This window comes from Pyrus communis, chromosome 10, assembly GCF_041283825.1.
Source record: "Pyrus communis isolate YQ-2024b chromosome 10, ASM4128382v1, whole genome shotgun sequence".
NCBI lineage: Eukaryota > Viridiplantae > Streptophyta > Magnoliopsida > Rosales > Rosaceae > Pyrus > Pyrus communis.
The window spans coordinates 7,604,165-7,676,253 of record NC_142574.1 but is presented as its reverse complement, the minus strand read 5'-3'; the positions used below and the strand labels follow the sequence as shown (position 1 = coordinate 7,676,253).

At 37.0% G+C, this 72,089-nt stretch overlaps 3 protein-coding genes and 1 pseudogene across 3 annotated transcripts; 2 read left to right on the top strand and 2 right to left on the bottom strand.

Annotated features, from left to right (window-relative positions):
• Positions 1-15,805: 15,805 nt before the first annotated feature.
• On the bottom strand, positions 15,806-16,929 carry LOC148693457 (uncharacterized). Its single transcript, XM_088677309.1, has 2 exons — positions 16,870-16,929; positions 15,806-16,769 (listed from the first exon to the last, which is right to left on the bottom strand). Exons 1-2 carry the CDS (start codon positions 16,912-16,914, stop codon positions 16,167-16,169), a joined length of 648 nt encoding a protein of 215 aa, XP_088533435.1. The 5' UTR covers positions 16,915-16,929; the 3' UTR covers positions 15,806-16,166.
• A 23,526-nt stretch (positions 16,930-40,455) lies between these two features.
• Positions 40,456-42,172, bottom strand: LOC148693456 (uncharacterized). Its single transcript, XM_088678021.1, has 3 exons — positions 41,591-42,172; positions 41,444-41,497; positions 40,456-40,917 (listed from the first exon to the last, which is right to left on the bottom strand). Exons 1-3 carry the CDS (start codon positions 42,170-42,172, stop codon positions 40,456-40,458), a joined length of 1,098 nt encoding a protein of 365 aa, XP_088534147.1.
• A 9,173-nt stretch (positions 42,173-51,345) lies between these two features.
• LOC137727609 (uncharacterized) lies at positions 51,346-54,689 on the top strand. The gene is made up of 2 exons (XM_068466440.2): positions 51,346-54,049; positions 54,143-54,689. Exons 1-2 carry the CDS (start codon positions 51,349-51,351, stop codon positions 54,490-54,492), a joined length of 3,051 nt encoding a protein of 1,016 aa, XP_068322541.2. The 5' UTR covers positions 51,346-51,348; the 3' UTR covers positions 54,493-54,689.
• Positions 54,690-60,753: 6,064 nt separating this feature from the next.
• LOC137733647 (uncharacterized) lies at positions 60,754-61,748 on the top strand (annotated as a pseudogene).
• Positions 61,749-72,089: the final 10,341 nt, after the last annotated feature.

Sequence of the window (72,089 nt, the reverse complement as noted above, 5' to 3'; positions counted from 1 at the left end):
GTTTCGACCCAAACGCCTACAAACTCATGTCAAAGGCCGGGTACGACTTCGCTTCTTCTGCGGCGGCTGGAAAGAAGGTTTCAAACACTGTCAATGATGAAGAACGTAACCTCACCAAAACTCAAAAGAAGTTGAAGGAGCATGGTTACGGAGTTGACAACAACAAAGCCGGACTTGGCTTCACACCAAATGCACCTGTGATGATTTCAAACAAGGCGAAAAACACTAGCACTCAATACGTCAGTGTGAGCATTGAACAAGACCAAGAAGAGCCTAAACCCGCCCCTCGGATGTCGGTCTTCGATAGGATGAGCCATTCAAGCTCCAGAATTTCAGTGCTTAATCGCATTGGTGGTCAAGACCGAACCTCTGTCTTCAAGAGGCTTAACGCGCCAACATCCCAAAGCTCTGTTTTTGAAAGGTTGTTAAAGCCTAAGAAACAAAGCAACACAGCTATCTCTCCTCTGCGACGATCAGCTTCGGAAAGATTTGAAGATAATGAGAAGCCTTTTGGAAAGAGGAAAACAACACCAAAGGAAGAAAAGCTCGATGGGTTAGCAGAAAAATGCGACGTTCGAAGCTTGATTCCTTCAAGGATGAAGCGACAAGCAATCCTAGAGGTCGACACAAAGGGACCACTGAAAGTAAGAAGGCGTACTATCATCCACACCAGACAATCCTTATGCCAACAAGCTCGAGAAGACGGCACTGAAGAGGAGATCCAAGATGTTTTCCACATCACGGTTCAAGAAGGTAAAGAAGACGAAATCCCCGAGGAAGATGTCACTGTTGCACCACCAAAGCTTGAAGATGGGGGGCAAGCCACGGTCGATGATCTCAAGGAACTCAACTTAGGTACAAGCAAGGAACCAAAGCCTATCTTCGTAAGTGCATTATTAAGTACAGATGAGATAGAGGAGTATTATCAGCTGTTGTTAGAGTACAAAGACGTCTTTGCTTGGACCTACAAAGAAATGCCCGGCCTGGACCCTATCATCGCTGTTCATCATCTTGCGGTCAGGCCTGGAACACGACCGATAAAGCAAACTCAAAGACGCTATCGATCTGAGCTTATCCCACAAATCGAGGTCGAGATCGACAAGCTAATCGAAGCAGGCTTTATTCGAGAAGTGCAATACCCCAAGTGGATCTCCAACATCGTCATTGTCCTTAAGAAATCAGGACAAATACGTGTTTGCGTAGACTTTCGGGACCTCAACGATGCTTGTCCAAAGGATGACTTCCCCTTGCCAATCATTGAAATCATGGTGGATGCCAACCACTGGCCATGAGGCATTATCATTTATGGATGGCTCTTCTGGGTACAATCAAATTCACATGGCCCTCGAAGACGAGGAATTAACAGCCTTTCGTACTCTAAAAGGTATCTACTGCTACAAGGTGATGCCTTTTGGTCTAAAAAACGCTGGCGCTACGTATCAACACACAATGTAGAAAATCTTCAATGACATGCTACACAAAAACGTAGAATGTTACGTAGATGATGTGGTGGTTAAGACGAAGAAAAGATCAGACCACTTGAAGGATCTGCGAATAGTGTTCGAAAGGCTGCGAAAATACAACCTCAAGATGAACCCGTTAAAGTGTGCGTTTGGCGTCACCTCTGGAAAATTCCTCGGCTTCATCGTCAAGCACCGTGGTATTGAAGTAGACCAATCAAAGATCAAGGCCATTCAAAGCATGCCCGAGCCAAGAAATCTGCACGAGCTGAAAAGTCTACAAGGACGGCTAGCCTTCATCAGACGCTTCATCTCCAACCTTGCAGGGCGTTGTCAACCGTTAGTCGCCTTATGAAGAAAGATGTTTCATTCGTATGGGACAAAGCATGCCATAATGCTTTTGAAAGCATAAAGAAATATTTGTCAAGTCCACCTGTCCTGGGGGCACCTGTGCCCGAGAAACCGCTCATATTGTATATTGCTGCTCAGGAAAGTTCAATCGGAGCACTCTTGGCACAAGAGAATGAATCCCAAAAAGAAGGAGCACTTTACTACCTCAGTCGAACTCTCACCGGCACTGAGTTGAACTATTCCTCAATAGAAAAGATGTGCCTCGCTTTGGTGTTTGCCATTCAGAAACTCAGACATTACATGCATGCTTACACCATCCACTTGGTTGCTAAAGCCGACCCTGTCAAATACGTTATGTCTAAGCCAGTCTTGAGAGGGCGACTCGCTAAATGGGCTTTGCTTTTTAATCAATATGAGATCATCTACGTCCCAGCTAAAGCCGTCAAGGGACAAGCGCTAGCAGACTTCCTTGCCGATCATCCAATCCTGGCTGATTGGAAAATCTCAGACGACTTGCCTGACGAGGAGGTGTTCTACATCGACATCTTCCCGACATGGACGATGTTCTTCGACGGATCTGCACGAGCAGACGGAGCGGGGGCAGGAGTAGTATTCATGTCGCCACAAAGGCAAATACTACCTTACTCATTCCAACTAAGTGAGCTATGCTCAAACAATGTTGTTGAGTACCAAGCATTGATCATCGGGCTCCAAATGGCGATCAACATGGAAATCACAGCTCTTGAGGTATATGGCGATTCCAAGCTCATAATCAATCAACTCTTAACTGAATATAAGGTGAGGAAAGATGATCTCATCCCATACTTCCGGCTAGCGACTCAACTGCTACAAAAGTTTGAAGCCGTGACACTAGAACATGTGCCAAGAAAGGAAAATCAAATGGCAGACGCTCTCGCCAATCTAGCCTCGAGTATGACGCTAGGAAAAGATGAAGCTGCAGACGTGCCAGTTTGCCAAAGATGGGTGATTCCGCTCATTAATGAAATGTCACTAGATGATACAAATGTTATCTCAGTACTTCCAATCGATGCTGAAGAGTGGAGACAGCCGCTGATTGACTACTTAGAGCACGGAAAGCTTCCAGATGATCTTAGACACCGTTCTGAAATACGTCGACGAGCACCTCGCTTCCTTTACTACAAAGGAACACTTTACCGACGCTCTTTTGAAGGAGTGCTCCTGAGATGCCTAGGTGAGGAAGAAGCTAATCAAGCCATGGAAGAAGCACATTCAGGTGTGTGTGGGGCACATCAATCTGGACCAAAGCTACATTTCCAGCTTAAAAGAATGGGTTACTACTGGCCGAGCATGGTGAATGACTGTCTGGAACACGCCAAAAGGTGCCAAGCCTGCCAATTCCACGCCAACTTCATACATCAACCACCTGAACCATTACACCCTACAGTTGCTTCATGGCCGTTTGACGCATGGGGATTGGACGTTGTAGGACCAATTACGCCAAAGTCATCTGCAGGGGAAGCTTACATCCTAGCTGCAACAGATTACTTCTCCAAGTGGGCTGAAGCCATACCTTTAAGGGAAGTAAAAAAGGAAACTGTTGTTCGTTTCATCAAGGAGCATATCATCCATCGATATGGGGTGCCTCGCTACATTATCACTGACAACGGAAAGCAGTTCTCCAACCGACTCGTGGACGAGCTTTGCGACAAATACAAGTTCAAGCAGCACAAGTCTTCCATGTATCATGCTTCGGCCAACGACCTCGCGGAAGCATTCAACAAGACGATGTGCAACCTCCTGAAAAAGGTAATCGGCCGAACAAAGAGAGACTGGCATGAAAGAATAAGTGAAGCACTTTGGGCATATAGGACTACACATAGGACTCCTACCCAAGCTACGCCTTATTCTCTCGTATATGGCGTGGAAGCTGTTCTACCGCTCGAAAGTCAAATCCCCTCACTAAGGATGGCTATACAAGAAGGCTTGACTGATGAAGAAAATGCAAAGTTGCACCTTCAAGAGTTGGAAGCGCTGGATGAAAGAAGGCTCGAAGCTCAACAACACTTGGAATGCTACCAAGCACGGTTATCCAAGGCATTCAACAAGAAAGTCCGCCCAAGGTCTTTCCAAGCCGGAGATCTCGTGCTGGCATTGCGTAGGCCTATCATTACAACTCACAAGACAAAAAGCAAGTTCACATCAAAGTGGGATGGACCCTACGTAATACAAGAGGTCTACAACAATGGCGCCTACTTACTTATGGCAGAAGACGGGTTGAAGATCGGCCCCATCAACGGCAGATTTTTGAAGCGCTACTACCCCTAAAGCAAACGCACCACGCTCCTGGCCCGTAAGAGCATAAACTGTGTACGGCAAAATCATCACCAAAATCACCATTAAAATCCAAAAAAAAAAAAAAAAAACCATCACTCATTTGAACTACGTCATGACTTGATCCCTTCTCAACCAAGGGTACGTAGGCAACTTGAAACTTCAAAACTTCAAGTACAGTCACATCATCAACAAAAACACAAACACTTTGGAGAATAAAGAGCAAATTTAAGAATGCAAACACTTTATTTCTTTGAAGGAAAAAGTCTGATTACAAAATAGAAGGCAGAAGACACTACTCGAAAACTATGTCCCTAAAACTGCGGAGGCGATCTTCAAGCAAGCCTTCCACAGTCTTCAAAGTCTCTACCTCAGTGAGAGACAAGATGGGCAACTCCATAGCCATGTCTTTCTCTTGTTCTAGGCGTGAAATCTCCTCCTGACATTGAGAAAGTGTAGCTCCCTAGAACACTTTCAGGTCGTGATGCTTTGATGCCCAACTGCTCTTGCTCTCGTATCAACGCATCTAGACGTACTTGGACGGAAGCTAAAGAAGTTTCTGTGGCTTGATAATCTCCCGAAGTAGCTTGCTGAGAAGACCGGACTTGGGTTAGTGACAAGTCTATTGCAGCAAGCTGTTGAACTCTAACATCTGGACTCAACTTCTTCAAGGAAATAGCACGCAAGGAAGAATACTCAGTTATCGGCAGCGCAGGATTGCAGGACAGGGCAGTCGGGATACGAGAAAGCAAGCAATACAGTGGCTGTGCAATGGTTGTACAGTGACGATTCAATCCGATATAAATATATACATATATATATGTGCACATGAACCCAGAGAAGCGAATGAAGTGCAACGACTGTGCAAATAAAGTTGCAGTGACTGTGCAAATAACAATCCGCATGCAGTGAAGAATATAATGAGATGACTGTGCAAACAGAAATCCGCATGCAGTGAAGAATGTAATAAGATGACTGCAAATAAATAAATAAAAAAAAATCTGCATGCGGTGCAGCAAGGAACCCAGCAATGTAGCACAAAAAAAAAAAAAAAAAGGTGCAAGCTACTATTAGCAAATCAAGAAGAAAAAGGAAAAGAGATGGTGGTGACAGAATCATTGAAAAGAAGAAAATAGGGGAAGGATGGTGCACAGCACTAGCTTGCAAAAGTATCCTTTACAAAAAAAAAAAAAAAAAAAAAAAAAAAAAAAAAAAAAAAAAAAAAAGGAAGGAAGTAGCACATCTTAATATGTTTTGCTTGTACTTAGCACAATATGCTGAATGAAATAAAGCATGTCCATTGATCCTCGAGAAATTACAAATGCGTACAAAAAAAAAAAAAATAACAAAAATGGAACGTTCACAAGGGTTGCTCACGTGAAACCCCACTACTTGGCAAAACTCCAAGAGCGGGAAGCATCGATGATAGATCATTCGAGGCCTCAATACTTGGTTGAACGTTAGCTGACGAAGGCAAAATGTGCCTCTGGAAGAAAGCCACAAGCCTTTGACGGTCACTTTGAATTCGACCTTCAGATTCTTCCAGCTGATCAAGCTTCCTCTTCATGCTCGTCGAATAATTATTTGCAAGCATGTGCAAATCTCTATTCTCGCACTTAAGCTGTTTGATCTCTTGTTTAAGATTTTCCACCTCTGCCGTCAATGATTCAACTTGACGGGTTCGAGCAAGTAGGCGTTGGCCCATGTTGGACACAGAGCCTACACATTGAACACTGAGAGCTAGGGACTCTTGAACGGCCAACTCATCGGATCGTCTTGAAAGTAGCCTATTATCTCTAGGAGTGAGGAGGTTCCTAGCTACTACCGTAGCCGTTGTTGCATCCATCATCACAGAGTCTTCACCTGTAAGAGGGCCATTAAAAGATAAGAAGGATGGGCACCATATATTACCTTGACGCGGCGCACCTGTATCACTGCTGAGACTCAAATCTAAGCAAATGTTAGATGGGTTAGCCATTTTCAAAGATGTTAAGGGAAAACGGTGGGATGAAGTAAAATCTAAAAAAAAAATATACGCCGGAGATGATTTTCACGAGCAGGCAATCTTCAAAGTGTGCATGTTGGATGTGATCGATACCTCTATAAAGGGAGAGGCAACACAACCACCAATTCAAAAAAAAAAAAAAAAAAAATCAAAGAGACACCACTCTTCAAATCTTAAAAGCCGGATTTTCTTGCGTAAAGTTCGTCAATGCTTTTCAGACACAACCTCAGCTTTTCAGATAACACGTGCAACTTTGTCAAAGATCTTTGACAAAGTTGAAAACGCGTGAAGGTCATTATCCCAACCACCACACTTTTGCCGACAAGCGTAGGTGACAAAGCTGCACCCGCACTACTGCTTGCCATTAAAATCCCTATATATGTCAACATTCATGGCAAGGCATACATCCAAAAACGCATGACTCTTCTTCTCGGCCGAGAATGTAGCTGAAACCAAACCTCTCAATATGCTCAGTTTTCTTCTTCCCTTGAGAACACCTATTCAACCAAGTCTTCGAGAGTAAACGTATCCCATATCATTAGGGTTGAAAGCAAGAGTATCTCATAGCATGCCTTTTTCCCGTCCTTTCCTTTGTTCTTGTTCTTCCCTGAAAGACAAAGAGAGAGAGATATCAGTCGGCACTTGGAATCAAGCTTCCCGTTTGGAGCCGACTGCCTGGAATCCCTTCCCTGATTGCTTATCCAGCCCTGTTCTCAAGTACTCATCTTTAACCATTGATGTACCCCCAAAGAAGATACCAGATGCCTGGAGTACAGATGAGGTAGGAGGAAACGGTAGATCGAAGCATGTGGAGACAAGCGCAACAAATATATGTGCTGATTCATTCGCTGCTTCTTCAAAAGCAAAAGTATCTCATATCATCAAGGGAGAAAGCAAAGGTATCTCATATCATGCTTTTTCCCTGTCTTTTCCTTTGCTCTTGCTCTTGCCTCCAAGACAAGGAGAAAGAAAGCAATCAGTCGGAACCCGAAATCAAACTTCCGATCTGGAACTGATTGCCCAGAACCTTTGCCTGGTTGCTTACCTAGCGTTGCTCTCGAGTACTTGATGCGAGAATTATACGCACACAAATTAAACCCTCTTTTTATCAATTGTAGTAAGTATGTAAGTAGGGATCGTTCTGGACCGGGGATTAGGAGGGATTGTTAATCACTTGGATTTGACTCAAAAACGTAAAAACACAATATAAAACAATATACTAGATTTAAAGAATGCAAAACTAAACAACGTAAAATACTAAAACAAATCAAATGACTAAGACTTAACGAAATAAGGGGGGGGAAGTTTGATTTGACGAAAATTGAAATAACAAAACAAGTTAATAAACTAAGCAAATTGTAAAACGAATAAACGTAAGTATGAATGTGATGAAAATATGGATGATGGAATAGCCAAGGGGTTCTACTCCACACGTGTTACACTTGCATACAAGATTGATTCTCAGTTGGTCTTTCGATAAATTATGAAACTCAACACCCCGGGTTAATTAGGTCCGCTTAAATTAACCGTCAAGTTTTCCTTAAGTTAATGAATTGGATGGGTTTGCGCAACGCAATTCACAACATTCTCCAAAAGTCCTTTACGTGAACAACACAATAAAGATACGATCAAAGATCATTAAGCATTATGAAAACTATAAGTGTTGACGAGGCATTCGTTACTATGATGAGCATGAAACTCGTGCCAAGAATTCATTTAACGCGATTGTTTATAAGCAACCTCCACTACTTGTGAATATAAGTTCATAACGATTAGGTGAAACTCACTTATATTCTAGCGTCATATTCATGCATGAAAATTAAGCGCGCATTCTTAATAAACATTCATAAATAAGTTATCAATCAAACGGTTAAACAAATTGAATCCACAACTTATGAAATTCCAACGAAAGTTAATCAATTCATATTGCAAATATAAACATAGTTTCGAATCACCCCCTAGCTAAAGGGGGTTTAGTTCGTCATAACTTTGAAATCAAAGAAACACCTAAACATTCCAACAACTCAAACTTGAATTGTATGAATGTTTAGGCACTCTTCTCTTCCATTCCTCATACGTACAAAACAAAGAGAATTGAATTTAAACATTGAAATCAAAGAAACACCTAAACATTCCAACAACTCAAACTTGAATTGTATGAACGTTTAGGCACTCTTTTCTTCCTCGTTGTTGTAGCACAAGGTCTAAGGTGAGCTTTGGGGATTATGTGAAGTGTTTTGGAGGGATGGGAAGTGGTTGGATAGTGGCTGCAATGGAGGAGAAAAACTGCACAGAAATGGAAGGATATGCACGGCAAAGGGGAAGTGTTTGTGTTGTGAATTGTGTTGTGAATGGAATGAATGAATTGTGGCTGCAATGCATGCTTATTTATAGGTAAATGAGAGGGAACATGACAGCTAGGAATAGGTGGGAATGTGGCTGCAAGTTTGGTGAATGATTATAAGTGAATGCATGTGAATGTGGCTAGGTTGGAAAGCTGAAATTGTGATGGAAAGTGCACGGCAAAGGGAGGTTGTTTGTGGCTGCATGTTTGGGTTTGTTTAAAGGGTGCATGTGGGTGAATGTTAGGTTGAAATAATGATGGAAAAACAGCTAGGAAAAGAGGGAATGCATGTGAAAGTGTGGCTGCAAAGAGAAGGGAAGCTGGAATGTGGAGGGGAGTGCACGGCAAGGCAGATTTTGGTGTTGGAAATGCATGTGTTTTAGGTTGTGAAAGCATGTGGATTAGGTGGAAAGAGGTGGGTGTGCATGTGAGTTGAAATGCATGTGTTTAAATGGTTGAAATGTGTAGATGATTATGAGTATGATAAGTGATAAGTGTATGGTTATGATAAGTGATAAGTGAATGATATGATAAGTGATAAATGAATGATATGTTAAGTGATAAATGAATGATATGTTAAGTGATAAATGAATGATATGTTAAGTGATAAATGAATGATATGTGGTGATGATAAGTTGGTCTTCAATTTCGTCCATTCCTTTTGCTCCAAACATAAGCTATCCATTCCAAGTCCGATTTTGCTCCAAAATGCTCCAAAATGCATCTTTTTGCTTCCTTAGCCATATGAACCTAAAAACACACGAAAGAAGCATAAAGGACTAAAATAACTAAAGAAACATAACGTAAATGTACGAGAACAAGCCATTTAAGTCGCATGAATATGCTCCTATCAGTACTCATCTTCAATTGTTGGTGAGTCTTGAATTCCCTCAGCGCATACTCCAGGATAGGTGACGGAGTGTTGGCTCTTTACACTGAAGCTGCCAAACATAGATGAATTAATGAGAAATGATGCCCTGAAAGACCATTTAAAGGCAAAGGGTTGCGCACCACCTCGGGCTATGTAAAAGAAACAAGCAGAGAAGAATGTGGTACAAGGAGCTGGAACAAATTGCTGGAGCGCGACGCCTTCCCCTGCAAAACCATCCAGACAGAAGAGTTTAAGTCAAATCCAAGCTCGACATCATTGTTCTAATCAAAGAGCTCGAGAAGCCTCAACAACCCTCCGCTGGCGCCGTCGCCAAAGAGCAAAGCTTCGCTGCGCGACGCTGTTAAATCGTCAACACTTCTTCAATAAGAAAAAGTATCTCATATCATGCTTTCTCCATGTCCTTTCCTTTGTCCTTGTTCTTACTCGCAGGGCAAAGAGAAAGAGAGCAATCAGCCGGCACTTGGAATCAGTCTTCCGATCTGGAACCGACTGCCTGAAATCTATTCCCTGGTTGCTTACCTAGCGTTGCTCTCGAGTAGTCATCTTCAACAGTTGATACACTTCCAGAGAAGGGACCACATCTGCCTGGAGAATAGCTAAAACGAGTGACAATGAAACATCAATCTTGTGGATCGTCAGCAAACGCAACAACTGCATATGCTGAGTCATCCTCTAACCCTCTTCAATATGAATTGGAAAGATTGAACAAAGAAACAGGACATCACCTCCACCTCGTGCTTGCCTGCCATGTGTCTGAATCCTGAAACCGCTCATGGTCCTATTTTCACTCAAGATCAAGCCTCGATGACCCTTGAAGAAATCACAAGTCCGATTCAAAATCAAGTGTTCACCACCCTTAAATCAAATTCAACTCCAGATAAAAGGAGTAAGTTCAGACCTTCGGAAGAGACCAAAAGAATCCTTCAGCCCAGTTCAAGATTAAGCCTGTGGAAAATCAACGATTGGAGGAAACCAGAAAATCTTCCAGTCGAATTCAAGTTCAAGCCCCGACAACCTTTGAAGAAATTTCCAGCCCAATTCAAGATCAAGCCTCGACGGCCCTTGGGTTGACATCTACATTAAGGGACTTCAAAATGCATCTTCTACACGTGACAATCACATGTATACGACGCGCCTTGAAGTGGGGGCATTTGTAGACATCGAAATTTCAGTGAAATAAATGTTAACCAATGTATTAAAATTACAACATTTATTTATTTCACCTACATCACACACTCATTTCACCTACAACTTCCACTTACTTCACCAACCTCACACACTTATTTCACCTGCATCACACACTCATTTCACCTACAACTTCCACTTATTTCACCTACATTACACACTCATTTCACCTACAACTTCCACTTACTTCACCAACCTCACACACTTATTTCACCTACATCACACACTCATTTCACCTACAACTTCCATTTACTTTACCAACCTCACACACTTACTTCACCTACCAACTCCATTTACTTCACCTACAACATCCACTCACTTCACCAAAAAAATGGATGGTAGTGATTCACTCTCAAAGCCTATAAATAAGTTTCTCCATCAAGAGAAATGGGGAACAGACCAAAACCTTGAAGCCTTGAAGCTCTAAAGCTCTCAAGAAAATCCCGAAGGATCAAGAAAGCAATCTTCGTTCTTCGTCAAATCCTCCTTCAAGATCAAGCCCCAACAGCCCTTGAAGAACTCCCACCAACTCAAGATCAAGCCCCGACGGCCCCTTGAAGAAAGTGTTCATCATTCATCATCCGTTCATCCTAAGATCAAGCCCCAACGGCCCTTTGGATTAACAACCTCAACAAACCCATACACCCATTCTTCAAGATCAAGCCCAACGCCCCTTGAAGATCCATTCATCAACTGTTCATCCCTAGATCAAGCCCCGACGGCCCTTTGGATCAACAGCTCATCCACAAACCTACACCCTACGAAGATAGAATCAGAGGATCAAATTACAAAGAGATTGTAACCCTAAAAATCATTAATACAAAAATATTATTTTTGTACACGTATTCTTGTTTCTTGTTTCAGGAATTTTTCGTGTTTACAGTCATATCTCAAAAGGAGCCGATTAGGCTTAGGTTAGTGTAATGCTTTGGAGATGCCACATTTTATAATTATTAATGGTGAAATTCATAGTGGACATGCCACATTTTATAATTATTAATGGTGGAATTCATGAAGAGTGAATGAAGGTTGACATTTAAGTAATTTTTGTACACATGAAATGGTTTTTCTTAAACATTCACTCTTCATGAATTCCACCAAATGTCAGTAATTTTGTAATTATTTATGTGTACAGAAATTACTGAAATGACAGCTTTCATTCCCTCTTCAAGAATTCCACCAAATTTTAGAAAAACTAGTTGATTCTCTCTTCATGAATTCCACCAAAATTTAGAAAAACTGGTTCACTCCCTCTTCATGAATTCCACCAAATTTTAGAAAAAACTAATTGTCTATGATAGAGATTTTCTTATGACCACTTGAAAATGTTTCCACAAATTCCACCAAATGTTTTAATATTTTCGATTGGGAATGTATAAGTTATGATTGTTCCAAATTTTCGAAAGACATTCTTCTTCGTTAATTTTTTTTTATTTTTTACTTATGACCACTTAAAAATGTTTCCACAAAACGTTCATTTCATTGGGCAGTTTATACTTTATAGTTTTCAAAGAAGGCAAATGCAGCGCATGCTCTTTTTCGAATTCCACATGATGATTAGTAAGAAAAAGAATTTCTTTTTCTAGTAACACAAGAACGAATATTCTTCCACGTTCTTTCCACAATAAATTTTCCTTTAAACTTTAATTTAATTATTTGAGAAAAACAATAAATGTCAATATAAGAATCCTAACTTATTTGGGAAACTTTTAGGAATTTTGAATTCTAATTCATTGATAACTATTTTGGTATTTGAGAAACCATTTCACTTTTAAATCAATTTAGACTCTAATTGTTTTAGATTGATTATTCTGTCATTATTTATACAATAAGTGGTAACCATTTCTAAAGCATGACACTATTTCTAAAACAGTGTAACTATTTTTAAAAACAGTTATCACTATTTCTAAAAAGTGACAATAATTATAGAAACAATGACATTATTTTGAAAAACAGTGACACCATTTCCAAAAACAATTGTTGTCATATATAGACAATGACATTATTTATAGAAACGGTGACATTATTTCTAGAAACAAATCATCATTTCTACATAGTGCCACTATTTCTAGACCTAGACTTAAAATTTGGGACTAATACGAATTTAAAGACTGACTATTAAAAACACGTATCATATACACAAATTACTGAAATGACAACCTTCATTCCTCTTCAAGAATTCCACCAAATTTTAGAAAAACTAGTTGATTCCGTCTTCATGAATTCCACCAAATTTTAGATAAACTGGCTCATTTCCTCTTTATGTATTCCATCAAATTTTAGAAAAACTGGTTGTCGATGATTACGTTTTTTTTATGACCACTTAAAAATGTTTCCACAAATTCCCCCAAATCTTTTAATATTTCAATTGGGAAAAGAAGTTATGATTGTTCCATATTTTCAAAAGACTTTCTTCTTCGTTTATCTTTTTTTTTTTTTTTTTCCTTATGACCACTTAAAAATGTTTCCACAAAACGTTCATTTCGTTTGACAGTTCATAGTTTTCAAAGAAAGCAAATGCAGTGCATGGTTTTTCTTCAAATTCCACATGACGATTAGTAAGAAAAAGAAAAGATGCAACGTATTTCTTTCTCTAGTCAGACAAGAACGAATATTCCTTCACGGTCTTTTCAAAATAAATTTTCCTTTAAACTTTAATCTAATTATTTGAGAAAAACAATAAATGTCAATATAAGAATCCTAACTTATTTGGGAAACTTTAAGGAATTTTGAATTCTAATTCATTGATGACTATTTTGGTATTTGAAAAATCATTTCACTTTTAAATCAATCTTGACTCTAATTGTTTTAGATTGATTATTCTGTCATTATTTATACAATAAGTGGTCACCATTTCTAAAGCATGACACTATTTCTAAAACAGTGTAAATATTTTTAAAAACAGTTGTCACTATTTCTAAAAAGTGACATTAATTATAGAAACGGTGACACTATTTTGAAAAACGGTGACACCATTTCAAAAAACAGTGGTTGTCATATATAGACAATGACATTATTTCTAGAAACAGATCAGCATTTCTAAACAATGCTACTATTTCTAGACCCAGACTTAAAATTTGGGAATAATACGAATTTAAAGACTAACTATTAAAGTCACATATCATATACAGAAATTATTGAAATGACAGCTTTCATTCCTCTTCAAGAATTCCACCAAATTTTAGAAAAACTAGTTGATTCCCTCTTCATGAATTCCACCAAATTTTAGAAAAACTGGTTGTCGATGATTACGTTTTTCTTATGACCACTTAAAAATGTTGCCACAAATTCCACCAAATCTTTTAATATTTGGATTGGGAAAATAAGTTATCATTGTTCCATATTTTCAAAAGACATTCTTCTTCGTTAATCTTTTTTTTTTCCTTATGACCACTTTAAAATGTTTCCACAAAACGTTCATTTCGTTTGATAGTTTATTGTTTTCAAAGAAAGCAAATAAAGTGCATGGTTTTTCTTCAAATTCCACATGACGATTAGTAAGAAAAAGAAAAGATGCAACGTATTTCTTTCTCTAGTCAGACAAGAACGAATATTCTTTCACGGTCTTTTCAAAATAAATTTTCCTTTAGACTTTAATCTAATTATTTGAGAAAAACAATAAATGTCAATATAAGAATCCTAACTTATTTGGGAAACTTTAAGGAATTTTGAATTCTAATTCGTTGATGACTATTTTGGTATTTGAAAAACCATTTCACTTTTAAATCAATCTTGACTCTAACACTGTGTTTGGATGGAGAATTTCTAAATTATCACAGAATTTTAAATGACGGGAATTGCAATTGATAGTAATTAAATTCCCGTTAATTGAAATTTCATCGTTTGGATGTTGGATACATAGAAATTACAAAATGAAGGGAATTCCAAATTTTATTGTTTGGATATTCTCTAGAATTTGTATTAAATAGAGGAATATATGTGACATCCCACATCGCCCAGGGGAGTTTAAATGTATATTCCCATCCCTACATAGCACGAGGCCTTTTGGGAGCTCACTGGCTTCGGGTTTCGTAGGAACTCTGAAGTTAAGCGAGAAGGGGGCTAGAGCAATCCCATGATGGGTGACCCACTAGGAAGTTGCTCGTGAGTTCCCAAAAACAAAACCGTGAGGGAATGGTAATCCCAAAGCGGACAATAGCGTGCTATGGTGATGGAGTGGGACCGGGAAGTGATCCACCCCGGGCCGGGATGTGACAAATTGGTATCAAAGCCTAACCCTGGCCGCGTGTGTGCCGACGAAGACGTCAGGCCCCTAAGGGGGTGGATTGGGATCGCCCAGGGGAGTGATCCTTATATGTATATTCACATCTCTACCTAGCACGAGGCCTTTTGGGAGCTCACTGGCTTCGGGTTCCGTAGGAACTCTGAAGTTAAGCGAGAAGAGGGCTAGAGCAATCCCATGATGGGTGACCCACTGGGAAGTTGCTCGTGAGTTCCCAAAAACAAAACCGTGAGGGAATGGTAAGCTCAAAGTGGACAATATCGTGCTACGGTAGTGGAGTCGGGCCCGGGAAGTAGTCCCGCCCGGGCCGGGATGTGACAAATTTGGTATCAAAGCCTAACCCTGGTCGCGTGTGTGCAGACGAGGACGTCGGGCCCCTAAGGGGGGTGGATTGTGACATCCCACATCGCCCAGGGGAGTTTAAATGTATATTCCCATCCCTACCTAGCACGAGGCCTTTTGGGAGCTCACTGGCTTCGGGTTCCGTAGGAACTCCGAAGTTAAGCGAGAAGGGGGCTAGAGCAATCCCATGATAGGTGACCCACTGGGAAGTTGCTCGTGAGTTCCCAAAAACAAAACCGTGAGGGAATGGTAAGCCCAAAGCGGAAAATATCGTGCTACGGTGGTGGAGCGGGCCTGGGAAGTGATCCGCCCCGGGCGGGGATGTGACAATACAAATTTGAATAAAAATGTTAAACTAGTTATAAATCATCAAGGTTAAAGTCATCAAACAAAAATCATTGAGCTATGAGAAAATACGTTTCTTTCCCTCACTCCCTGAAAAAAACCTTGAATGCATTATCCAAGCTTCCACACTTGGAGTACATATCTATCAATGTAGAACCCACAAGAACATTCCAAAACTGGATTTCTCAGCAATGTTTCAAACCCAATTAGCATACTTAGACGCACCTAATTGTGCAGAAGCCGAAATGAGACCAACCAACGTAATCTCATCAGTCCCTACACCAGCACATTGCATTCTCTAAAAGCAATCCAACGCGTATCTTGGATGGGCATTCTGAGCATAACCATTAACCATTGCAGTCCATGCCACCATATCTTTTGCAGGCAAACCCTCAAACAACTCCCGAGCTGATTCCATGTATCCCCAACCTTGGTATAAGCAAGTATCAACTCAGTCCAAGAAACAACATCCTTCTCAGGCATTTCATCAGTTTGCGTCAAAATGATACATCAGCAAGACAGTAGTTAAAATCAGAGTAAATTTTCCAACAATTAATAGCTGCAATAATGTGATGAGTCTGCAATAATGTGATAAAGTTGATTGAAGTAGAAAAATCCCAGTAAAACACACTTGCAAATGTCAATGAACTTTCATGACATGCAAGGCTTTTATTCTAACTAAAATCTTACTGGAAAACACTAAAATGGGAAATATAATGAAAATAATCATATGCGCCTCGTGAAGTAAACAATAATACCATATTCTTTTTCTTCTCAAGTGGGAGTGTCTTCAACATGAGAAATTGCTTGTCATTTTCGATCAACCAAGCACATGCTTTGATTTGTTCTTCTTCACTGAGATCTGGTATTGCATTTACTTCATCATATACCTCTGTTGGATCAAGCTTCTTTGTGTCTGCACAAATATATTCTTGAAAGGATGAAGCCATCTTAGCAAGTGAATCTGCAATCATATCTTTAGGGGTGGTTGGTTTTTTCTTTGTATGAGGCACATCAACAAAATTTGTTGGCTTTCTCTTACTTTGAGTCTTCTGAACATTGGATGAAGTAGGTGATATATCATTAATAATTTCAGTATCTTCTAAACCTTGCGTATCACCATCCAAATCAATATGATTAGTTTCATTATGCGGAGGAGTCATAATCTCAATAGCTTCCACACCTGTTTCAGCACCCTCACCCGTGGCTCTATCTTTGCCACACAAATCCACTATATCATCCCAATTTGGAATGACCTTCCAACGAAAACTTTTAGCGCCACTATGTGACTACCAATCAAAACATAAAAATAAAAAAAGCAAACCGTAAGTATAAGAAGAGTTAAAATAATATCACACACACAAAAGAAAAATAATGAATTTGTCATACCTTCACGTACTCTTGCCAGACATGATCTTCATCTACACTTATCATCTTTTTGGTTGCATCCCAACTAAATCCACTTTGACTTAGTATATCACTCACTATTGCATAGAACTTTTTCCAAGACTTCATACAATTTCAAATGTTATCATTAGTTACATGAATATCAAATTAAGTAGATAATATAGATGCAGCAGAATTATAAGCAGCTGTCTTCCAACCACCATCTCATTTGTTACCCAATCTTCGTTCTTCACGAAGTATGTCAGCCAAAGCACGTTCCATATCTACATTCCATCTAAAATAATTATTTTCATCTCCTTCATTTTCAATTTCTTGGTTCTCTCTCTTTCTCCTTGGTTTTTGTTTGCATATTGGTTTTCTATCGGATCCTTCCATTGCTCCTGACATTAAACAAATATTAATTGAAATTTTAAGTCATTCGTAAACCAATGCATATCAAGAATCAGAGTATCATTATTCACTAATACAACACAATCAATATAAAATTTGAAAACCAGGGCATTCCATAAAATATAAAAACTAATGCATTTCATAGCATGCATATCAAGAATCAGAGTATTAACATTCACTAAGACAATATAATCAAACTAAAATTTGAAAACTAGGGCATTCCATAAAATATAAAAACTAATGCATTTCATAGCATGCGTATCAAGAATCAGAGTATTAGCATTCACTAAGACAATATAATCAAACCAAAATCTAAAAACCCGGGCATTCCATAAAATTTAAAAACTAATGGATTTCGTAGCAATAATGTCATTGACAAAATTATTAACTGAGACGTTAAAGATAACATGCTAAGAAAAACAACTAATTTTCGATTAAGAAGTATTGGCAACTCTTTGAACTTGGTAATCATGGAACATATGCAATGCCAATGTATCACGAAACGCTGTCCATTTGGCAGTAGCTTGAACAGATGTAATCCCATCAGAGTTATTTTCATTTTCCTCTCTTGTTGAACGATTTAACAACTCTGAGTCCACAGATGCTAAAAATTGTAAATCTTGAGCTTCTAGAACTGGATCAGCTGCTTGCTCAGTTCTAATAAAATTATGCAAGATACAACATGCATTTATAATCCTAACTTGTGTTTTAATATCAAAAAAGGATGGTGTGCGTAATATGCTCCGTTGTTTTTTTAACAATCGAAATGCCCTCTCAATAACATTCCTTGCCCTTGAATGACGCAAATTATATAATTCTTTGTAGTTTTCAGGTCGACGGTTTCCAACCCACTCTTTCAAGTGATATCTAGTTCCACTGTAAGGTGTTAAAAACCCCGGTCCATTAGTATAGCCAGCGTCCACAAGAAAATACTTATCTACAATAAAAATTTAGAGAACAAATTTAGATACATTTTAAAGTTTTGTTTGTCTAACATAGAACTAATTGGTATCACACATTACCATTTGGAACATGAAACCGGTTACTCCTATGTAAAGCATCACGCAAAACGCGAGCATCAGATGCAGAGCCTTCCCATCCAGGTAACACATAAAAAAATCTTAAATCTAGACCACACACTCCTAACATATTAGTGGATATATCACCCTTTCTATCTCGATATCTTGGTCTTTCCTCACCCGTTATTGTTACCGGAATGAGAGTTCCATCAAGTGCTCCAAGACAATTCTAAATAAAAATGTCATACAATGAAAAAAAGATTAAAGTCTAAAAAGCCAGTGAAGATATCAAACAAACATATAATTTTTTTCAGAATTACCTCAAACCACCGCCACTTCTCTCTTTCAGAATTACCAATAATTCATGGTTGATATTTCACATATTCTTGACTTATTTTCATCATTGCATGCAACACATTGTGAAATTGCCGACTAATTGTTTCCTTGGAACGATAATAGTGTAAACCGACAACTCTAAACTTCAAGTTGTGGGCAAGTATATGCAAAAAAATTGCAACAGATTCTTCAATGGACACATGTCTAGTGCGAACTAATCCACCAATCCCTTGTAAAATTTCACATAACCGATTAAATGCACTCTTGCTAACTCATAATTGTTCAATGCAAGTTGAATCTTTTCCATTAAACAATCGGCCGAGGAAAATTGTCTTTCTTGATCCCAATCATTTGAAGGTTCTTTGAGAAGAACACTCTTACTATACCAATGCATGACAATGACAATAACATATATAATCGTACCGACAATAATTTTCCTCTTTTTCCTATTTTCCTCTTCATTTATAGCACACTTTCACTTTAACCTCGTTACCATGTCTACAACATCAGTATTTTCCATACCTATTTGAATATATGAACAAAGATATATTGTGACATGCAACAACAGTTATGGGATATGCAACTTTCTGTTTTAACCAAAAGAGTAGCCATACAAGTCACATTCAAATCAAGGAACTTTCTAAATTAACACCAAAGGCAATTAAAATCATCATTTTCAATCTTTTAATTACTGCTTCGGTGGCTTAACAGAATCATCATTTTCATATTGCTACTTCTGCTTGTCACATTCAAATCAAGGAACTTTCTAAATTAACACCAAAGGCCATCACCCGTCAAAATCATCATTTTCAATCTTCTAATTACTGCTTCGGCTTAATAGAATCATCATTTTCATATTGCTACTTCTGCTTGTCACATTCAAATCAAAGAACTTTCTAAATTAACACCAAAGGCCATCAAAATCATCATGTTCAATCTTTTAATTCTTGCTTCGGTGGCTTACAAATTATGTATTCAATTCCATTGTTCTTTTAATTCTTGATTCAGTGGCTTACACTATGTTTGACTGGATATGTGCTAGAAAGTCATATGTTTTTTTGGATTGAGGTGCTATCAAACGCTATTTCTATCTAAAGATTATCAAACCAGCTATTCTGAATTCTGCAGCAACTCCTGTTGGCTAATTAAGTGACAGTTGATTAAAATTATATCATTGATCATATGGGGTTTGCTAATCAGATTGAATTAGCGTTCACTAATTAACAAGACGATTATACTCTGATTCTTGCTTTGAGTTGTTTCCCAGATAAGGTTACAGACCCAAAATCCCAATTCAATCGAATAAAAAAAATTCATAAGCACACCAAGCATATGACTATCACCAAAATTCACAATTGCTATAAAGAGTATACCCAAAAAGCTTAAAATAATTCAAGAAAGAAGAGAGAAGAGGGAAGAGGCTGACCTAGAATGAAGGAAGAAGATGAAGCACGAGCGAGAATCCCTTCGAAGATTGGTGAGTTATAACAGAGTGAAGCCCTTTTTACTGTGAACTTTGGCGCTAATCATCCCAGTTTGGCACCCTAATCATGAAATTTGGTGCTGCAAGATTTCCACCCGATGGATTTGGGATTCTCTCTGTTGTTGGAATTGTGAAATTCCACCTATTTAGATGGAAATTAAACTCGGTAATCTTCATCCCCAATTTCCCCCTTTTTTCCCGTAGAAATTGCCGTTTCTCTCGCAGCAAGGTTCCCAAACGTGGGAAAACTGCTTTCCCATCCTAATTCCCTAGTTTAAGTGAAATTCTGTTTTATTTTACTGTATCCAAACGGAGCATTAAGGAATTTTGAATTCTAATTCGTTGGTGATTATTTTGGTATTTGGAAAAGCATTTCACTAATTCAATTTAGATGATAATTGATTATTTTGTCATTATTTATACAAAAAGTAGTCACAATTTTTAGATCGTGTGACTATTTCTAGGAACAGTGTAATTATTTTTAAAAGCAGTAGCCACTATCTCTAAACAGTGACACGATTTTCAGAAACAGTGACTATTTTAAAAAACGTTGACATTATTTCTAAAAGGGTTTTTATCACAAATGATCTTTGAAATTAACCCACTGTATCAAGATAATCCCTAAAATTGAAAATCAATTAATGTCATCCCTGAATATGAGCGTTGCAAATCAATTTCATCATTCTGCTAGAATTCCGTTAAAATTTCTGTTAGTGTGATAATGTGGCATATTGTGCACTCCTGTTCCAATTTTATGATAACATGTAGATTAGAGGGTTTTAACCTTTTTAAAAAGAAAAGTGTTTCAAAAAAAATAAATAAATAAAACAAAAAAAAAAAATTATTCTTCTTCTTCCTCGAACCCAGCCACCAAACAACGATCGTCATCTTTTTGGCTTAAATCCGACTCTAAATTTCATTACATTTTTGTCCTGATTTCAATTATATAATTTTTTTTATTTTTTTAATTATTTTTTTATTTTTTATTTTTTGTGGAAATATTAACTTCCATTAAAGGGCAAAAGTCCACCAACATAACCAGAGCAGCAAAGAGCTACAGAAGTTTGTGCCATGGCTTCCAGATTTCATCACCACCACTGGACATGGAACGCGCGGTGAATCCGCCATGACAGAGAACTAGACAAAAACACACCCCTTCAAATCCAATCCCCCACTCACCAATACACCCCCATCAGAATTACTCGCTGAAAATCTCCAGGGGAATTCGTTGTCGCCGTCTGATCTTCCCAACCTGCGCTCCTCAAAGTGGAGAAAGAAATTGTGGGTTTGGCCAGAAAATCCACGAACTTTCACGGTAAGATTTGAAATTCGAACCTATCAACTTCGAATTTATCCTCAAAGTGGGGAAAGAAATTGTGGGTTTGGCCAGAAAATCCACGAACTTTCACGGCTAAGATTTGAAATTCGAACCTATCAACATCGAATTTAACGAAGGTAGAGATTTGGAAGGGTACGAAGAGAGGCTTCTAAGAATATCAGTTTTCGAGTCGTTGGTGTCAGAGGACAGCGGCGCCGCTCCTCGGTGCTAGGCTGTTATTGCAGCGTTGAAGGGAGAGCATACGGGAGGGAAGGAGAGAGAGTAGAGGGAGCGAGAATTAGGGGTTGCCATGCGTCTTGGTTGTGGTCAAGTTTGTTGGTGGGACGTGATCTGTTGTTGGGCGGTGCGCATTGGCAGATTATGGGAGGCAGAGATGTTCGGGTTTGGGTTGATAAGCGGCTTCCTTATGTTCCTGCGAGTGTTATATATATGTCAACAATCATACAGGGGGGAAGGAGAGAGAGTAGAGGGAAAAATTTCTACAAAAATTTGTTGGCCAAAAATCATTCCAAGTTGTTATCGAATTCGATGGAAGTGAATGGAGCAAATTCTTCGCCATATCTTTAAGGGAAAATGGGAACATTCGTAATCTAATAGCCTCACTTGGCACATGATGAATCTTGAGAGTGTCACATATCTCGAGGAACTCATTGATATGCAAGTTAGGATCTTCAGTAGTCAAGCCATAATATGATGGCATCATTTGAATGAAAGACGGCTTCAATACAAAGTTGTTGGCAGCAACTTCCGGTCGAACGATGCATGATGGTGAGGTTGTCACAGTAGGAGCGGAATACTCCATCAACGTTTGGTTCTCGTTCAGATTATGGAGAGCCATTTCGTTAGTCAATTCTTGCTTAGTTTGCTCTCTTAGTAAGTGATAGAAAGTCCTTTCGATCTCTGGATCAAATGGTACAAGCTCTAAACTCTGAGAACGGCGACCGTGCATGAACTTCAAAATGTACCTAAAAGCAAAAGAAAACAAAAACAAAAATTAAAATCACACAAATAACAATAAAAATAAGTTAGAAATAGAACTAACTCAATCCTCATTGACGGCGCCAAAAACTTGTTGCTAAAATTAGATTAATCAAAATCAACCCAATTAAGTCCAAAATTTTAATGCTCACAAGTGTATGAATCATAGCATAATATAGTAGGCAAACACAACATCGTTCCAACTAAGATTGAATGTAATTCTAACTATCTAACTAAATTTAAGTTTCATTTGAATTGGAAAAGAAAAATTGATGATTTGAATGAGAATTTTGAAATGGTGATGTAAATAAAATGAAATGAACTTAGCTAAGTGATGACAACGACAAAGTAAACAAATTATAATTCAATTGTGAAAAACACTAGAGCATCCGATTCACCATAACCAATCCTACTTAATTCCAACAGTTAATTATTAACAAATAAACATCCAACTTGACGGTCTAGTTCCTCTAATTCATATAGTATCTATGGCATCTAGATTACTACGCATATTCACATGTGCTAATAATCTATGGCATCTAGACTACTAAACACACACAAGTTCATTAACAATTTGGGAACTAACTAAAAGACCAGATGAAACCTAGTGTATGGCATCTACAACAAGGAATTCATGGTACCACTTGCAAGACGCTAAAACCGAATTAACAATATGGCATATGCGTTCACTCGCATCACATACACTCAATTCAAACCCAAGTGGTAGCTAATCACAAGAATTAAAATCAAGCTCATAAGCACAACAAAATCATACTCAAAGTGAATGAAAATTCATAAATAATTAAACTGAGAATTAAAAATTCATAGTTAGGCTACATCGTAGCCCTAGCAAATGAAATTAGTTCCAAAACATAATCGAAATTGGTATTGAATCCATAAGAAATAAGAAGAAAATTTAGTTTAGAAAAAGCCTGAAAAATCCCCTGCTTTGCCGCACCTTTAGTCTTCCTTCTTCCCTTACTCCCTGTTTTTCTTCTTTCTTTTTTTTTTTTTTCAATCATCACCAGGCTGCCTCTTTTCACTCTCCAATCAGCCGTTTCTTTTTCGCAACTGTCGAGACGTTAACACCCATTTATTGATCAAAAATAGCAGGTAAGAAGCGGAAAAAGAATTGAATTCTTCACTTGCCACTTCGTACACTCAAGCACCCATGTTGCCTCTTTTCACTCTCCACTTGATTAGTAACTGATATTTCATCTTCCAATTCCAATTCCACTTCCAACAAATCTTGAAGTAACCAAACTGCCCGCTGCAAGTGAACGGAACAGGCAGCCAAAATATGAAAACTGAATATGCCCATACCATTCGTCCACCGATAACCCATAAACAAGAGATTGAAACAGAAATTCGGTGTGTCGGTTATGATTTACTCATTTCATTCTCTCTTCCTCTGCTGCCATGGTGTGTCAGTTGTGAGTCTAGGAAAATGAGATAAGACAATACAAATTCTTCTTTCTTTTGTCGGTTCGAATTCAAGGAAAACGAGCCTGGTAGTCACGTGCACAAATTTATTGCATGAATAGGTTGACAAGTCAACCTCCTTTGCTTGCAAAAGGATAGAAATGCTGCTCCTTGTTAGACAAAAGGGCAAACCTGGATAAAGTTTAAGTGAAAACAAATTTAGCATTTTAATACTAGAGCTTAACAAGATGACAAATAATTCCCAAGATTAAAATGGAGCCTAACAAGTCTTTTGTGTGAGCCAATTATACAATGGTTATTCTTTTAAACAAAAGATGAACAAAGCAAGCCAATTATATTGCAATTCAGTCATCTCTTTTTCCTAGCCATCATGGTACAAAGACAAGTAAATTCTTTCATTTAAATCCAACACATCATAAGAAAAATGTAATTTTTTGGGCAAAATAAGTAGTATAATTTATGCTCATCAATGGGTAGACAATTCATCTCCATATAAGAATGGGTACATCTCAATTTTTTTATAAAAATTTAATGGGTACAAACTTATTCTAATTTTATTTTTATATTTTGGAAATGTTTGAATTGAAAATTAATTAGGAGTTTAATAAGGGTGTGCGTATTCTAAATTAATTACTAATTTTTATTGTAAAAATTATGTAACTTACATGTAATTCATTAATATATTAATGCTAGAGATTTTGATCAAAATCTAGAAACTGATAAGGTCTTAATCAATGAACCTTAGAAATTAAGGACCGGAAACTAATTTTTCCTTAAATTTATTATGTAACATAAATAAATGTTTGTTATACTTAAAAAAAATATAATTGTACTGAGATACATAAATTGCCAAATAGAATGACATATTGATTAAAAAATATTTGAAAACATGGGGAACAAGTATATAATGAGTGTTCATTTAAGTATCCAACAACTCTTACATTTATTAAAACAATAAAATATAAAATGAAAGTTATCTATTTTTTGTCCAGGCAGGCACCTAGGCAAGTCTAGGGGCTCTTTCTTAATTTTCAAACTCCTAGGAATTAATCGGGGTAGTGACCAGTCGTCTAGCGGAGATTAGGCATGATGTAGCTAAATTTCGCAAGGTTTTTCACATGCAAGTGTTTAGTAAATTCACAGGATAAAGAAAAACACTTTAAACTCAACTTTGTTTTAGTATAAATTTACAGGGGGAGAAAAGAGAGATCGCAGTGTAAAAAGGGAGATACATGCTTGAGGAATTTACATTAGGAAAGATCTTCATGCGTGCAACTAAATTTGTTTTTTTTATTTTACTATAACTTTTCATTAATGAGTACGGATGACAACGCCAAAAAGAAAAAGACAAATAAAAAAAAGGAACAGAAAAGGTAGGAGAACATGGGGAATGTAAAGGGAGGAAGAGGATGAGAAAAGTGGGTTTATTTATTTAATTCTTAATTTTAAATAGGATATAATATATTTACATGGCTGTGATGTTAGTACAAAAAACAGTAAAATTTGTGTTAGATGTAATTATTAAATTGTTCATAATTTTTATTTTTGTTCAGTTCTAGTGAGAGGGTTAAAATGGTACTTTACTGGAATTTTGATTAACAAACAAAATTTTATTAATATGTAGCTTTCTAAATCTCATAAGATTTCTACCTAAACTTAGGATTTTCAAAATTACATTTTTAAGTAGATTAGAATGGCAACAAACTTTACCAAATAAAAAAAAAAATAACAAACAATTAACAAAACTTACAATTGTCGGAGTGTCTAGTACTACAATATTGATATAAAAAACGAAAAATAAAGAAGAAAAGGCAACTTTGTAGTCAGACGTACGGTAAGATGAGGAAAGTAACACGAAGAACATGAACACAAATAGCCTTAATGTATACATTTGTGGCTAAAATATGTTCGATATGATTGAAATTTGAATGTGGTCAAATATCCTTGTGAATAAGATGTTTGGTTTCTACTTATGTATTTGAGTTCGGATCTTCCCCTTTTTAAAATTATGGTAATAGTTTCAAACCCTTGCCATTTCTTTAATAATAATAATTTTATTTTTTCAAAAAAAAAAAAGTGTTAGTAAAATTCTTTTGTTCAATGTATGCAATGGCAATTAACAACTATATATCTATTTATACACGTCATTCTCATAAAAAATGATCATGCGTGAGCCGTGAGGATGTGAGGAATGCCTCACACAACAAAAGAATACAACCATGATCAAAATGACTTAATACGTTGACTAATTTGCTCTGACACCATAAAAAAAAAAATTCACTATAAAACTAATTAATAATACGTTGATCTAGTGGGCGAAATCTGACATGCAAAATTATAAAATTCCAGTTGTAGAGTATTCTTCAGATCTTCATGGAGCATGCATAATGCATGCATTAGTAATATTACGTACTAGTCAGTTGGATTTGAAGATTCAAAGTATGACAGAGTCACATACTCCTAGTTTCTGGTCCAATCTAACTCTGTCTTCCATGATGAATTGTACCTACCAGGCAAGTCTACCCCGCTACAAGCTGGCCTAGAGTCATTGAGAAAGTGATCACTTAATTTCATAAACTCGGGACTTTGACATTTTTATCTTCATCACGACTAACAATGGTAGAAAAAAGGTAAATTATACAAAATTACATCAATTATGAGTCAAATCACAATCTCATACCTCATATTTTAAGCATTGTAACGTTATGCCTCATCTTACGAATTCGTTGCAATGTCAAACATCTGTTAAAAAAATCTGTCAATATGTCTATTAACTGCTAACGTGACAGACGTGGGACCCACTCCATCTCTAATTAGATTATGAAATTAATTAAATATTAATAAATTAATAATTATTTTCAATAAAATTAATATTAATATAAAATATAACCCTTTTGATGCAGCAATCAGAGTCTTCTTGTTCTTTACGTCAGCTTCGTCCCCTATGACCTCTTCTCCCATTTGTTCTTTACGCCGGCAACCTCCATTGCAACAATCAGTGTTCTTGTTCGGAACCCTTTAGATGTCTATTTTGATATCAGTGAGCGATAGCCTTCTGAAGTTCAATTGGGTCATCACTGTCAGGTGCATCAACCAGAGCCCTGTTTTGGTCGATTCATCGACGATGACGACGAGCCTGCCGTAGTTGACGAAAGCAACTTGTCCGATCTGCGTATATCTCTTGAACAGAATTTTTTCAGACGATCTGAGAAAATTGAGGCAGAGGAATCGAATAAGATGAGTGAGAGGCAAGAGACTCACCGCCATCTCCAATTACTTGGATCTGGAGATTCAGTACCTGGTCCCTGAGTGCACCAATGTAGACTCGCCGCCATACCTAATTTCTTCAGTGAGCGTCGTGGTCTTCGCGACCCAGCTGCAGACCCACCGCCCCCGTCTCGCTGTTCCTGTTCCCGAGAATTTAAAATTTGAAATGAAATTATCGTGATTCCTTGGCCGGAACTCAATTGGAAGGTGAAAACCGTTCATATTCAAATTGAGATTCCTGTCGAAGCCATTGCTGAGCTTCGAAACCTCAGAGGAAGTGCAGCATTTACTGAACCTTTGAAGATCTTGGTGCTGTTGGGAGAGTTGGTTTTCGGCGAACTGGGAAAGGAATTCAGTGGGGAGGAAGATGGAGAAGGGTTCTATTTTTATTAATTTTAATTTTATTAAAAATAATTCTTAATTTATTAGTATTTAATTAATTTCGTAATCTAATTGGATAGGGGTGGGTCCCACGTCTGTCACTTTAGCAATTAGCAGACATATTAACAAATTTTTTAACAGAGTTTAGACATTGCAACGAATTCGTAAGATGAGGTATGACATTGCAATGTTTAAAACATGAGATATGAGATTGTGGTTCGACCAATAGTTGATGTAGTTTTGTGTAATATTGCGTGTGCATGAAACCTAACACTAAGTATGAGTCCAATTTGTGTATTTGTCTAGATTTCTTGTATAAGTTTCTTAAACAATATTTGATATAGGACTTTATGATTTGGTGATGTTATTTGGACACACAAAGTTAACACACATTAATAACTCTATATTACATCCGTGACTCACATATTATAATAAAGTTTAATTATAATTAAAGAAACGGATAATACTTAATTAGGCGACGAAACAAAATCCTAAACTCTAAAACCTAATTAAGCCTTTACACGAAGAAACTTTTTGAGGTTCCTTTCACACCTTACGCGCCAATTTTTCCTTGACGCCAAATGTTTGCCTGACGAAAGCTGACTTGCTCTACTAAATGACTCAATCGCGCACAGCCTTTAACAAAACCCTAAACGTTGACCATTATTTCCCAATCAATTGAAATTTTCGTCGAGTAAAATTACATTACCCGACGAATTTTGATTCGTAGAGCAAAAATTTGCAAAGCAAATAATAATTTTCTGGTAGTGTGACAGACTCCTGTATTCTGATCCAATCAGACTTTGCTTTTATTTTCTTCCATGCTTAATTGCGTAATATATCAGGCATTGACATAGCGATCACTTTTGACATTGAAAACCTCATAAATAATAACAAGAAGAAATTTCGTTGTGCATAATTCCATCAACACTTGATTTTGACAGTTTTATTTTCTTATCTCCAAATTATGTGGATGTTTTGTGGATGACTTAATGGGCATGCAGAAACCTTGACCTAGCAATAACATTTGGCTACCTAAAACGCGTTTATATATGTATAAATAGCTTTCCTTAGGGGAATGAAGGAGCCAAACTTTATATCTCTACTAATGAAAATGGTTCCCTTCTTTGTATTGCTTTTGTTATCATCACAATTAGTCTTTGCCAATGTTTCAGAGGATCCAATACATAGTTACCCCTCTCTCTCTCTCTCTCTCTCTCTCTCTCTCTCTCTCTCTCTCTCTCTCTCTCTCTCTTTCTCATGCATATTAAATTATGTTTAGAAGCCGTTTGATAACTATTTCGTCTTTAATTTCAAAAAATGAAAAATAAAACAAAAAGCTGAAAGCTATTTTGTGTGTGTGTTTTCAGTAGTATATGCTTTGATTTTGGTTTTCAATTTTTATTAAACACTTACCAAGCAAGTTTCTGAAAACTAAAAATTTAAAATTAAAATGGTTGTTGAACGACCGTTAACATCTAGCTAGTCATCTATAATGGTGAATTTTCTTCTGGTTATTGCAGATGCAGGGAAGATGGTCATCAGTAGGTTGCATCTGCAACCGGAGGGAAAAGGAGGGGAAAAAAGAAAGAAGAGAATCCTACGAAGAGTAACTCCAACAGGGGCAAATCCAAGACCAGACCATGAGGGGCCTGGAACGTCATAAGGGATGATTGGTTTATTAAGCAGTTAGGCGAATCTCTCCAAGAAGAATGATTGGTATCTTTATTATTATTAAGATTAGCCACTAGGCTAGCCCTATAGTGGCAGAATGATTGGTATCTTTGTTTGTAAGAGAGCTTTCAACATGTTTATAATAAAACAATTCTAAATAAGCATTTATAAGAAAAAGTGCTTCTTCGAGGTAAAGTCTCAAACAAATCCTTCATACTAGTTGAAAGGTTGAAAAGCCAAAGAAATTTTTATTTTTTACAACGAATGAATGGACAAAAAAGGTAAATCCAAAATAAGAGTTGTTAGCTTCTATAATCTTTGTGGGGGAAAAAAAAGAGTGCTACAAAAAAAGTTAAAGCAAAAAAGTTGTTCTTATTAACAATGTTAAATTTTGCGAGGCTTTCCAAGTGCAAGTGTTTAGTAACTCCACACTTTTAAAAAACAACACTTTAAACTCAACTTCATCGTTGTATAAATTTAGAGGAGAGAAGGGAGAGTATCGGCAGAGAGAAATAAAAGAGAGTAAAGGCTTGAGGAATTTGGTTATTGATATTCCTAATGCTTTGTACTTTTGTTTATATTAGTGAAGAAGAGAGAAACTTGTTCTCTAAGGAATACCAATACTAATAGGAAAGATCTTTTAGGTCTCATAGGATTTCTACAATAATATTTACTTATGATTTACACAATCAAATTCATAATTAAACTATAACTGCAACAACACTGTCGAATAAAGTAAAATTTATATTTTTGAGACAAAGGCATACAGTTTCAAAAGAGTACCATTACACTTACCATTTAAATACACCACATTCAGTGTCCTATCTTATGTGGCAACCTAGTTGTACATCCTAGTGTAATTCCTATTTTATTTACAAAATAGAAATTACACTTGGCTGTCCACCTCATCTGTTATAAAAAAAATAGGGCAAAAGACTGCTTACTACCCTAATGTTTCATGGTTTTCAACATTTAGTACATGAAGTTTTTTTGTCCCAGGGTCATACCTCAATTCTTAAATTTGGGATAGTTTCATACCTCCGTTAGTCAAACTGTTAAGTTTACCGTTAACTGATGATGTGGCGTCCATGTGGACAATGACTGGGCCTCACATGTCATCCACGTGGAAATTAAAAATAAATTATTTATAAAAGAAAAGAAAATAATTTATTTATTTAAAATAAAAAACCCTTTGTCCCCAAATCCCACCCTCCATTCTCTTCATCCGCACCAAGTGCTCTCCCTCCCTCTTCGACTCTACACATCAACCCTCTTCCTCCTCCCTCCTCCACACCCAGTGCTTCCAAATCCCACCCGTCCCACCCTCCCATTACCCACCCCTTCTCCCACCCCCCAACACTCTTTCTCTCGTACCACTCCTACCTTAACCCCCAATCCCCTCCCTCAATTTCTCTCATCTGCACACCCACTCCGCACACCACCTTCAATTTCCTCTCCCTGTACATTCCACCAAAACCTTCAACACCTCCAGCCTGTGATGCTTCACACACAAGTGCAACCCACCATTGCCTCCCTGAGTCAAAATCCGAGTCATCACCGGTATGACTCGGCCACAACCACAACTCGCTACTTGATCACATCTAGATGCAAGGGAGTGAACCCATCGCGATCCAACACCAAACCTAGATCTAGGTTGACCCGCACCAGATTTTTCACCATCGGTTTTCAATTTTTGAATTTGATGATGTTGAATTTCATGGGAGTGCAGGAGTCGAAGAGGGAGGGGAAGCACTGGGTGCGGAGGAGGGAGGAGGAAAAGGGTGGATGTGCAGAGTCGACGAGGGAAGGAGAGCAGTGGGTGCGGAGGAAAGAAGGGAGGGTGAGAGAGTGGGCACGAGTGGGATTTGGGGATTAAGGGTTTATTTTTTTATTTTATAATAAATAAATTATTATTTTTTCTTTTATAAATAATTTATTTTTAATTTCCACGTGGATGACACATGGCGCCCTGTCATTGTCCACGTGGACGCCACATCATCAGTTAACAATAGACTTAACAGTTTGACTAACGAAGGTACGAAACTGTCCCAAATTTAAGACTCGAGGTATGACTTTGGGATGAAAAAAACTTCGTGTACCAAATGTTGAAAACCACGAAACTTTAGGGTAGTAAACAATCTTTTACCCTAAAAAAATAATATAAATTTGTGATATGTTTAGATGGTAAAAATAGAATTATTAATTACGAAACTTGTAACTGTCGAAGTTTTCAGTACCATATAATTGCTATAAAAACGAAATTTGACATGCAAAATAATGAAATTCCTGTTGTAGAGTAGTCCTCAGATCCTCCTGGAGCAAGCATTTGGTCAGTTGAGTTTGGACGATTCAAAGTATGACAGACTCCTATTTTCTAGTCCAATCTACTTTTTCTTCCATGCTCAATTCTATATAGCAGGTAGGTCTGCCCGCTACCTGGGCATGAGTCATTGATAAAGTGACCACTTAATTTCATGAAATTTTTATCTTCATCAAGACTAACAATACTATCAAAAGTAGAGAAATATCCCAAAATGAGACAATTTCTTAATTTTAGGATAGAAATAGGACAAACCGACCATGCACAAGCCATGCACAACATGCACAAAACTAAAATTACTAAAATACTCACATATAAATACTAAAAATCATCAACCCATTGCATTACTATTTTCATTTGGAAGAGAGGCTTGTCGAGAGAGCTCTGTGAGCTCAGATCTCTAAGCTTCGATTTCGAAAAAATGGAAGTCCAATGAGATGCAAGAAGAGTGCTGGGTTTTGGGTTGACCTTATATCTCTGATTTTGAACAAAGAGATGTGAGAGAGAGGTGAGAAGAGTGAGCTGGATTTTGTACCATATTTTCTGTTCTGGCCAAAAGTTCAATTTTTTTTTTTTTTTTTATCGGTCGAGCTTCGGCAAGCATAGTAAGGTATGGTGTTTAGTTCCAACTTCCTTTATCAATGATTTATGGAATAAATGGTTGGTTGTAAGATGAATTAATAGTTAGAAGATAAGTTAGGGTATTAGACGATATGGGGTGACTAATGCTGCATATGGATATTAGATAATATGGGGTGACTGATGCTGCTAGATTTTATGTTTCCTCTTTCCATGGGATTCTCTATTAAGTCTAATCCCTTAATTTGAGGAAGATTGACATCTAGATGACTTCTTGGTAGTTGTGTGCTAGCTACTTGCTGCACTTCCTTAAATTAAGGAATGACAACTTTAGGATTTACTGGGTTAGTAGGATTTGCCAAGGTAGGGTTGCTTGTAACCTTCTACCTCATTATATACCCCCCTTGTACATTCAATCAATCTATGAAAATACATTCAAACAAACTAAAAATTTCCACATGGTATTAGAGCAGTGTCGTTCTTGACCTGTCTCTGCCCATTTTTTTTTCGTTATTGTTCATCTTCAAGCTCTAGTTATGGCTAAAGAAAGTTTAGTAAACCTTGGGGGAGAAAACTCACAAAGTTCTCCCTCTTTTGTTCCAGATACTGAGATAAATACGAATATGCATTTATGCTCAGTTTTGTCGAATGAATTCAACTATCTCCCATGATCAAGAGCAGTGTCTCTTGCTCTCGGTCGAAGAGGAAAGCTAAGGTTCATCAATGAAGGAGTTGAAGCACCCGAGGCTTCTACCCAAGCATATGAAGCATGTTTGACCAACAAGTCATGTCAATGCTTCTCAACTCAATGGAGAAACATATCGCTAAAATCTTCAGCCATTTCGAGTCCTCACACGATCTGTGGAAATCTGTTAAAGACATGTATGGGAATGAAAATAATTATGCACGAGTGTTTCAGTTAAAGAGGGACATTGCCAGTCTTCAACAAGATGAAAAAACCTTTGTGCAGTACCTGGGAAGTCTCAAGACTATATGGAATGAGTTAGATGTTTATCTACCTCACACCATTGATGCTGCATTTTTTCTTATAAGAGCTGAAGAAGACAAGATATATCAGCTACTTGTGAGTTTTAACTCGGACTATGAGGATCTCAGGAGTCACACCCTGATGAATGTCGAACTTCTTTCCTTCAAAATGGTGTGTGCCACGGTTCAATGTGAGGAAGCTCGAAGAAGGGTGATGAACTTGGAGAAGAATTTCAAGATTTCTGAGTCAATAGTCTATGTTGCCAAACATAAACCCTCAGACAGCAGGCCTTACAAGGGTAAAAATCCATACTTGAAGTGCAGTGACTGTGACACTGTAGGTCACGTGGAGGAAAGGTGCTGGATATTGCACCCCGAACTGAAACCTAAGTTCAACAAGGATCACATAATGATTCCTTCAAGGCAGTTCCATACTGCCTCATACAAACCTCAGCATGCAGCCAATCACAGCTATACCTCATTCCCTGATAGCATTTAGGACTTCACTTCAAATCCTGTCTCGCGCATAAATGACTTTGCAATATACATGCAAACTAAGGAACATAGAGAATGTGTAGAAAGCTCAAGGGGTACAATTGAAAATTCCACTGCGCTACCGGGACAATTTGCAGGTTTCCTTGCTGAAAATGAGAATGTACCGATAAGCAAAGCTCCAAGTATTTTTAGTGCATTCTCAATTGCTCTTCACACTAGTATTGAACATGATTGTTGGATTATTGACTCAGGAGCCACTGACCATATGACAAACGGCCTCAAACTTACACAGTTTCCAAACTTTGTCAAAACCCTCTCATGTGTCAGTTGCTAATGGAAAAAAGGCCATGGTTTTGGGCGTGGGAAAAGTAAAGTTGCTTTCAAACAACCTTGAGTCTACTGCATTGTTTGTGTCTACCTTTCCTTTTCAACTTCTGTCAATAGGAAAAATCACTAAAACCCTAAATTGTCTTGTAACTTTCTCACCAAGGAGTGTTATGTTTCAGGATTCTCTTACCAAGAAAACGATTGGTGAATGGTTCTTCCTGAATGGTCTTCATTATCTATGCAAGGAACTTCGTCTAGTCAAAGTTTTCCAAGGTGATTCAATTTCTTCCAAGGACCAACAAATCTGGCATCAAAGATTAGCCCATCCATCAGAGACTGTTTTGCTTAAACTCTTTCCCAAAAAGTATCAATCATCTGTAATGTGTGATACATGTCAGTTTTCCAAGTTTACTAGGCTCCCTTTTAGTTCCTCAATGTCTAGGGCTAGCAAGCCTTTTGAAGTTGTATACTCTGATGTTTGGGGTCTAACTATTGAATCTTTTGATGGATATAAATATTTTGTTATCTTTGTGGATGATTTTTCTAGAACAACATGGCTATATCTGTTAAAATCAAAAAAGGATGTCGTCACTATGTTCAAAGACTTTCATCAACTTGTCATAACTTAATTTCAATCAACCATTCAGAACCTAAGAACTAACAATGACACTGAGTTCTTATCCAACAATATGAGTCAATATTTGACGTCTCATGGTATTGTTCACCAGACAAGTTGTGTGGGAACCCCACAACAAAAGGGGATCTCTGAAAGAAAGAACAAGGATTTACTTGAGAAAACTCGTGCATTGATGCTTCATATGAACATACGAAAGAAATTTTGGTCACAAGCCATTCTTACTGCAACCTATTTAATCAACAAATTGCCTAGTCGTGTTTTAGAGTTGAAGTCTCCTTATGAAACCCTTAAAGGAAGACATATAACTTTATCACATTTGAGAGCCTTTGGCTGCATGTGCTTTGTTCATGTTCAAGCATTGCATCGTGACAAATTGGATGCTAGGGCTGCAAAGTGTGTTTTCATGGGATATTCATCCTCCCAAAAAGGTTACAAATGTTTTCATCCTATTACTAACAAGATGCTTGTGTCTAGGGATGTAAGATTTGAGGAAACAGTTCCCTATTTCTCCAAGGAGGCTGCTCACTCCCGAGAAGAGGAGCTAATGTGTGATTTATTTCCCTTGCTTGCATGCATTGATCACTTAGTGCACTTGGATCCAGAAGCCATTAGCAATCATGAACAAGCAGAGATTGTGAGTGAAACTACTCGTGTCTTCTTAACCAAGAAACCTGGAGGATGGTACTGAGTCTACTCAAGATGAAAGTCACGAAAAGCTCCCACTTTACCTCACACATTAGTTCAAGTATCCAATTGTACAAATTTGTGAAATTTTTTCCGTAATGTGCATGTGGTGTGCATGGCTACATCTTAATATAAGAAGTCGAAATGTTCACTAGTTATGATCATGTATGTTGTGCTACCACAACCTAGTTGGCCTCAGTGAAAAACAAAATTTAAAAAAAAAAAAAAAGTTAGAAGACGTTAAGGGTCATGTGTGTCCATGAAATAACGACAACGAGTATCATGTTTCCACGTGCACAGTTAAGTGATGGTTAATATACGTAACAAGACTTTTCAAACTGTCACTGTAACCTTATATATGTAACAATTATGTTTTAATTGTATCCACTATACCAATACGTTGTTGTTAAAGTTTCTCCCACTCTATGCATATCATGTGCATGTACTGTGCAAATTATGTGCATGTGGTGTACATATAGTGTATATGGTGCGTATTTACATCTTTGACTCTCCTCGTATTAACATTGCGTACTACTTTTTCCTTTGATTCAGAGACTGACCCTGCAAATACAAAAATAAGAGAACGAGTTTGTGAAACAATTTCCTTTGATTCAGTTGGGTTCTTTTGTACTCAATCCTTGAAATATTTGAAGCCAATCAAATTTTATACCAAATTCAAATAAATGAATCATTGATTCTTCATATAAAGTTTACGATCATTTATCTGATTGCATCATTTTTCTGATTTCAAAGAAAGAGTTGTGAGCTATGGGTTTTTGGGTTGAGTTTAGATCTATGAGCAAAAGATGTGCATGTCATGTGCATGTCGTGTACATACAATGTATGAGAGAGCGTAATACGAAGAGAGCAAACGAATACACGAAACAATTTCGTCCATATCCTTTTCTCTTCCTTCTTTCCACTCTGATTTCTCTTTTTTCCCTCAAATTTATCTCTTCTCCAAAAGGCAACTGACCTTTAATATGTTTTTTTTCATTTAATTGCAGTAAAAGCCAAACCCTCTTTTAGTATTTGTAAATTTGGATCGAGAAAGGGAGCAGATAGAGGGAGAAGAAAGAAGAAATGAAAACCCACATATAAATAAAAGAAATAATAAAAAAATGAAAAATAAAAAATGAAGAATTTGGGTCACCTCCAAGAAATACCAAACCAATTGCTTCAACTCTAAAAATCCATCAATTAAAAAGCAAAACTAAGCAAACCTAGTTCATAAAACCTACAAATGAAAAGGTAAAAATCAAAGAAGATGGGTGGGTTAAAGAGAGCTCTTGCGCATATTTGAAATATAGAGAGAGGAGAGAGAGAGAGAGAGAATGAAAGAAAGAAAGAAAGAAAGAAAGAAAGAAAGAAAGAAAGAAAGAAAGAAAGAGAGAGAGAGCTTGGATGAAGAAGATGGGTGGGGTTAGAGAGAGCTCTTAAATGAAGAACATGGGTGGGTTAGGGTTCTTCAAATTGGAATTGGGCGAGAGAGATTTTCTCTCTCTTTCCTCTCTGTTTCTCTCTCTACAAAATGAGAAATGAATGTTGGAATTTCTAGATAACCCATTTATATAGGAGGACAATTTGGTCATTTCAAGGTGTAGGAAAAATCCTATTTCTGTCCGATTGTTGTGCTTGGCGTGTGCATATTCGAAATGTCCTATTTCTATCCCAAGATTAAGAAATTGTCCCATTTTGGGGTATTTTCCCAAAAAGTATTGCGTGTGCAAGAAACAAAAATCTACATTTGTGTCTCGTTTGTGCATGAGTCTAGATTTCTCGTTTAAGTTTCTTAAACAATAGTTGACATTTTTAGTCTTTCTCCCTCTCTCTAATAGCATAACATGTCACACATATTATAAATATGTACTCATTTTATGGCCTAAGAGTCATTACACCAAAGTTGAGCTAAATGGCGTGCGATTTATAGCATAAAAATATGCGGGTTTTTATCACGGTTGGTCTCTTAACTTGGACCTTCTAATCAAAATCGTCTCTAAAATAGAAAATTTATCATTTTAGTTCCTAAATGGAGTTCCGCAAGTCAAATTGATAATCCCGTTGTCTCTCCATCAAAGTTTATGTTCATTGATGTCACATGAGTGGGGACTCACCCATCCGATCATATGGCGCCATGTAGATTAATCATAAAAACCAATCTCTAAAAGATTATCACTTATATACATACATGTTGTATCAATATTTGGATATTGGATATAGTTCATCAGATCAACTAAAATTTTAGGTTCTGAATCTATCCCAACTTGCTCCAATCCATGGGCCAAATATGAGTTATAACCAAAAAATTCATTTTTGGGGCAAATTTAGACCAAAATTCCCATTATATATGTGTATTTTTTTTTTGTTTTGTTTTATATTTATAAATTTGTTGAATTTGATGGCCAAGATATAACATAATCAAATCAAATGGTAAAAAAAAAAAAAAAATCTAACGGTCCAAACTTAAATCCAACGGCTAAAATAATTTAAAAAAAATTCTTTCATAGTGTTCCTTGAGTTTCATGGTCGATTTAGTGATTTTTCAATATTTATCGGTATCTAAATATTTTTAGGTTAAAATGTTCATAAAATTAAATTAGGATAGTTTACATAATTTTATTTTATTTTATTAAATTATTTTAAGAAAAAAATTATCCTAAATACATTTTTTAATAATCTCGGGCTAAAAATTTAAACTAGAAGGGGTTAGAGCAGAAAAACTATTTTTGGGTTAAAACCTAAATTTTATGGGTTAACAATTTGAAGTTTTATCCCAAGCGTTGGGAGAAAGTCTTATAATAAACATGTGCCATGAAAAGGAAAAATTTTTGTGACCACATCAAGTGGCACAGTGGCAGGGACGCAAACTGTAGCTTTCCAAATAAGCAAAAAAATGTGGGAGGTCCCAATTTCGATGCTCCAAGCTGGTGAGTTAGCTTAACTATGGCCACGGGCAGGATGAAATTCTCCATAGCCTCTCGAGGCTGAAAGAGATGGATAACCGTGACTTGGCATCAGTTGTCCCTTTTTTGTAGGAAAAAAAAGGCAAATTTTGTTTGTTTGATTTTTGGGAGTCTTAATGAAACACTACTAATACTATTCACTTTTAACATTAAGGACATTTTTATTCTGAAAAGTCACTTCTGGTACTATTCACTTACAATACTATTTTGTCATTTTGATTAAAACTAAAGTTTTTGAGGACTTTTTGTTAGTTTTCCTTTGATTATTTTGTTGTAGGCATAATTTACTAAACAATTATGGAGGCAATAGAGAGAGAAGAGAGAGGTGTAGTTGTGAGGTGTGTTCTATTCCATCCTATTGTGCCTTTATTTATAGTAGTAGGGAAGGTTAATTCCTTACCTTTTTAGAATTACAACTCTAATAGGAATCAGACTACTAAAGGGAATATAAAAGATATCCCTAGGTACACTAGGATTTACACAATCACATTCCTAATCTAAATAGGACTGCAACACTCCCCCTTAAGTGTGTAAATACTCAAGTAAATGGCGCATCAAGTCTTCAACGATGAAGTAAGTACAGTTGATGAAGTAGTTGGCACAATGAGCGAATGCGAGTCTCAGAATAACGGGAGAATGCATAAAAAGGTAAAACTCAGAAAACCTTGCTATGGTAAAACCCAAGGTGGGAGAAAAACCCATAGACTAAGGAGAAAAGTGAGAAGTTGTATTAAGTCAAAACTATACATCTTCTAGACGCAAGTAGAAGAGCTCACAAGGTTATGACCAGCCCAGGATGGTTGCCTCGTTAAAACCTAGTTAGGTAGCAAAAATCCAGTAGGAAAAATGCTTCTAATTGTTGGGAAAAAGAGTACATTAAGATCAAGTGAGTATACTTCTGGATACTCCCCCTGAGTTTGACATAACTTCCAAATAAGAACTACAAGCATTGCATATGATAGTTAGGCATACCAATTCCTCAGACAAGCTTCTAGAAGGTTAACTTCAGCAACGATGTCGTGTAAAGGTTGGCAAGGTTGTTTGGGATCAACTTGCTTGACTTTGATGCTTCGCTGATGTAGATGTAGACGTAATGTTTCGAACATGCGAAATATGCTCAAATGTAATCCTCTCGAATGACTCGGCCAAATAGGTGGCAACCGTGTGATAGGGCATCAAAGTACAACTCATGCACCGAAAAATGTTGTTTAGTTGGTTAATCACTAGTTCGGAATAACCAAGGACAGAACACGGGCTGCTTGTAAGTCGTGGAGAACGTGAAGGCCGATGATGAGAGCTTCATATTCGGCCTGATTATTTGTACAGCTGAAGTCCAACTTGAGAGAGAAATACCAACGGTAGTGGTCTGGAGATTAAATGACGATGCCAATACCAGCTGAGGTGGAGGTGCTAGAACCATCAAAATGCATCATCCATTAGTTGTCTCATGTTTCGACTAAACCGATGTCGACTTCGCTGTCCCCAAAACCATAAGGAGAGGACTGTTGGGCCAAAAAATTAGCCAGAGCTTGTCCTTTGACGGCTTTTTGAGGTACGTATTGCAAACTAAACTCGAATAATGCCAATGTCTATTTCCCAATTCGGCCTTTGATGATAGGCCGAGTAAGCATGTAACGAATAACATTTGTATGAGCAATGACCTGTGTAACTGATGAGAGCATGTAATGTCGAAGTTTTGACGCAGTGAAAAACAACGCCAAGTAGAGTTTCTCGACAGTTGAGTAATTGATTTCTGGTGAATTCAAATTTCGGCTGAGATAAAAGATGGCTTGTTCACGCCCAGCATCATTATGTTGCGCGAGGAGGCAACCGATGAACTCATTGGCCGTCAAAATATACAGTTTGAGGGGTCTACCACGTCGAGGCGGTACGAGTACTAGTGGCGTTGTAAGGGAGACCTTGATTTACGTGAAAGCCACCTGATGTTCTTTTTGCCACTCAAACCTGTCTGAGTCCTTAAGTTTCAAGAACGTAGAAAACGCTTTCAGTTTCCCTGCCAAATTAGCTATAAATCGACGGAGAAATTTATCTTCCTGAGTAACAACTGGAGTTGCTTCTTGGTCATCAGAGGTGGGGCATTGATGATCGTGTGAGCTTTATTTTCATCTACCTCAATGCCTCGATGGTGTACAAGAAAACCCAAGAAGTTACCGGCCGATACACCGAATGCGCACTTGGCCGGGTTCATTTTGAGGTTGTGTTGGTGCATACGTAAGAATGCTTGCCGAAGATCATCTAGATGTGTTCAGCGACTCTTTGATTTCACTACCACATCGTCTATGTACACTTCGATGACCGTACCGATCAAACCATGAAATATGGTATTCATAGCCCGTTGGTGTGTGGCACCGATGTTCTTGAGGCCGAATGGCATAACGACCCATTCGTACGTGGTGAGTGCCCCCGGGCAATGAAAAGTTGTTTCGTGAACATCAGCTTCAGCTATGAAAATCTGGTTGTAGCCGGCATGACCGTCCATGAAGGACAATATTTCGTGATTAGCTGCAACATCAATTAATAAATATGAGATCGGCATCGGGTATTCATCCTTAGGAGTTGCCAGATTCAAATTACGAAAATCGATACAAATGCATAGAGCACCGTCTTTCTTCAACACCGGGACAATATTGGCCAACCACTCGGCATAACGAGCGGTCCGAATAAACCTGGCTTTTAAAAGCCAAACTAATTCGTCCTTTATGTCAAGCTGTACTTCAGTTGAGAACCAGCGAAGGGGTTGTCAGAAAGGCTTACAACCAACCTTGATGTGTAATTCGTGTTTGACGAGGTTTCGGTCAAGGCCCGGCATCTCATGATAATTCCATGCGAAACAGTCCTTAAACTCGTTGAGTAATTTACTAAGTTTGATCTTCATGGGGTGAGGCAATAACGCACTAATGAATAACGGCCGAGGCTCATCGGTTGTGCCAATATTTATCTCTTCCAATGGGTCCTTGACTTGGGGCCGATTGTCTTCGAGTTCGACCAATACGGCCTGAACTTTGTCAAACGATAAAATTGGGCCGTTATCTCCCTCAGCCAAAAATTCAACTAAGTTTATGCCTGAATGTGGTTGCTTGGAAATAGCATACCAATGAGACAGCAAACGTTCCATGGTGGATGAAACTGCGGTCCGACACCGTTCTCGTGTTGCGACGTCAGTCATCGATGTTGGTAATGAGGTCTGCGAAGCCGAGTCTCGTCGAATCCTAGTGTACAGTCTTGGTGCCTACCTCGATGGCTTTCTGAACTGAGATCCTAGTCGGTCGTCTGTCTTCGTTAAAACCCTGTAGGGTAATGTAGCCAACGTGATCATCATAATAGCGAGCCTAAATCATGTTGGTCTCAAACGGCTGATTATCGGTTGGATGGACTACTACCGATTTGCCGATGAAGACCTGGTATAGCGATGAAGGAATGCAACTTGTTTGATGAATCCAATCATAGCCAAGTAATGCATTATAGTCTGTCTTCAAGTCAATTATAAAAAATGCAGTCATGTGGTTGCGACCTGCAATGCTTAATTCTAACGGGAGCACTCTTTTGGCTTGGGATTTGTCGCTGATGAAGCTGTTCATCGTTATTCCTGATGGTATGAGCTCGTCATTGGAGCGGCATAATGCTTTCATGATGGAAATCGACATGATGTTGACTGTGGCTCCATAATCGACAAATACTTTGGAAATGGGGTATCCTTCAATATGAGCCGTTACGTATAACGGCTTTAGATGTTGGAGATTAATAAAAGGAGAGCGAGGAAACAATTCGGCCAGGGCTATTTTAAGTTTGGCGTCTTTACTGATTTCCCCATCCTCCTCAGCAACGATGAAATCAACTTGTATCGCTTCTTCGACAACCACGTCCCCATCCAAGAAATTTGACTGGTGGATGGTCGGTTGAAATTCAGCCGGTATGACATGCACGATGCTGATTTCCATGTGCTCGAGGATCGAATGACCCATCGGGTCTTGGTTGCTGTCTTTTAGATTAGTGGGTGTGGTATCAGTCTTTGGAGTGTTTTCGATCGGATTATCTTTTGCCTAGTTATGTACCTGCTTTTGTGGCACGTTGACTGAACCTATTTCATTCTAGTCGTCGTCCTCGAGCTTGTTTACTGTCGAAGAGTGATTTTGTTCTTGTAGTGCCTTACGGGCTCCTTTTTTGTAGACGATTCAGGCATTCCTTGTGTCCAGGTATGCATCTAAACGTGCCACACGATTCTCCTCACCGATCGTAAGGCCGAAAAAAGACACGGCTGAGAAGACTTCAAAATGATATTGCAGGTGCTGAAGGTCTTCGAGGGAAAAAGGTAGCTTGGCGATGTCTATATCTGTGTATGGGTCGACCTCAAAGCTAAGGACTCGATCCTCACGTATATGCTGTAACCTAGCTTTTATTACCGGATCGGTGGTTTTTTGAATAATTGTTCAGCATCAGCACAAGTTAGTGCTAGGTCAAGGGCTTCCTGACATGCCTTGGGCAGTCCGTACAAGTCATTGGCGGAATATTTCATATAAAATTCTCGCATGTATTCCAAGGATTCACCGATAAATTGAGGGTGCAGATTGCATCGTACTTTTATTAACGGTTCTTGCAGTAGTAATAAGGGGAGCTTACTTTCAACTTATTGTCTAAAATGCTCGAGACGAGCTTTCATCTCTCCGAGCCGAAGAAGAAGCTTGATACGTTTTTCAGACTCTTCAATGGCGGTTCCAAAGCCGCAATCAACTGTTTTTTTCTCTTGAAGAAATTCGGCCATAATGGTCCGGGTAAGTCGGTCGTCGCCGCCGCTTCCTGCTGCCTCTCTTGGCTACCACCGGGTAGTCGAATTAGCTTGTGCTTCTTGTTGTCAGGTCATGTAGTCTATCCACTGACGACGACGTTTTTGAGACTTGGATAACGCCGTATACATGCCAGTCGAAGAATTGTAATTATACCAACGTTGGTCACGTGGCTTAGGTCACTTGAAGGTTTTTTGACCCACCGATGAACTCGAACTGCTGGAGTTACACAAGTAATAATCATCATTATAGAATAGCGCGTCAAAGTCAAGATGTCGTCTAACTGGGGTCGGGTATTTTGCTTGTACATGTGGGTCGAGTCTCTCGAACACTTACCGGCGTTGGCTGGCACTGAGTTCATTAAGAGGTTTTGTTGTGGCCGAGGACGATTGACATGAAGTTGGAGCCGGAGGTGTTCTCTCTTTAGGTTCGGTTAGGGCAATTTGTGTTTTACAACGGTCGCACAAAACCATTGATTCATCAGTTTCTTTGGAGCTAGAACCTAACATAGGTTTGACGATGGCCGGCCCTGAAGATTCCGTAGGTAGTTCATTTCAAAATAAATCAATCTTGAGTCTCGGCTGACCATTCTGCTTACGGACATGTTGTACTGGGACGAATTCGGCCTTCCCATTTCCTTTTTTTTTAGGGAAATGAGCATCCACCATGCCAATTGTCGTCGAGAGGAAGGGATTGACATCGATCGCCATCTGTTTCTCAGGAAATTTTAACTTACCCTTCTCAATCCAACTTTGAATCGCATCACGGAACACAAAGCAATTATTGGTAGCATGCTTGTTCGAATTATGGTACTTGCAATATGTTTTGCCTTTCAACTCTTTGGCCTTAGGAATGTTGTTTCCTGGCCGAAGTTTTATGATCTTTGCTAACAACAACTGGTCGAAAATTGCATCGGCCTTGGTGATATCGAAAGTATAAACTTTTGATGTTTTAATCGTTTCTTCAGAGGCCGAGCGGGTTTTGGCATCTTTGGTATTGATTTGAGCTAATGCCTTGCAAACATATGGTTTGTCTATTACTATTTCAGCCGCATCTACACTTGCGTATTGGGGATCCTCGCTTTCGGCCAATGCGTAGTTGACTATGGGATTCTTGTATATCGTTCCTCGGGATGGGGACTTTGAGATTTTTTCCTCTCGGAGCAAATAATCATATTGCTCAACGTGCTGAGCCAATTCGTACATATCTTGGATATTTGCCCCCAAGAATTTCTTTTTGTATTCCATGTCCAGGCCATTGAGAGCAATTCTGATGAATTCAACTTCAGGAATAGGTACTCAACACCAATTCCTGGCCGACTTGAACCTTGTTAAGTATTCCATTGGCGATTTGTCTAAAGCTTAAGCCATCCTAGCTAATGATGAAACAGACATTTCCATCCCTAGTCGATAGAATTGTTCATGGAATTTCTCGACCAATTCCTCCCAACTCTTGACGGAGTTTGGTGGGAGGTTGATGTACCAAGCAAAGGCTGAACCCGTTAATGAGAAGTTAAATAGTCGTAGTTTATGGAAGTCGCTATTAACGTCTCCACATTGCATGGTGAATGGGGCTACATGTTCTAACGAATATAAGGATGATTCTTCGGCGAAAAGACTGAAGTCTGGGATCTTGAAGTCTTTAGGATATTCGAACTTTTCCACATAAGCCGGGTACGGATGGATGAACTTTGGGAACTTCGGCCCCTTTTTTGAGGCCAAATCGATCATCCTTTGGACCTTGGTCATATTGACGGATGCTGTTTCCACTTCCTGGTCAGGTTCATCAAATCTACTGCTTGATCCTCCTCTTTTTTCTAAGTCAATTGGTTGGAGCCGAGCGGATCTTTTCTTAGCTTGTAACGGAGCACTCTTAAAGGGAATCTGTCGAGGTTGGCCGACGTGGCCATCTTCGAAGGCTTTACTGACCAATAGTTCAAGCAACCTAGTCTGTGTATCACTATTGCTTTGTATTGCTTCAAGTAAATTATTCATTTTCTAGCCAATCGACTGCTCGACCTGCCGAGATTGTTCATCAAGTCGTTTTCGAAGAAACGACCTAGTTAGGGGATCAGAACCTTCCCCACCATCTTCGTCGCAATGTTCCATTATTCCTTCGATGAAAATGCCTGCAGTTTGGTTGGGAATTTCTGGGTTGCGAGGCTGTCTGCCAAGACAAACTTCCTTCTCTCGGTGTGTCGCACTTGCAACCTCGGGTGGCACAACAATGAGGGGATTTTGTACCTGAGACAAATCTTGTCTAGGGCCTTGTACTGGCAAGTCAGTTGTTGACTTTCCTATGATTGTTTTCTTCTTTATGGACCGTGTCTCAATGGTCATGAACTCCAAAGGTCTAGCATAAGGTCCCACTGGGCGTGCCAAAATGTTGACCCTAAAAATTACAAAGCCTACGTGGCGCGCAGACCGAGTAAATAATGAGCTAACTACGCCTTTCGGTTAATGCAGGGCATGCCAACTCGTCGGCCGAGCTCAGCCGAGGAGTAAAATTTGTTGATTTGCGTTGAACGCGTTGCTGACTTCTTGATCTTGCGATTGCGGTCGAGGAAGGAATACGTCTTAGCCTTTAGATTCTCTAGCTTGAAGACAAGGATGTTAATTCTGCGAAGTTCACGAATCATCGGCGCCGGATTCGGTCACAGTGATTATATTCGTGAAAGTATAAGCACGTCGAATCAACACCAGACTATATGGACACAAGTACTCAAAGGTGATGTATGTCTTGATGGTAAATGTGGTTCAGCCGTCAGAATGCCGAACTCTGAAACTCACTTGTGAGTATCCAATCATAAAATCACTCGGCGTTCAATGTGCCGAATGTCGTAACTCGTAACACTTTACTTCGCCAAGAAGGCTAATAAGATGACCTCTGCCAATAAGGATTCGGAAACCCTTCTCGATCAAGACTTGGATAGATAACCAGTCGGCCTCGACGCAGTGCTGTTTATCCAAACTGAAGGTGCTCCTTGGTCAGCTGATTCTACAGCAACAGTGTTGTTTATCCAAACTGAAGATGCTCGCCGGTTGCCTTCACAATGCTGTTTATCCAAACTGAAGATGTGCTAGCGGAAAAAGAAAATAAAAATTCTCAAGATGTTTGAGAGGTTTGCGCAGGGCAATTATGTGTTGAATTGGAGGAGGGCTTGAATGATGCACTCCGCTCTCTATTTATAGCAACAAAACCTCCCCAATATCAAGTTAAAACCATATTCGGACTAGGACTTCTTGTTCTAACTTTATCTCGACTAATCCTATTCCTATTAGGACTTTGAACTCACCCCCCCCCCTTTTTAAGGCTGTATTCATTGCCGGTCGAGAATCCGTATTGCACTAGGCTTCCTTATCGTATTGGGACTTCTTCGACCCATCCGCACATCCGAACTACTCCTTCTTGTAATAGGACTCGACCACCTTTTCAGAACAGCCTGGGGCCACCAGGCAACCCATAATATATTTGGAAAAGCTTTGGGCCGAACCTAAGCTTGGCCCAAAATATTATTTTGGGCCCAAACAATAGTATAACTATACATTCAAATATATATATATATATATACATAGATATATATATATATATATATATCTATGTATATATATATATATATATATGCACAGTACTAACAAATATGTTAAAATTTTTTATAGGTAATTAATTTACCGATATGTAAATTTACAATTAGCAAATAATATATATTTTGTAGGTAAATTAATATTGAATCAAATAGCATTCCTTTATTTAGTAGGTAAATTATTAAGATATATGTGTAAGATCCTACATCGCCTAAGGGAGTGATCCTTATATGTATATTCCCATCCCTACCTAGCACGAGACCTTTTGGGAGCTCACTGGCTTCGGGTTCCATCGGAACTCCAAAGTTAAGCGAGCAGCGAACGAAAGCAATCCCATGATGGGTGACCCACTGGGAAGTTCTCGTGTGAGTTCCCAGAAAGAAAATCGTGAGGGCATGGTCGGGGCCCAAAGCGGATTGTAAGATCCCACATCGCCTAGGGGAGTGATCCTTATATGTACATTGCCATCCCTACCTAGCACGAGGCCTTTCGGGAGCTCACTGGCTTCGGGTTCCATCGGAACTCTAAAGTTAAGCGAGTAGCACGCGAGAGAAATCCCATGATGGGTGACGCACTAGGAAGTTCTCGTGTGAGTTCCCAGAAACAAAACCGTGAGGGCGTGGTCAGGGACCAAAGCAGACAATATCGTGTTACGGTGGTGGAGCGGGCCCGGGATGTGACAATAGGTAAATTAGTATTAAGTAGGTAAATTATTATATGATAATAGGTAAATTAGTATTAAGTAGGTAAATTATTAGTGCTAAGTAGGTATTATTTGGCATATTTTATTATTATATGTACCAATAATAGGTAAATTAATATTAAATAAAATAAAAGATATTATTATGTAGGTAAATTATTTTGCATGTATTTTGCATATATTGGGTTTGTTATTATGTAAGTAAATTATTTTTCATGTATTCTACATATATTGGGTAAATTATTTTTACTTTTTTTTTAAGCAATCCAACATTTTGAAATTTTAATAATAGGTGCATTATTCGAATCAAATATTTTTTTTAGGTAAGTTATTTGGCACGAATTTTACATACATAAATATGTAAAACATAATTTTATTGACTTAATTAAGAATGTATAATAACATATATTAGACATGTTTTATGTTATTATATATTAGCCAATGAATTTATAACATTAATGTTTTTTTTTAAATCATTAATTCTCCCTTACAATCCATCTGGCATTAATTATGTACATCAGACATTCAAATAGAGTTTATCATAAAAAAAAAAATTCAAATAGGGGTATTTTAGGCATCCGAAAATTTCTAAATGTATGAAGTCAAACATAATTAATAAATTTGTTGATGTGGAATCTAGTCAATGAGTTTTATTCAAGTAAAAAACTTAAGTCGGGTTTTATATGGAGAATATTAAGCTTTAAGAGCTAAAGTCATATTTTCAAAAAAATAAAATAAAATAAAATAAAACATTTGCAACATGAGTGGGGTATATGTGACAACGGAAAGCAATGGTCGTGGTCCATTGTATCGGACCGTCTCACCCTCAAAATTAGTAACTCAATTGTAGAGAGCTAAAAGTTGGAACTACTGGTCCATAACAGTTCCTCAAGAAAAACAGGTTATGGATGAATTCAGGGTTGTGCTATCCACACGTCTCTTTTTACTTCTCACACGCTCTTTGCTAATTTATATTTATTGATCTTCTTCAATTCATCCGATTCGACGGCCGAAAATTAAAAAGATGTGTGAGAAGTAAAAAAAAAGATGTGTGGATATCACACTCCTGAATTTATTGCACCAAATTTTAGATTCGGTTTGGCTAAGGTTTGATCATAGTGGACATGCCATATCTCAAAAGGAGCCGATTAGGCTTAGGTTAGTGTAATGCTTTGGAGATGCCACATTTTATAATTATTAATGGTGAAATTCATAGTGGACATGCCACATTTTATAATTATTAATGGTGGAATTCATGAAGATTGAATGAAGGTTGACATTTAAGTAATTTTTGTACACATGAAATGGTTTTTCTTAAACATTCACTCTTCATGAATTTCATCAAATTTCAGTAATTTTGTAATTATTTATGTGTACAGAAATTATTGAAATGACAGCTTTCATTCCCTCTTCAAGAATTCTACCAAATTTTAGAAAAACTAGTTGATTCCCTCTTCATGAATTCCACCAAAATTTAGAAAAACTGGTTCACTCCCTCTTCATGAATTCCACCAAATTTTAGAAAAACTGATTGTCTATGATAACGATTTTCTTATGACCACTTAAAAATATTTCCACAAACTCCACCAAATGTTTTAATATTTTCGATTGAGAATATATAAGTTATGATTGTTCCAAATTTTCGAAAGACATTCTTCTTCGTTAATTTTTTTTTTTTTTTTCTTTTACTTATGACCACTTTAAAATGTTTCCACAAAACGTTCATTTCATTGGGCAGTTTATACTTTATAGTTTTCAAAGAAGGCAAATGCAGTGCATGGTCTTTTTCGAATTCCACATGATGATTAGTAAGAAAACGAAAAGAAACAACATATTTCTTTTTCTAGTCACACAAGAACGAATATTCTTTCACGTTCTTTCCAAAATAAATTTTCCTTTAAACTTTAATTTAATTATTTGAGAAAAACAATAAATGTCAATAAAAGAATCCTAATTTATTTGGGAAACTTTAAGGAATTTTGATTTCTAATTCATTGATGACTATTTTGGTAATTGAGAAACCATTTCACTTTTAAATCAATTTAGACTCTAATTGTTTTAGATTGATTATTCTGTCATTATTTATACAATAAGTGGTAACCATTTCTAAAGCATGACACTATTTCTAAAACAGTGTAGCTATTTTTAAAATCAGTTGTCACTATTTCTAAAAAGTGACATTAATTATACAAACAATGACATTATTTTGAAAAATGGTGACACCATTTCCAAAAACAGTTGTTGTCATATATAGACAATGACATTATTTATAGAAACAGATCACCATGTCTAAACAATGTCACTATTTCTAGACCTAGACTTAAAATTTGGGACTAATACAAATTTAAAGACTAACTATTAAAGTCACATATCATATACAGAAATTACTAAAATGACAGCTTTCATTCCTCTTCAAGAATTCCACCAAATTTTAGAAAAACCAGTTGATTCCCTCTTCATGAATTCCACCAAATTTTAGAAAAACTGGTTCTCGATGATTACGTTTTTCTTATGACCACTTAAAAATGTTGCCACAAATTCCACCAAATCTTTTAATATTTTGATTGAGAAAATAAGTTATGATTGTTCCATATTTTCAAAAGACATTCTTCTTCGTTAATCTTTTTTTTTTTTTTTTTTTGCCTTATGACCACTTAAAAATGTTTCCACAAAACGTTCATTTCATTTGACAGTTTATAGTTTTCAAAGAAAGCAAATGCAGTGCATGGTTTTTCTTCAAATTCCACATGACGATTAGTAAGAAAAAGAAAAGATACAACATATTTCTTTCTCTAGTCAGACAAGAACAAATATTCTTTCACATTCTTTCCAAAATAAATTTTCCTATACACTTTAATCTAATTATTTGAGAAAAACAATAAATGTCAATATAAGAATCCTAACTTATTTGGGAAACTTTAAGGAATTTTGAATTCTAATTCGTTGATGTCTATTTTGGTATTTGAGAAACCATTTTACTTTTAAATCAATCTAGACTCTAATTGTTTTAGATTGATTATTCTGTCATTATTTATACAATAAGTGGTCACCATTTATAAAGCATGACACTATTTCTAAAACAGTGTAACTATTTTTAAAAATAGTTGTCACTATTTCTAAAAAGTGACATTAATTATAGAAACAGTGACATTATTTTGTAAAACGGTGACACCATCTGGAAGGCCGTTGGATCGCCGCCTAGGCTGCCTAGATCACCGCCTAGCGGCCCCTAGACTAATTTTTAGAACACTGTATTGTGGTACTTGGGGTAGTGCTTTTGGTTAAGTTTTGTATTTGATGATGTGCTTAAGTCACAAGTACACCACCAAATACAACTTAACCAAAAGCACTACCCAAGGACCCCAATCTAGCATCATAATGGGGTTCTTGATGCATGGGTGCATGTGTTCAGAAGGTCTAAAAGGTTTAGGTTTAGGGTTTAGGGTTCAGTTTATCTATTCTCTATTTTCTCTATTTTATTTCCAATTTCTTCTTTTTCATCATTGAGAACAAATACTTTTAATTAATGAGGGTGTGATAAATAGACCATTGATACCTCCATTGTCAATTTGGAAAATTCTAAATACACCTTACCAATTGCTTTCAATACCTGGCTATACTTCAAGTTTGTTTGACAGTATGAATAATACTATTCAAAATAATACTGCAACTTTCCAATTTCAATTTTGAAGATAAGAGACAAAGACTTCAACACAAAGTGTAAGAAATTTCAAAGTCTTCCCAGACAAGTACCATCAAATGGAAACACCACATTCATGGGTGGACTATTTTGGTTTGGTATACTCTTTCTTATTTTTACTTGTATCATATAGTATGTGGACTCAGTGGCCTATGGTTTCTAGAGGATTGCAAATTAGTTAGAGTAATGTTACACTTACAACCTATTTATATCAGCTCTCTAATAGAGGTAGGGTCCGTCAACACTTTTGGGATCTATCTCTATTAAAAAGATGGTACAAATAGGTGGTAAAAGTAGCATTTTGAATTCGGTAAATCAGCTCACTATAAGTAAAGCCCTGAATTGCTCCAAAAAAAAGGCGTAAACAAAAACAATGGCTAGAGTTCGAAGTTGTGATAAGCTATGCTTTCTAGCCTGCCTTATCTTGTATCTTCAGCTAGCTCTATCACAAAAAAGTGCTTTTGCTTCTGCCAATTCCACTGAAGCAGAAGTACTTCTCAAATGGAAAGCTAGCTTTCGAAACCAAACCCAAAATAACCTAACCTCATGGACGAATGCAAATGAAGCCCCGTGCAATACTTGGATTGGTGTTTCATGCAACTCAGATGGAAGTGTCAACAGATTAAACCTCAGCAATTCTGGTATACAAGGTACTCTACTTGAATTTCCGTTCATGTCCTTGCCTAATCTTGCATATTTTGAGCTCAGCTTCAATGAACTTTTTGATCAAATCCCACCTGAGATTAGTTCCCTCACCAAACTCATCTATCTCGATATATCCTACAATCAAATGTATGGAAAAATCCCACCCGAAATCGGTCTTTTAACAAATCTTCGGGTCCTTCACCTAAATGCAAATAACTTCAATGGCTCAATTCCTCAAGAAATAGGCCAACTTAAATTTGTCTATGAGCTAGCTCTAAACTTGAACAATTTAGAGGGTTCAATTCCAGCTTCTGTGGGTAATTTGAGCCAACTGACTTCTTTGCTTCTCCACGGAAACCAACTTTTGGGCCCTATCCCTCCCGAAATAGGAAACCTTTCGAAGTTGGTTGAACTTTACTTGTTTGACAACTATTTATCAGGCCCAATCCCTCTGAGTTTCGGAAACTTGAAAAATCTAACCATAATGCACTTGTTCAACAATACCCTTTCTGCTTCTATCCCAACTTCTTTAGGCAATTTGACAAACCTTGTTTCTCTTTCTCTCTACGATAATAAACTTTCCGGCACTATTCCTGAAGAGATTGGAAGCTTGAAATTTGTTGTGTCTCTAGAGCTCACCAACAATCAGCTCAACGGAACCGTTCCCTCTTCGTTTGGCAACTTGAGCAACCTAGAAACCCTATACCTCCGCGGTAACCAATTATCTGGATCAATCCCCCAAGAGATGGAGAATCTAATGAAGTTGACAGTACTTGACTTGGCTACTAACCGATTTTCTAGTTATTTGCCTCGAGATATTTGTAGAGGTGGACTGCTACAAAAGTTAACTGCAGAAAAGAACAAATTTACAGGTCCAATCCCGAAAAGCTTGAAAGGTTGCAAGAGCTTAGTCAGAGTCCGTCTCGAAGGGAACCAATTTACAAGCAATATATCTGAAGACTTTGGTGTCTATCCGAATCTTCAGTTTGTAGACCTAAGCCACAACAACTTATATGGCGAAATCTCAGACATCTGGGGACGGTGTCCAAACTTAACAACCCTACGAATTGCGGGGAACAACCTTACTGGGAGCATACCATCTGAGATTGTCAATGCAACTAAAATTCAGGAACTTGATTTTTCTTTGAATCATCTGGTTGGGGTGGTTCCCAAGGATTTGGGGAGATTGACTTCTATGGTGAATCTAAAGTTGAATGGCAATCAACTTTTTGGTTCTATACCCTCAGAATTTGGAGCATTCACTAAACTCGAATATCTTGACGTGTCCACCAACAAGTTGAATGGCTCAATTCCAAGCATTTTTGGTGAATTGGTCCATTTATACTACTTGAATTTGAGCAGCAACAATTTCAGTCAAGAAATTCCACTTCAGTTGGGCAAGTTATTTCACCTGTCACAATTAGATTTGAGTCATAACTCACTTGACGACAAGATACCATCAGAAATTTGCAAAATGCAGAGCTTGGAACAGCTGAATCTTTCCCACAATAATCTTTCCGGTCTCATTCCAGCAACATTTGACGGAATGCGCAGCTTGTTGTACATAGACGTATCCTACAATCACTTGCAAGGTCCCATCCCCAACAACAAAGCATTTCAAGATGCTCACAGCTTTGAAGGGAATGTAGGATTGTGCGGAAATGTTGTAGGACTACAATCCTGCAATAAGCACGTCTCAAAAAGAAAAAACAATAGAAAACTTGTGTTTGCAATCATTTTCCCTATCTTGGGAGTAGTTTTACTTGCTCTCCTTGCAATTGTCTTCATCAAAACAACAAGAAAGAAAGAGCCGGGAACAGAAAAGAGTGATGTCTATGACGAAATTTTTTCAATCTCTCTTTTTGATGGAAAAAAATTGTATTGGGAGATCATAAGAGCAACCAATGGCTTTGACTCCATATTTTGCATTGGTAAGGGAGGATCTGGAAGTGTCTACAAGGCAAAGCTACCATCAGGTAACATAGTTGCAGTGAAGAAATTCCATCAAAAACTTGACGGCGAGGAGGCATTGCAGAAGGAGTTCCACAATGAAATAAGTGCACTAATCAATGTACGACATCGAAACATTGTGAAACTTTGTGGCTTTTGTTCGAATTCACAGCACTCTTTTCTGGTCTATGAGTACCTAGAAAAGGGTAGTCTGGCTTCAATCTTGAGCAAAGAAGATGAAGCAAAAGAATTGGATTGGAGTAGGAGGGTGAGAATTGTAAAAGGCTTAGCTCATGCACTGTCTTACCTGCATCATGATTGCGTGCCGCCAATTGTACACCGAGACTTATCAAGCAGCAATATTTTGCTGGATTACGACTACGAGCCTTGTGTTTCAGACTTTGGCACTGCTAAGCTTTTGAATCCAGACTCATCGAATTGGAGCTCCCTTGTAGGTACATATGGATATGTAGCACCAGGTAAAGTAAAACAGTTAAAATATATAGTGTTGAATTTGATAATACAAATTTAAACATATACTAATGGCTTGCTCTCCCTAAATTTTTATGTAGAGTTGGCCTACACAATGAAGGTAACTGAGAAATGTGACGTTTATAGCTTCGGAGTGCTAGCATTGGAGGTGATAGTGGGAAAAAAACTTGGTGATTTAATCTCGTCATTTTCGTCTCCATCTGCGTGTGAAAACAAATTGTTGAAGGATGTATTAGACCAACGGCTTCCACCTCCTACACTTGAAGTTGAAGATGAACTGACAACCATTGCAAGGGTAGCAATCACATGCAGGGATTCACGACCGCAATCGAGGCCAACAATGCACATGGTTTCTCAGTCGTTATCATTCCAAACTGCAGCTTCCACTGGAGGACCAGACATCACACTTGAACAACTCATTAAGATTTAAATTGCTTTTGATATTGTTTGAGTTGGCACAAAATTCAGATCATCTTGTTTAAATATATCATATATGTACTTTGTTATATTTGTAGTTAAATTGAGAATAAGAGAGGAGTGCTAGCTGGACTCGCTCAACAGCAAGTCCCACATGTATTACCACTTAAATGGTTAGACCAAAATATCCTATTTGGTATTTACTAGAAATTGGTGCACGCGCATTGCTACATGACTAAAAATTGTATGAAAGATTATGTTAAAAGATATAATAAAAACTATGTCATTTAATAGTATGTATATTGAAAATGTTATGAAGATTTTTTACATACAAAAGATTATACAGTCTACATACAGCAGATACATAGATTTTTTTCTATCTACATTCAAAAACAGATTAGATGGAGATATACAAAAGATTATGAAACGATGGGGCTATTTACATAACAAAAATATTAAGGAATATTGTTTCATTTACATTAATAAAATATGACAAAAGTTCACTGGAACACCAAAAATTTCCCAGCAATACACTCATTACGAAGAAAACAACCTAGGCAAGGAAAAAATTTAATTACTAAAATACTTGCAATGAATTTTGACATCAACAGATTTATATTGTATAAAAAATAATGATAAAGTATGGTTACTTCGCGTTTTATTGGTGGAAAGGAATCTAGTTTTCTATCAGTTGGAGAGGACCTTTTTTCAGCAATTTGATCACTTTGTACCTACCTTCCTTTCACAACAAATAGTCCTTGCTTTCAAAAGAAAAAAGTTTGTGCAGTGTAAAAAGTACAACCGGAATTCTGATCAAGTATGTTTGTGAGAAAGACATAATTTAAGTTAGATTGCATGTAAGTTTTAATGATTTTGCAAAAGAGGTGTGATCAATAATCCTACTGAATAATAGAATAACAACTAATTTAGTTTCATTACATGAATCTAAAGAGTGATCAGTAGCATAATTGACATTCCTATTTTTAAAATCAAATTATTAGGGCCAGTCCTGATCCAGTGCCAGCTGGGTGACCGTCCAGGGCCCCCAAAATGGGGCACAAAAATTATTGTAGTATTGTATTATGTATTCATATATGATTCTATAAGCAGATAAATTAAAAAGTTCGGTTAATTAATCAAGAATTTTAACTAGAGGTGCTAGTGGGGTTATTTTCTAGTAATAACTAGCAAAAAGTGTCCTTGCGATGCGGCGGGTTTCAAATGCAACCAGTTCTTGCAATCAGTAAATATGGTTGAGAAGTTGTCAATAGTCAAAAAACATGTTGGCCAAGATAGTCAAATTTTATTAGTTTACTCCAAATGACTTCAACTTCTCTAAAAGGTTTCCTTCTATACTCTTAGTAACAAAATTAGCCAACTCTAATGAACAATTCATAATCAAACTGCAAAAACAATATAGTGAGTTTCAACTGTGTTCAAACATCTGAATCAACGGATTCAAAGGTCTTGATATGCATTATTACCCAAAAGGCATCCATTACATTTCAATAAAAATTTCCCTAATGGACTCAATTCACATAAAATTTAGAAGATCTAATTCAAACATTGAAGCACTCAAGCACTCAAGCAATTCAGATAATGCTTGAAAGATGAAATTCAAACAAATAAAATCACTCTGCAATTGATTCACATAAGTCGCAAGAGGACCTTACCAACCAAAACTTTACCGCATCCAAATGCTAGGTCTTTTCCATTAGTTAAGTAGATTTTATGTAGCCGCATTCGCATTGAAATAAGGGTCAATCTTAATTTTTTAAGGAACACAAAAATATTTCCCAACTTGCTTGTTTTCCTTGCATAAAAAATTATAAGCACAGAGGGGAATGGATATTTCCCAACAAATAATGCAAAAACCAATAATAAAGATTTTTAAGTAAATTTTGTGGTTAATGTGTATAGGCTATAGCAATTGCATCAGAAAATCAAACCTTGAATATCATACAACGAACATGGCTCTATGAGCTGCCCACTTCAAGCACGATGAAACTCTGATGGGACTATCCCATCATGCCACCTATAAAAAATAGGGAGTTTTAACGAAAAACCCACGGTACTGTTCACTTTAACGAAAAATCACATTTTTACACTACAAAGTCAATCCTGGTACTATTCACTTTACCCTTTATTTTGTCCTTATCGTGAAAACTAAAAGTTTTCAAGCCCTTTTCATTAGTTTTCCTTAAAAAATACCAATAGATAAGAGTCAATATTCGATAAGTTTATCTCACAATTATTTGATTTAAACTGATTCTTTTCATATGGTTCATCACATAAGGGGTTTCTAAGAAATCGCGAAACGCTATGCCATTCAATGACAACTAAAAGGGCTGAAAGGAAGTAGTAGTATTGGTGATATTAGGATACAATCAGAAAAGCATTGAAATGTACAAGTCATGTTTGGTATTCTACTTGAATCCAACTTTTTTAACTCAAAAATAATTTTCAAGTTTTAGGCCTTAAAAATTTGTTTGGTAGGATTATTTTCAAAAACTGAACTCAGGACTAACTCAAAAATATAGTCTATTCTCTAAAAACATAAAAAATGAGTTTTTAGAGTTTTTAAACTTAAACTCACTCCTTTTTTTTTTCTCCCTCCTCCCCTCTTACTCCAAATCCATCTCTTTTATTCTTTCTCTCTCCTCTTTTTTTTACCCTTTTTGTTTCTCCTCCAATCCGCTCTCTTCATTCTCTCGGTTCTTTCTCTCACTCATCTTCATCTCTATCTCGTCTGATCCTCTCTCTTCTTTCTTTTTCCTTCAATCATATCTTACTTTCTTTCCTCCTCTCTCCTCTTTCTCCCTCTCCTATGACCCCCTCTTTTTAGATCTCTTTGTCTAGTTTAAGTCGTAAGGTTTAAAATTTTTAAATTGCAAACCAAACAAGTCTTTTAGTCTTAAAGAAAATTGTTTTCAAGAAATGTTTTGAGAAATGATAAAAAATTTCAAATAGGATACCAAACAGACACTTAGCTTTTAGTCTAACACTCTTTTCTTCTTTAGAGAAGAGAGGTAGGGAAAGGCAATAGGGACAGTCTGCTTGGATTTTCTATAAACCAGATTTGCGAATGAATGTTGGGTTGGGACATTTCACAACAGTTGCTTTCTCTCACTCTAGGTTCTAAGGTCCATACACACACACAAATACCAATATTATGACTTCAAATAATAAGAAACTACGTATATGTGTGTGCGTGTGTGCGCGTGCATGAATATGTACAGTTTTCCTTCTTCAACTAAAGCTTAAATTCCTCTAATCTTCATCTTTTAAAACCATAAAAACAACAATCCCAGATTTTGGGTTGAACAACCAGTCATGGATATCCCACATCAAATCCAAATAAGAGGAATAAACAACTTAAAAAGTAGCAACATTGCTACTTGCTAGTCTTCCTACATGATCTAAGAATATAATTAATTAAATAGATATAAGATCACATTGATCATAAAGTATTACCTGCAACTCAAAAACTTAAAAATAAGAAAGATACATGGCGGAAAACTCGAAATCCCTCATCGAAAAAACTCAATATTACATAATTAGATCATCAGGTTTCATGGCATATTTTATTTTATTTTATTTTTGTTTAAGAAAACCTTCTTGCAACTTATCGTTCATAAAATCCTACTTGAAGTAAAAATTAACAGTAGTAAGTCATAGCAGACCTTTGTTGATGTTCAATCCTATCAACAGCTGACAAATGAGGCACATCGAAGTTAGAATTATGGTTGGCCCGTTCTTGCAGCATACCTAAAGAAGTTTATGAAAAAAACTCATAATTTAGATGATTGATAATACTGGATTTAGGAAAGAAGCAAGCTGAAGAGGTGGCAGTGATACTCGATTATGCCCAAACTCACAGAGCACTCATACGATACTCATAAGAATACATAAATATGTACAGTTTTCCTTCTTCAACTGAAGCACTTAAATTCCTCTAATCTTCATCTTTTAAAACCATAAAAACAACAATTCCATATTTTGGGTTGAACAGAAAATTCACACTTAAAAAGATATCAAAAAACCAGCCCCTCCTCTGAAGACGACAGATGCAAACGAAATACAACAATATAAACATTCATTAAATAACTCAAAAAACACAAATAAAACAAACAATAATCAACAAACAAAAATGGAGGCCATGGTTGAGAGAAATTGGATGAGGGACGGCTAGGGTTGAGAGAAATTAGTATCACATATTTAACAATATATAGATTGCCTACATACAAGTGCTAAAGGCACGAACGATAATAGGTAATTACATGACATTCATAATACTCTTGCCTGATATAATTTGGTTAACCAATATCTAGCATCATTTATATGAAAGGAAAAAAGGTGCACTAGTAATATACCCATAATATGATGCAAGAGCCTTGCTTTTCTCAGCACCAAATTCCTAAGGAGCAATCTGCTTGCGGATAATCATGTCAGCATCCACAATCACAACCTCATCAACATTCTTAGCTTTCACCGTGCTTAGGTCAGGTTTGGTATTGAGGTGATTTTAAAAAAAGTGGGTATGAAAAAAAGTTGTGAGAGTTTTTGATGTTTGGTAAACACTCTAAACCAGCTTTATTTCAGAGTTTTAGATGAAAAAAAGCTAAAAATGGAAAGTTGCAAAAAGCAGCTTCTTGTGAAAACATGGAGCTACAGTAATTTTATTAATGAAATTTTCAAATTGCCAACATTGCCCTCCTTTCTCTCTGCCTTCTCTCTCTCTCATGCCCTCCTTTCGCAGAACATTCAGAGATTATCACATGCCCTCTTCTCCTCTGTTGCCTGCCGCTGCACCTCTTCCTCCTTCTCCTTTTCCTCTCTCTCTATCGGTCTCAACGTCACAGACACCGTCGTCGCCTTCACTCCTTCCTCTGGTAAGCTTCTCTTGTCTAAAATTTTGTTATGTATTTGTTTGGATTTTTAAATTTAGGGATGGGGAGAGTGAGTGAAAGAGGGGTGGGAAGAGTGAAGGGATAAGTGTATGGGTGTCGAGAAAAAAAACTAGGGATGGAGAAAACAATTGGGGAAAAAATTAAGGTCTGTGGAGGAAACAAGAAAATTTGAGAAAGAAGTAAGAAAAATTGATTACTTCTCTATTCATTTTCCTTGACTGAATCTTGTTGCATGTTAAGCGTGAGAAGTGATAATGCATGTTTGTTTCCTGAATCTTGTTTTGGATTAAAGAGTTATTTGTGTTTTTGTTGTGCTTGGCTGGGGAATGTGTATGCTCCATGTGAATGTTTAGAATCAATAAACACATTAAAATTAAATTGCGTAAGTTTTAAGCTTAATTAACATGTTCTTATCATTCATCACCAACCATACAAGTTGAATTTTTTCTTCTTAGAATCTTATCTTAGACATGGGTTCCCTTCTGTCGTGGAACCAATTCTTATTGATATTTCCATCTTTTCTTGGTTTGTTTTGTTTTGTTGAACATCATTTTCATAGTGTTCCATATCTCTTTCTATCTTCTATTTTTATTCCATAACAAGAAATAAAATATATCATGGACTTGAGCCTGTTGCTCTAGTAGTGTCAAATTCCACGATCCATGTGTTAGTTAGCATAAGTCTTTTCAAAGGACACCTTCCAACTCCTACCCAATCATATATGAAATTTATCATGGACTTGGAGACTTGAATTTTGGTCTTTTGTCTGCCATTAATGGCTCCCATCGTTCTTGCATCCATTAACGTTCACAGAAATTGTGCTGCAACGTGAACTCATTTGTCTTTGTCCCTCTCCTGATTTCTGACCTGTCATTGCTGGCTCTAACTTCCGTTACCCTTCCCACTTCAGCAAAAATCAAAGTTTTCTCATGATTGTTTTGTTTGGTAAATTTGTAAATTCAGTGTGACTACAACTACCTATTTTTCTATTACATTTACGGGTTGGTTTGCCTTATGCTTTCTATGCGACTCAATTTACTTTTTAAACATATAAACCTACTATTTCAGTGTGACTACAACTACCTATATTCTGAAGGGAAATGAAAAGGATGAGTATTGAGTATTCTTAGAGTCCAATATGCTAGAAGCCAATCCCAGTGCTGGATGGAATGCCCACATGTACTGTGTATTCTTAGATTCCAATTTGTCTCTTTCATGTGCATAATGCTTTCATGTACTGTGTATGCTCATTTGTCTCTTTCATGTACATAATGCTTTCTGGGTTATATTACAATATCATACGTTCTTGTTTTAATACACACACACACACACACACACACACACACACACACACAAATCACTAGTTGGTATTGATGGCAAAGAAGGGGGCATCTTCGTCAAATCCTTCAGCTACATGGAATGCCCACAATATATCTATATTTTGTGATGTATGCATCAAGGAGGTTGAGGTCGGACATCGTCCAAGCACTCACTTTAACAAAGAAGGATATGCAAATATTATAGTTAACTTCAAGGCAAAGACAAGACATGATTATGAAAGAGTGCAACTGAAAAATAAGTAGGATGCACTTAAAAATGAGTGGAAGTTGTGGAAAGAACTAGTTGGTAAAGAAACTGGCTTAGGGTGGAATTCGAGCAAGGGTACCGTTGATGCCTCTGAGGAGTGGTGGAATAATAAAATTCAGGTTTGTGTATTTATCTTTTAATATGTATTATGATATCATGCAATATGTATTAACCATATTCTTTCTTACGTGTAGATAAACAAAGAATATGGAAGATTGCGAAAAAAATGGCATTAGTCCTGAGATGGAGGACAAGTTAGATAGGATGTCCTTGAACACAGTTGCTACCGGTGAACATGTCTGGGCACCTTCATCTGGAGTACTACCACCAGAGACAAGAGAGAAATCTATAGGACAAATTGATTCAGATGATGAGGAAGAAAGTGAGATTATGCAGGATCTAAGGCAAGCTACGAGGAAGGGAAAAAAAAAAAAGCAACTAACCAAGGAGAATTGCAAAAGAAGAAGGTTGATAAGAAAGGGAAAAAAATTGGACGTGCTACAAAACTTTATGGTCAAATGACCGCCTTGTTGAAGTTTATGAAACTAGGAGTTCTGCAAACTCATTGATGTCCAAACTGCATATAGGCAGTAGTATTCCGAAAGTGTTAGGAGATGTTGCACAATTGCCTGGTTGTAAGCCACCTAGCAAGTTATGGCTGTTTGCTACATGTTTATTTTGTAATGCAGAGAAGCGAGAGGTGTTTGTCACGATAAAAGATCCTGAAGGCCAGCTAACTTGGTTGAAATATATGTTCAACAAACAACAATAAGAAGCTAAAACTAGAATTAGGACTATGTGTGGTTTGTACTTTGCATTAAGATTATGTGTTGAATGTTGCTAAATGTTTTTAAATGTTAGATTATATGTTCAATGTTGAATTATGATTTCTTGTTAAATGTTAGATTATGACTAGTTCTTGAATGTCGGATTATGACTTCTTAGTGATTGTTGGATTATGACTTGTGGAATGTTGAATTATGTGTTAGGTTACAGGTGTATATTCAATATGAACACCTTTGATGATGATGTTGAGGATTTGGAGGCCTGTCTAATTATATGTGATGTAGTGAGAACTGTTGAAACATATTATTTAAAATATGTCTACAAAACTCCGTGTATGAATTCTTCCCAAACAGGTAATATTTGGTTGATGGAAGTACTACAAGGAAATGGTGTGCGATGCTATAGAATTTGTAGAATGAACAAAGATGTCTTTTATATATTATCCAATACTTGCAAACTAATTATGGATTGAAAGGTTCAAGAAGAATGAATGCAATTGAAATATTAAGAATGTTCTTGCATATGTTGGGACATGGTGTGAAAAATAGATTAGTGCAAGAGAGATTTCAACATTCTGGTGAGACTATTAGTAAATATTTTGGTGTTATGTTACATATCGAATGTAAGATGACAATAGATATTATCAAACTGATGGATTTAGAGTTTTGTGGTATTCCCGAAGAAATAAGGAGATATACAAGATACATGCCTCATTTTAAGGTAAAATTTGACTCGTCTTCTAACTTATTTGCAAACTATAAGTGTTTGCAAACTATAAATGTAGGTTGATGGTTTTCTTCTCTGTTATTATTTTTAAGATTGTATTGGTGTCATAGATGGAGTACATGTTGAGGCTTCAATACCATATCCGGATCAAGTTCCATACATTGGTAGGAAAGGAATGCCGACTCAAAATGTTATGGCTGCATGTAATTTTGACATGCAATTCACATTTGCTTGTGCCGGATGGGAAGACACTGCACATGATACAAGAGTTATTCTATCCGTGCTATGGAATCCAAATTTATACTTTTCTAAGCCTTCAAATGATAATCTTCATACTTATTATAACATTTCACATACTTGCTTCGTATAATTATTACAATACAAAACAAAATTTTCAATTTTCAGGAACATATTACTTGACAGATGCAGAGTACCCACAAATGAGAGATTATTTGGGACCATATAAAGGTGAAAGATATTATCTCCCAGATTTTCGTAGGGGTCCCAAACCAACTGATCATAAAAAGGTATACAACCACATGCATTCTTCTCTTATGAGCATCATTAAACGAACTTTTAAGGTATGAAAGAATAGATGGGCAATTTTAAGGGATATGCCTAATTACCTGTTCAATAAGCAAGTGAAGATTGTCATTGCTACAATGGCTCTTCATAACTACATATTGAGGTATTCTTAATGTGATCATCATGTTGATGAACCCAGGGACTTTTGTGAATAGAGTGATAATATTGATGATGATGATGAAGAATACCAAAATTATCAAGTTGGATCACATGAGATAGAAGTATTAAGAAATAGAATAGTGGCACACATCATGAATGAATAGAGGCACACATGCGTGAAAGCATGAATAGTTTCGACACAAAGCAATATAGACAGATTTGTTTAGTTGCATCAGGCTCCTCAATTTCCAATTGACATGCCAATTTATGATCTATTGCTCTTTCGTTTTTAGACAATAAATCTAAAGCATTGATATAACCAAATGCATTTGAGGACGGAGCGGCAGGTGTGGCAGCAGAGGGGGTCGTAGGGGAGGGCGAGCATTGAGGGGAATGGATTAATCGGAGTGTAAATGGTGGAGATTGGGACTACGTTCAAGCAAATATGGGGTGGGTGATGGGGGAAGGGGGTGAGCTTCATCGGACCCCGATTCTTAGAGCCCATAGAAGAAGAAGAAAAGAGTTAGAGGACGAAGTAATTAGTCTAGGATTTGAGGGGCATTTAGGGGTTTTTTGGGAGTTGCAGATTTGGGAAGACTTGACTAGAATTTGGCAAAGGTGGGTGGGTGAAGAAGACGATCGAGTGGGGAAAACGAGAGCGAGGGAGAGTCACGGTGGAAGTCTGGTTTTGGAGTGCAGGGAGGAAAGGTGGGGGCAGACGGGTGGGATAGGAAGGTGGGTGGGTCCCATATTATTTTTATAAAAATATTTAAATAATTGTATTTTTAATTTTTTAATATTTAATTAAATTTTTTAATCCAGATGGATTAGGAAGTGGTCTCTACCTTAAGCTACGTCAGCATTTAACAGAGAAATTGACAGAAAAATTGATGGAGGTATGACATTGTAACAAATTCGTAAGATGAGTTATGACATTGTAATTTTTAAAACATGAGGTATGAGATAGTGGTTCGACCTATAGTTGAGGTAGTTTTGTGTAATTTACCCAATGATTTTCTTTGTGATTTTTCTTTTCCTATTCGAAGAAACCTGCTAGAGTTGGGTTTCATCATAAAACTAAGAGAAATTTTATTTGAACTCATATATTTATATTATTTTCAATTAAACAATCAAAATCTCTTTAAACCTAATTTTACAACCTAAACTACCCCTATAAACGCAATTCAATATAGATGTTAACTTATATTTACATCCATTTAAAAAATAAAGTAAAAAATCAAAATCAAAGCATTATCTCCTCTGACGTTCTCTCCTTCCAATAGTTGTTTTTTATGGAGTTTTGATCATCCTCTACAATGTTGCTCGATAATCTCTGGTTGTCTTATTGACGATGTATGTTGCATATGAATTTGAGTTTTTTTATGTTTTAGATGATATAAAGACTTTTATAAGTTATAACCTATAAGAATATATAGGTTATAGGTGAAATGATAGGAAGTCTTTTCTTTCTTTTTTCCCTTTTCTTGTAATAAGTAATGTTCTTTGGGGAATAAAATTGCAAATTAAAACCAAGATGAAGGTACAATGACATAATTTAAATCGAGGGACAAATGAAAACAGGGGAATATAAACGCTGATATATATACATAAAATTTTTTTATCATCTTTTTGAATTTTAGAAGAACTGGCAAAGAAAATTAACCAAAAGAAGGCGGTGCAATGAAGAAAGTGAAAGTGGTGGTGTAATGAAGAGAGTTAGAGTGTGGGTGAAGTGAAGAATCAAATGAAAAGAGATGGGAAGAATGTGAAAACAATGAAACAAAGTATGTAGCAGTTGTTATCCAATAAAAAAAAAAGCAGAATGTCATGATTATGTTATGTAAATTAAGTAGAAGACTTGGTAAATAGTGTCCAAAATGAACAAGAAAAGACTTGGAAAATTATACCGCCCGTAACAATCATAACGTTAGTATATGACATATAAACCAATAATTCAACTCTTGCGTAAACTAATTCATGCCTTAGTTAGAGGATTCAAAACTTCAAAATTAACGTTTATCCGTCAAAAAGAGCTTGTTTTTCTCTATGAGAGTGTCTTGGGATTTTTGCCATAGCAAAACGAAGGAGAAAAATTACGTGATGGTTGGGGTTTCACTGTTGGGTGTGGGTTTACAGATAAATCTTATTTTTCTTGTGAATTTTATTTTGTACTTGATGATAATTATACAATAATAATAAAGACGTTTCACATTTAAAATTGAAGTTGGGGGTAGAAAGAGGTTAGATGAGTTCAAAATTCAAATAAATTTTCCCTAAAACTAATTGGTAATATAGGGAGTAACTCAACCACTAACAGTGGTGGAGCCAGAAATAACCGAGGGGAGGGGCGAATTTAAAATAGGCAACTTGGTATCTACGTTGCATTGGATATGGACACGGACACGGAAATACGATACAACACATGAATACGTCATTGGCGAGAATCGAACCTAAGACCTCTCACTTATAAGTGAAGAGGAATACCACTAGACTTTAAACAGAAAATAAGTGAGAGAATGTGAGAGCAGGGAGAGAGGGAGAGCGATTTTTTTTTAATTTTTTAAGATTAGAGATGTTAAAATCACATGTAGATGAGGCTTAAACAAAAAAAAACTATTCACTAAAAACAGTAAAATTTTGTTTTGTGAAATTACGTTACTCCCCTTAACTTTTCTAATGTGATAGAAGACTAAATAATCTTTTCACTTTCAATTGAAGAATCTATAAATTTCCCAACTTTTTCAATCCACCTCATATTACCGTGATGACGAAGGTCGCCCTCAGTATTAACAATGGCAGTGATATGCTCTGGACTCATTTTGTTTCCCAGTAAACACAATCCTAAACCCAACAAAATATAATGTAAAATTAAATTATGAATTCATCAGCAAGCAGACAGAAAATCTATTCAAATGCTTAAAAAATTAATATAGTTACGAACTTCCCCATCCAAAGATCATAGAGAGAGATGCTATAAATTGACATTGTTGGTAGCCAAATATCGAAAACTATAAATCAATAGACAGTTCTTTAAGAAAGAACATTACAAACAATAAATGTCAAGGCCAGTGCACACAACTACCCCAGTCCATTGAGGCATTTTCTTAAGAACTTGGGGTGCAAAGACGGACCATAGCCTTCATTTCCATTTATTTTTCCTAAATTTAAGAAATATATATATCTAAACTACAAATCTACAGTGTTTGTCTCGATTTCATCACTATTAATGTCAATGCTGGAAACAAAAAAAATTCTATCCAAATTTTTTGCGCAAAATTCAATCAAAGAGAGGAACTAAATTCATGGTTCTTTAGATACAGACATAGAGAAAGAAGGGGAAAGAGAATTAAAGATAGATAGATAGAGAGAGATTGACGAACTGTGAGTTTGGCAAGCTAGAATGAAGAAGGCAAGAATAAGAAGAAGAAAAAGAAGAAGTTAAAGAAACAGATATCTAAACTACAAATCTACAGTGTTTGTCTCGATTTCATCACTATTAATGTCAATGCTGGAAATAAAAAAATACTATTCAAATTATTTATGCAAAAATAAATCAAAAAGAGCAACTAAATTCATGGTTCTTTAGATACATACATAGAGAAAGAGGGGGAGAGATAAATAAAGATAGATAGATAGAGAGATTGACGAATCGTGAGTTTGGCAAGCTAGAATGAAGAAGGCGTAGTCAAAAAGGTGTGACTGCAATTGATATTTGAGTTGCTTGATGGGTAGAAGAAGAAGAAGAAAAAGAAGAAGAAAGAAGTTATAAAGGTGTGATTGCAATTGGTATTTGAGATGCTTGATGGGAAGAAGAAGTTAATATTTGAGATGCTTGATAGGGAGAAGTTGTGACTGCAATTGATATTTGAGATGCTTATGATTGTCCACAACGCATGAATCCTACATATGGCAACAAGAATGGTCCCTCTGCAATGTGTGCTAATAATTCTTCTACAACACTTACTTGGCAATTGGATTCTGGTGCTAGTCACATATGACTAATTCCATGGAAAATTTGCAAAATTCGAAGGCCTATACTGGACTTGAGCAAGTCTTCATTAATGATAGAAAAGGTTTGCCTAATATACCTATTCTATATTATGGTTCATGCACAATTTCTACTCCTACTCATCAATTTGCTCTTAAAAATGTCTTGCATGTGCCTTATTTAAATCAAAATTTTATTTCTGCAAATTAGTTTAGTCTTGATAATTGGTGTTCAATTCATCTATATCATTTTCACTTTAATGTGAAGGATTTTTTTCGGAGATAATGCTCTTTAAAGGCCCTGTGAGGAATGGATTTTATCATTTCTTTACTTCTCTACCTAATAATGGACATCATCATATCTATGCTGCATCCATTAAAGCATTTTCAGAGGTTTGGCATCAGAGATTAGGTCATCCTTCTTTCAAGATTCTAAATAAACTGACTTCTAAGTCATGTATTGTGAAGTCTTTATGTTCTAGTTGTGCATTGAGAAAAAACTCCAAGCTTTCTTTTGTGTTTGTTTTCAGTACAACATGTAAACCTCTAGAATTGTTGCATACGGATGTATGAGCGCCAACACCTATTTCCTCTGTCATTGGTTATAGGTACTATATCATCTTTCTAGATGATTACACCAAATATTGTTGGTTCTTTCCTCTTTAAGTGTAAATTAGAGACGTTTACTACTTTTGTGCATTTCAAATTTGTTGTTGAGAATATGTTGAGAAATAAGATTGCTGCAATTTGTTCTGATTCTGGTGGGGAGTTTGCAAATTATACAATGTCTTAATTTTTGAAAGATCATGGCATCCAACATCAACTGAGCTACCCTCAAACACCAAAACAAAATGAGTGTGCTGAGCACAAACATAGATACTTAGTGGAGACTACTAGGACTCTTTTAGTAGCTTCTGGGGTTCCTCATGTTTCTTGGGTAGAAATCTTCTCTATTACCATATATATGATTAACACGATGCCTACAATGTCCAGTAGTTCTCGTTGGGAATCTCTTTTCAGGAAATCACCAGATTACTCAACTCTTAGAGTGTTTGGGTACAATTGCTTTCCCTGATTGAAACCTCATACCACATCAAAGCTAGAACTTAAGAGCAAATCATGTGTCTTTATAGGTTACAACTTGAATCCCAGAGGTTATGGATGTCTTGATCCTTAAACCAAAAGGACCTACATATCTAGGCATGTAGTTTTTGATGAATGCACATTCCCATTTAAGCAGTTCAGTCTCTTAGGTTCTGTACATGATCAACCTCCCACCTATATTCCCAGTTCTATTCCCCCTGCATTAATCTTTCTTCATGGTGTTTCTCCAAATCAATCTGTGTCATCACATCAATCATTTGCATCACATCCAATCCTACAACAATCTTCTAGACCACACCCTATGTCCTCAGAATCCAATTATATTCATACATCACCTTGACTAGATCCCATACAACCTTCTAACATCCATCTTATGCAAACCAGATCAAAAGCTGGTATTTTTAAACCTAAAGCATTCACAACCACAAAGCATCCTATACCACAACATCTTAATGAGGATTATGTACCATCCACTTACCTCCAAGCCTCCAAACATGCTCATTGGAGGCAGAAAATGCAAGAGAATCTAGTAGGATGCAAGTAGGTTTTCCGAATTAAAAAGAAACCTGATGGGACTATTGATAGGTATAAAGCTCGTTTAATTGCAAATGGTTTTCATCGACTATACAGAAACCTTTAGCCCTGTTGCTAAACCAGTCACTATCAGGCTTCTTCTTACATTAATATTTCAACATGATTGGTTCTTGACCCAATTAGATGTCAGTAATGCCTTTTTACATGGCAATCTCTTAGAAAATGTCTTCATGAAGCAACCATCTGGTTTTAAATATTTAACCAAGCCCAATCATGTATGTTAGTTGTATAAATACTTCTATAGTCTGAAGCAAGCTCCCAAAAGCTTGGTATGAGAAACTATATGCTGCTCTTCATTCTCTTGGTTTTACAGGTTCTCAGAATGATCACTCTTTGTTTGTCAAAAGGGATCCCTCACTGGTTTTTGTTCTAGTCTATATGGATAACATTATTGTGGCTAGACCTTCTACTCAAACTTGTCAAAACACTATTCTCAACTCAGTATTACGTTTTCTATTAAAGATCTTGAACCACTACGTTACTTTCTTGGTCGAAGTCAAGAGGTCTTCAAAAGGAATTTTCATATCCCAGACCAATTACATTCTAGATCTTCTCAAGAAAGCAAAAATGGATGGTGCCAAGCCCTGTTCAACTCCATTCAGCACTTCCAAATTGGATCACTCAAGTCCTTTGCTTTCAAATCCTACAAAATATAGGTTATTTGTTAGTGGTTTTGCAATATCTTACATAGACTATACCTGATTTGTCTTTTGCAATTATCTTGTATGTCAATTCATGCATAAACCAAGGGAATCTCACTTCCAAGTAGTCAAGAGGATCCTCATACATCTCAAAAGGTTTTTGGTAGAGTGGGCACTTGGAACAGAAAACCAAAACCGAAACACGAATCGAATCGAACTGCACCGAACTGTTTGGTTTTACGGTTTTGAAACGATTTCGGTTTCAAAATTGAACCGCGGCAAAGAAAACAGTTTGGTTTCGGTTTTGGGTTTTCAAAACTGCACCGAAACCGAAACCACACCATATAATAAATAAATGTTATATTTTAAACTTTTAATTACTTCAACTAGGTTATAGGTTTGGTTTTGCGGTTTTGGGTTTGCACTTCGACTCCTGAATCCTGACTGCTTCTGCTTGCATTTCTGCCTCTGCCTTTGCGACCTGGCTGTTTCTGCTTGCATCTCTACCCCTGCAACCTGGCTGCTGCCTCTGCCTCTACCTCTGTGACCTGGTTGCTTCTGCTTACATCTCTACCTCTGCCTCTGCGACTGCGACTGCGACTGCGACCTCAACTTTGCAAATCACTCCCTTTGCGACTGCCTGCTTACATCTTTGCCTTTGCGACTGTGACCTCACTGAGTCACTGCTTGCCTTGCATCCCCAAATCCCCTTCATCTACAAGCCCTAATCTCTACAAATCAAAAGCTCTGCAAAACAAACTTGGCAAATCGTTCACCTGCTCTTCGTTCCAACTCATATGGTAAGAACTTAGAACTTGTATCATTCATCAATTTAATCTATTTTTATGTTGATCTATATATATAGCTAGTTTTGAGATATTAGATTAAGCAACTATTTAGCTGAGGGCGTTGTATTTAGTATTACATTTGCATAATCTCCTTATGGTTTGCATTTTAATTTTTGTTTTGTTTCAATCTATTTTATTAGTTTTGGACCTTTTAATTTGTTTTCAGGTGATTCCTTTCTCATGGATTATTTTTTGTGGATTTTCATATGCATATTATGCTAAAATTTTGATGTAATGTTCTTTAGATCTCTGTTAATGTTTTCGTTTGCAAACACGGTCGGTTGTGAAAGACAATATTTCTTTTTGTGTTTTAAAATGAAATAGAATATGCTTTGTGTCAATTTTATGATCTGAGTTACTTGTCGAACTAGGTTATTTCGGGTTTGATGTGTTTGAATTTGTTCTCGGAGTATTCGAGTAGTTAGAAACTGAAACCCCTTTCAATTCGTATAAGCCAAATTTGTTTAATCAAATATATCTATATCATATCCCCATTTATTTCTTAGTTATTTGTCTCAAAAAGAAGTTTGGGTCTTGAAAGATAATTTTTGAATTTATTGCTTCCATTTTCCAAATAAAATCTTCAATTCAAAGTGCTGGTTAGACATTATAATTTGGATCAGATTTAGGCTTTTTTTTCTTTGTCGTTCTTTAATACAGTGATACCTCGAGTTTTTGTTTCAATTTCCATTAAGGTTATAATGATTTGGTTTGCTAGGAAATAGTAATTCTTTCTTAACTCAAAAGAAAATTAATGAGAAACCATGTAGTCCTTTTATTTGGTTTGTCATGGATGTGTTCTTTGTCTTCTGTGAACATGTTATTGTTTCTGGTTATGTTTTTATTTGCTCGAGCTTGCTTGATTTGGCTGCTTATAGAACATCTGAGGAGGGAGCACTTAGTTTTTTAAACGGTCTGATAGTGATAACTGATTTGCTGTGGATGTATGATTTTTTTTTTCTTCTTTGAAGTTGGAGAGCTGATACTTATCTCGAATTCCCGTTTGGGGATTTTTGTTGTATGATTCTTCTTGGTTGGTCTTTTATCTTGGTTCTTTTGTTTTATTGGTTCGGTGTCAATTTGTGACTTTTTACTTTAGGATTATAGAAAGGCCATGGTCTGCTTCGGTCAAGCTTCTCATGTGAATGACAGTGGCTTTAAGACCATGTCCAGTGGTAGGCCAAAAGCCAAAAATATAAGCCTTAGACCCTAAATGCTTGTGTAGTGTGTTGTAGATTCTGTGCATTCCATTCATATAAGATAATGAGCATTTCGTATTTTATTTCAGTCAAGATATGAAGAATCCAGCAAGCATAGTGGGATTGGTTACTCTTGTATAGGGGACTCCCTTGAGAAGCCGGAGGACAAGGCAATATAAATTGACTCGGAAAATGAAATAGACGTTGAAGCCCTGCAAATGATGGCGAAGAATCTAAGGGCGAAGATGAAAAAGTAAGTAACTTTGATTCAAGATAACGTAGCTGGGTTTGGGATCATTTTACAACATATTATGTGATGAAAAAATAGTCGAAAATCAATGAAAAGGGGGAGAAATATTTGGCCGAAGCAAAACTTAGGAGAGCTAAATGTAATTATTGCCTAAAACAGAGCAGTGTAGGTGACTATGCAGCTGAACCGAGAGTTAATGGCACCACAAGCATGAGACACCACATTGAAAGATATTGTAAATTTTACCAAGGGGATAGAAGTAAAAAGCAAAAAGTTTTGGTTGGGGATAAAAGT

Excerpts from the sequence above, each read along its gene's own strand:
- LOC148693457 (XM_088677309.1), bottom strand. The coding sequence starts at position 16,914 with ATGATAAGTGTAGATGAAGATCATGTCTGGCAAGAGTACGTGAAG. Across the intron at positions 16,770-16,869 it reads TCTGGCAAGAGTACGTGAAG|TCACATAGTGGCGCTAAAAG; the intron begins GTATGACAAATT and ends TTTGATTGGTAG.
- LOC148693456 (XM_088678021.1), bottom strand. The coding sequence starts at position 42,172 with ATGGGTCATTCGATCCTCGAGCACATGGAAATCAGCATCGTGCATGTC. Across the intron at positions 41,498-41,590 it reads AGGTCTTCATCGGCAAATCG|GGTTTTAACGAAGACAGACG; the intron begins GTAGTAGTCCAT and ends ATTACCCTACAG. Across the intron at positions 40,918-41,443 it reads CAGTTCAGAAAGCCATCGAG|CTTGACATAAAGGACGAATT; the intron begins GTAGGCACCAAG and ends ACTGAAGTACAG.
- LOC137727609 (XM_068466440.2), top strand. The coding sequence starts at position 51,349 with ATGGCTAGAGTTCGAAGTTGTGATAAGCTATGCTTTCTAGCCTGCCTT. Across the intron at positions 54,050-54,142 it reads ATATGGATATGTAGCACCAG|AGTTGGCCTACACAATGAAG; the intron begins GTAAAGTAAAAC and ends ATTTTTATGTAG.